Source organism: Perna viridis, chromosome 13 (genome assembly GCF_037379345.1).
Source record: "Perna viridis isolate PV_CMFRI_1.1 ecotype Kerala chromosome 13, ASM3737934v1, whole genome shotgun sequence".
NCBI lineage: Eukaryota > Metazoa > Mollusca > Bivalvia > Mytilida > Mytilidae > Perna > Perna viridis.
The window spans coordinates 13,841,199-13,904,655 of NC_142457.1; the positions used below are offsets into that span (position 1 = coordinate 13,841,199).

The 63,457-nt window shown below is 33.7% G+C and overlaps 5 protein-coding genes across 9 annotated transcripts in view; 3 read left to right on the forward strand and 2 right to left on the reverse strand.

Annotated features, from left to right (window-relative positions):
- The window catches only part of LOC148599667 (uncharacterized), a 77,170-nt gene extending 75,031 nt beyond the window's left edge, over positions 1 to 2,139 (forward strand). For all 4 annotated transcript variants that reach the window (XM_088557123.1, XM_088557124.1, XM_088557122.1 and 1 more), the window contains one exon: positions 1 to 2,139. This exon is cut by the window's left edge and continues 1,473 nt beyond it. The gene's annotated coding sequence lies outside the window, so the exon portion shown is untranslated.
- A 12,863-nt stretch (positions 2,140 to 15,002) lies between these two features.
- Positions 15,003 to 18,680, reverse strand: LOC148599669 (transmembrane protein 233-like). The gene is made up of 2 exons (XM_088558030.1): positions 17,767 to 18,680; positions 15,003 to 15,705 (listed from the first exon to the last, which is right to left on the reverse strand). Exon 2 carries the CDS (start codon positions 15,694 to 15,696, stop codon positions 15,217 to 15,219), a length of 480 nt encoding a protein of 159 aa, XP_088414156.1. The 5' UTR covers positions 15,697 to 15,705; positions 17,767 to 18,680; the 3' UTR covers positions 15,003 to 15,216.
- A 2,983-nt stretch (positions 18,681 to 21,663) lies between these two features.
- On the forward strand, positions 21,664 to 25,010 carry LOC148599670 (uncharacterized). 2 transcript variants are annotated; one of them, XM_088558684.1, is made up of 4 exons: positions 21,664 to 21,823; positions 22,491 to 22,605; positions 23,015 to 23,281; positions 24,323 to 25,010. In XM_088558684.1, exons 1-4 carry the CDS (start codon positions 21,764 to 21,766, stop codon positions 24,421 to 24,423), a joined length of 543 nt encoding a protein of 180 aa, XP_088414810.1. In that variant the 5' UTR covers positions 21,664 to 21,763; the 3' UTR covers positions 24,424 to 25,010. The 2 variants fall into 2 exon arrangements, with proteins under 2 accessions (XP_088414810.1, XP_088414812.1); XM_088558686.1 differs by having other exon boundaries at positions 23,015 to 23,269; positions 24,320 to 25,010.
- Positions 25,011 to 45,520: 20,510 nt separating this feature from the next.
- Positions 45,521 to 51,116, reverse strand: LOC148599671 (dnaJ homolog subfamily C member 22-like). The gene is made up of 3 exons (XM_088557723.1): positions 50,671 to 51,116; positions 47,853 to 48,319; positions 45,521 to 46,785 (listed from the first exon to the last, which is right to left on the reverse strand). Exons 1-3 carry the CDS (start codon positions 51,053 to 51,055, stop codon positions 46,576 to 46,578), a joined length of 1,062 nt encoding a protein of 353 aa, XP_088413849.1. The 5' UTR covers positions 51,056 to 51,116; the 3' UTR covers positions 45,521 to 46,575.
- Positions 51,117 to 51,481: 365 nt separating this feature from the next.
- Positions 51,482 to 60,556, forward strand: LOC148599672 (dnaJ homolog subfamily C member 27-like). Its single transcript, XM_088559035.1, has 6 exons — positions 51,482 to 51,644; positions 53,585 to 53,650; positions 55,858 to 55,930; positions 56,404 to 56,600; positions 57,428 to 57,498; positions 59,491 to 60,556. Exons 1-6 carry the CDS (start codon positions 51,576 to 51,578, stop codon positions 59,609 to 59,611), a joined length of 597 nt encoding a protein of 198 aa, XP_088415161.1. The 5' UTR covers positions 51,482 to 51,575; the 3' UTR covers positions 59,612 to 60,556.
- Positions 60,557 to 63,457: the final 2,901 nt, after the last annotated feature.

A 63,457-nucleotide genomic window follows, 5' to 3' on the forward strand; every position in this document is an offset into this window, starting at 1 on the left:
GTTTCCTGCAGATTTTGAAATGGGCAGGGTAATCAAGGTAAAAAATTACACTTAGTACATTCAATGCAAATTTGAATGCATATCACAAGTTTAGGGGAAATTGACAGGTAAGGGCAGGCTGCTTATTTAACCGATCAAAAAGAGGCAGGGTACCTGCACCCCCACAACCATCTGTAGGGAACACAGACTAGTATTTTATTTTATTTTACTTTTATACTTAAGTTCATTAGTTTTTTTTCACTAGAAGATTAAATTTCCTTGCTCTCTGTTTAATACACATGCAGTCCTTGAACTGATCTGTGCAACATCGATGACCGTTGACTGATTGGTCGCTGACGGATCGGTGATCGGTGACTGATCTGATCACAGTTTTGTTATATAAAATGACATAATAACTGTTCAAAATAAAAGAAAAGTAAGATATTAATTGATGTTTAAATCTATTACATGTAAATACGTGTAAAATTAACAAAGAAAACAAGAAAAACCGTAAAATACAGTGACTGCTCTGTGGTCACATGATGGGATCACCAGTTTATTGGACCGGTTTGACAGATTGATGACTGACCAGAAACTGATCGGTGATTGATTACCAATCGCAATTTTTGTTGCACGGATCGGTTCAGGAACTGTAAGTGGTTTTGGCATGTAGTAAAGTTAACTAATAGAGCTAGGAGTTTTATTATGCATATACAATGGTCTCAAATTTTTTAGAGGATATTAGTGGCGAGGCCAAGGGTTTCTGGGATTTGGAATCCTCCTTTTTTATATTTTGTTAAGTTCATGCATTTTAGCTGGAAAAAAAAATGGCCATTAACAGCCTAGACTCACCCCCAGTCTAAATTCAGGACTGCATATTGATCTTTCCAATTTTTAAACTTTTAAAAGGAAATTGCTGGGATGACAAGAATTTATTTCTCACTTGTTCTGTATGTCCCATTGTCTGTTCGCTATCTTTGTATTTTTCAAGGGGGTCTTTAGATATATGCTATTGCAAAGCTCCTTGATTTTTTTTCTTTAAAATTCATTTTTTTCCCAGAAATAACAACTAGAACACCTACTGATATTTTCCTGACTTATCTGCAATATTATCCTGGTTTACTGCTTGTGTTTACATCACAGGTTCTAAGGTCATTCTAGCAGATGACCATTAACAGTTTACAGTAACAGTTTAAAAGGTCTAGGACAATGTAATGCCAGTTTTAGTTCAATGCGTCTGTCATTACAGAATCCTGAATTATATGTTGGAGTCTGTCGTTACAGCATCCTGAATTATCTCAGTAGTGTTTACAGGTGTTCATCTGTTGGAGTCTGTCATTACAGAATCCTGAATTATCTCAGTAGTGTTCCAGGTGTTCCTCTGTTGGAGTCTGTCATTACAGAATCCTGAATTATCTCAGTAGTGTTTCCAGGTGTTCCTCTGTTGGAGTCTGTCGTTACAGAATCCTGAATTATCTCAGTAGTGTTTACAGGTGTTCCTCTGTTTGAGTCTGTCTTTACAGAATCCTGAATTATCTCAGTAGTGTTTCCAGGTGTTCCTTTGTTGGAATCTGTCGTTACAGAATCCTGAATTATCTCAGTAGTGTTCCAGGTGTTCCTCTGTTGGAATCTGTCATTACAGAATCCTGAATTATCTCAGTAGTGTTTCCAGGTGTTCCTTTGTTGGAATCTGTAGTTACAGAATCCTGAATTATCTCAGTAGTGTTTACAGGTGTTCCTCTGTTGGAGTTTGTCGTTACAAAATCCTGAATTATCTCAGTAGTGTTTCCAGGTGTTCCTCTGTTGGAATATTTTGGTTGATTATCTGTCTTTATATTAACATGTAGAATACTGTATTAAAAGGAAAATGGAAAAAAGATATATACATGAATTTCATAAAATGCACAACATGTGTTTACAATGTATGGCCAATATTGAATATTTATAGGGAATGGGGGTGGGGTGGGTGAATAGGCAGAGTTGAAAATTTTAGAAGAGCTGTATTTTTATTTGTCTGTCTTATGCCACATAATTTTAAGTTGTTGAACCATTAGAACTGTGATACTTTGTGTTTAGTCTTTCAAATTTATGTAAATAAATTATATATAGATTATGATAATTTACAATGTGTCAGTTTTGACATTAAAATATGAAATGATAGTTGTTTTCTTCTTCATCTCTATAAGGCTAACTGTACTCTTTTACATATTGCAAACCAGTACAGTTCCAAATGAGCAGTGTACTCTCATACATGATCTTTTATAAGTAGCACTCCAGATAAGAATCATGCAAAATATGTTCCACGGTTGGAAAGCCTACATATTCTTATTTTTATATTTTAAAATGTTATAGTAAACAGAACTTAACATGTGGCTTTCCATATAACATGTGCTTAGGAGATAAAAAATATAAAGAATATACTGTAGAATTCAAAATTACAGGAGATAACTCTGTAAATTACACTAAAATACTATAGAAACTTGAAGTTTCCATATGGTAGCCTCAGAGTCAGAATTGTATGTTGGATTGACATGCCTTCCCAGGGGTACATCAGAGTCAGAACAATTAACATGCCTTCAACTTCTGTGAGCTAATACATTATAAACCTAGATCAGTGTACAGGTCTAGATCCACAAGTGAAGTTAAAAGTACCCAGTCTTTAAAACTGATAAGTTGAATGTTCTCATCCTGAAATGCATGGGACCAAGGATTTATATATATATATACATATTTAACTCTTTGATGGGACATTAAATCAATCAGTCAATCAATCAATATAATAACACTGTGAATAAACAAATCATCATTGAAACATATGTTGCCTATTCAAATTATTTTGTCTGAACAAAAGGGAGAATACTCTATTTGAACGAATTTTAAACAAGAGAATTTCAGATTCCATGCTAATTTCTCCCTTTCTGTTTTGCTTCAAGTTTATGAAAGGGACGTTACGATCAAGAAATGAAACACAGGGAGGATGCAGGGCGAAATTTCACAAGCACCCCCCCCCCCGATTGGTCGTTTATTACACCATATTCTTGCCTATAGCACGTTCTAGTCATACAACTTATGACAATATTTCACTCCAGTCGTTGAAGCACTACCGTTTTGAGGGCTTTTACCATTACTTAAATATATTTTACTAGATGTCGTCTGGGCACTTACACGGAATCTTTTATGATTGATAACAACTCGACTGGCATCACAATTAAGCTATCAATTTTCTTGAAATTGTTATTCAAGTTCTTTCCGATACAGAGCAAATCTATAGAACCAATAGAGTAATTATAGCTAGGAACAAGGTAGTAAGGGGTTAATGTAGCTGATTTGTAGATTATTAAGCATCTATTGTTTGATGTACATGTACCATGAAGGGGCGTGTCAAGGATTTCAAGTAAGGGGGGCATAATCTACGATTCAGTGAATAGGAGAAGTGACTTCTCTCGAGTGATAGGGAGAAGTGAGTCGGGAATGGGGAGAAATCATTCTTCACCGCTAGAATATTACCCCGGGGTAATAGAAGTAAAGTTCTAGCGAAAAGCAATGCAAGAAAGTTTGGGGGTATACGTAAAATTTTGAAAAATCAAGTTTTTATGCAAAAAAAAAAAAAAAAAATTAGGGGTCAGAAAATTGACATGAATCTACGACTGACTTATATAATTATGTCTTGACGAAACCGAACTTAATTATATAACATTTAACAACAATTCTCTGTAAGGACAAAACAATACGGAAATAATTGGAAAACACGAGTGTCCGATATTGCTTATTTTTACTGTATGAAGTCATCCTAGCATGTAAACGTGGAAAACATCAACAGTTTGTAAAATTGTAAGTCTGTTGCCATGGTAACTATCAATTAAATTTCACTGTACTGTGGAAAGGTAATTTCATGCCATTTTTAACAGTTCTGTTTCCATGGAAACCATTTCTGAATTTACTTAACTTTGTTCTGCATTAATTAAGACCTACATTTTATTATTATATACAGTTATTTGTCATAGTTATAAATACTGCTGCTGAAACTCGTGGTCAAAATGAGTCTAAAAGTACCTTTCAAAAACGGTCATTTTTGCATTGTAAGAATGTCATTTTCAGCAAATTTCAATTAGCATACTCAAACTATTGCACCTTTAGATAGGTAAGTCCTTTAAATGTGACAAAATATAAACTATACTTTAAAAAAAAACAGAAAAATCAGACGTGTTATTTTTCTAAGTTGAGAAAAATGACCTTGATTATGGTTTCCATGGCAAAAATGCAAAAATATGAATTTTGGAATGTTTTCTCTATCCCGAACATTTAATCTCCGAACATTTCTTTTTCATTAAGTGGAAAAAAATATTAGTTTGTAGTCAGGATACACGTATAAAGACCTATTTTGTATTGGAAATAAAGGTCAAGGTCACGCGAATAAATGCTATAAAAACTGAAATATGAAGACCTTTCAAATGACCTTGAAATGAGAAAATTTGACCTTGGAGTTTAAAATATTGCCTTTTTATTCTTTTAAAACGAAGAGCAACGAAACAAGTCCATTGAAAACAGCAAAAGTTCCCTTTTGGTAGTTAAGGTAAATACTAATTTAAAATGTCGGTTTCCATGGCAACGGGTTCGCAAAAGTGAAGATTTCTTGCTAATTTCGAGGTTAATATTTTAGTGGTTTTAAAGATATTAGAAAGTTTGAATTTTCCACATGATTTTGATTCATTTATAATACTTCCTCATCAAATTAATGAAATAGCAAACGGGATTACAATAGTTAAATTAGCACTATAAGAAACACGATTGATCATTTTGTCCATTGTCCGTTGGAATGTCCAACATGCTGGCAATACATATAGGTAGAACGGTACTATTTCTCATTATATTTTGTACCCTACTCAGGTAAATACTTCCGGACACTGTGATTGGACAAATTTTGTTCTTTTTACTTTTAAGTTTCTACATTTCTTTCAAGAAAATAACATATGGCACGCACTTTCAAATTTTCGAGAGTTTTTTTCGAACGCCACTTAGCAATAATTGGCCAATTGGCAAACAGAATTGCGATCAGGTGACTTGCGTTTCCATAGAAGAGCGTCCTTAAGGTCAAAGGTAAAAAGCGAATCTATACCGACTCCGTCCGAAAAAGTCAGTTTAAAGCTCCGTCATTGTTTTTAAAGGGTATTCGAATGTTTCAGTTTTACCATAATTTTGTCGCCTAAAGGAAATGAATAGTACCGTTCTACCTACGGGGCTCCGAATGGGACTTGATCTTTTTGTAATCAAAATCAATTTTGTGAGACAAAAGTCTATTTTGTGTCACAAAATTCAATTTTGTGAAACAAAATTAAATTCTGTGTCACAAGAGTCAATTCTGTGTCACAAAATTCAATTCTGGTAACCTACTGTGTCATTTAACCTTGAATCTCAAGATAGATTATTTGAGCGTTTGTAAACAAAAGGGAAACGAAAGTTTGACTCGTACTATGGGTTTTTCATCTCGCCCGACCTGTTCCACTCCACCGAATTTCTTGTGTCAAACACCAGTAGAATCGGAATGAAATAAGGAATCTATCTGTTTCTGGCAAAAAATCGTGAGGGATAGTGGAACACAATAATCTTTCGCCGACTTTGACAGATTAACAAATTTCACCGCCAAACACATTTCTAATGTGATTTTCTTGGCTAATCTGACATTTTATTTCTTTTTCCAGCGAAATTTGGACAAATACATTAATACAAATTACTTTGTCAAATTTTAACAAATTTTGTTGCGATTAACAAGTCGGGCAAAAGAGTTGAAAGATGTCATGAAATGATCACGTGATTCACCAGGAGAAAAAGTAGGAAAATCGCGTATTTTAAAACCTGTTTTAACAAACAATTCTCATAAAAAACGTATATAATAGCAATTTTAGTCATTTCAAAAAAGTTTTACTGTAGAATGCAACTTAAAAGATTTTTCTTTTAATTTCACTCAAAACGGCCTTAACCGTCCTGCATTGCTCGAAGTAATCGGAAATCTGCGGTTACTATGTCCAATGAGAAATCTTACGAAATCGTGATGTGAGATTTCATTTGCATATCCAAGGATTCTGTAAACTAATTTGCATACAAAATTGACTTTACTCACACAAAATTGACTTTTGTCCCACAAAACTGATTTTTGTGACACTAAATTGAATTTTGTGCCACGGAATTGACTTTTGTGACACAAACTTGAAAATTTGTAGTATGCTATAAATTTAGTTAATATGAATTCATTTTTGTTGCACAAAATTCACTTTTTCCGTACAAAATTGAATTTTGAGTACAAAACCTCAAAAGTCCCATTTGGCGCCCGTACTACATTCATAGAGCGGCTATTAAAGCGCTACACGTCACCGCGTAACCACTTGTGAACTACTGCGATTTCATTGGTCAAGAACACTGTAATATAAAGTGATGATTTTATCAATAAAATGGACAATTATTAACCAAAATTTTGATCTTGTAATAAAAGTCTCTGTGTTCGAAGGTAAAACACACAATATTTAATTGTCATATTTTATTGACCCTTCAGTTTTACATCGATATACATCCAAAATTGAACTTTCTTTGAAATAGAGCTCTTGGATATGAGCTGCAATGCATTGCATTAAAATTTTTATCGCTGACAATATCAAACCCTTCGAAAATCATTCTGGGTCACCGGACCGAATCCCTAATAATGCAATTTGTTCTCTTTTCTTCTATATGGGTACAGGAAGTGTATATTTGAAATATAAAGTCCCTGATGGGTAACTACGGAAATAAACATTTTCTAGTGGACGGTGTGGACCGAATGAATTCAGGCGTGGTCTGGTGCATTTCGATGGGTCTGGAATGTGACATTTGAAAACTGCAATAAGATTCCATTAAGGAATGTGTGGAAGAATATTGTACATTTACATGTCAGACAGAATGGGATGCACCTGAATATCTGGGAAAGTTATCGAACATCCGGGCTCTAATTAGCAATACAATGATACTAAATACTTATTGTATACTTTTAATTGTTGAAATCAAATTTAATGTATAATACACACATGACAGTCAGATCAGTCCCGGATGTACCCACGTCATGAACACGTACATCCAATAAGAAAATGTTCTTGTCTAACGAACTTCATCATTACAAATTGATCCAGGATTTTCGATTAAAGGGGCACACAATTAAAATTCGCCGAAAAATTTTTTGAGTTTTTTTTTTTTATTTTTTGAAATTTTCTTCTAGAGTGAGTGCCATGTAGATATATTTTGTGGTAAAATTAGCGAGAAATTAAAGTTTCAACCTAAAACCGCCTAAATCTACCCCTGACAACCCATGCTTTGCAAATTTTAGTGGGGGTGGGGGCGCACACCCGCCATGCCCCTGCCTGAATCCGCCCCTGGAGATAAAAAAAAATCATCGTTAAAATTTGCCCTTTCAAAGTTCCACTTTCTTTAAAATTAATGCAGGGAAATAAATACTACTGTTTTTCATTCAGTATTAATCTAGGCATCTTGTTTGTTATTACATTTTCAAAAGCTTGTATATGGTAAACTGTATTGTGAGGAAATGGATTAAAAGCGTAATATATCATCCAAGGCCATCGGCCAACAGAACCTGAACTATCAATATGGTGAAATATTTGTCCTTCCTTTAATTGAGATTATGAGAAATTTTTTATTCATGATAAACGAAGACTTGGCTAAATCTTGGTTCAATTTCCTGTAGGTTTTCTCTATCGCCATATAAATCTTACCCAGTTAATTGTAGAAAGCATTAACTTTGTAATTATTGAAACTTCTTTTGAGAATCGACGACCAATATAACAGCGTAGTCGTGCATTATTATTGCTCTTTTCCACACCAATCATTAATATCAGAAGAGCACGAGATCCAGACTATCAGAAGTTCAAACTAGAGATATAAATACACGTAACTTTACTCGGTCACGGGTACAAAACTTCCATTTGTGGGTTAAAGCTATTTTATTTTGCTCCGGAAGTATTTTTGTTGCTCTTAGCTTTTACAAGTACGTGTATACAGAATTGTACTTTCTGAAACACTTACTGTAGTGTTTAGAATACATACGCCAATATATTCATAAAAAAATAGAGTGACGCATGCGAAAGGATTGCATCATTTAAAAAAAAAAAAGAAAACAGGTTGTGCTTAATTGTAAAAAAGCTCATCCTCTATATTTAACCCAACCACCATTCTTTTGAAAGGAAGAGCGTTGGGGCTGGTGTAAGGCGACAGGGGTACGGTAACCGAGAGTAATATGGGCATAATTGTTTGTTTGCTTGTTTGTTTGCGTGTTTGTGTTCGTGTTTGTTTTTGTTTTGTTTTTTGTTTGCTTTTATAGATTGAAAACAATAAATTTTGAGTGTAAAGAAAAGGAAATGGTAACTGATACATCACGAAAATCGAAAAATTCGAAATCTTTATATACAAAGTAGTTACGAAACTGAGCTCTGAAAACTTGTGTTCAAAACAAGCTATCGGATTACTCCCCAACCATCGACAAAGTATTATTAAAATAAATCAAAGGGTCGCTTCCTGGTATGCTGTAAGATTTGTCATGTTTCTGTCACTCCAATGAAATGTCAAAGGAAACCAATTTTTCAATTTTCCTCAAAAGTAATAATGGGTATTGTGATTCAATGAAGAAGAATGCTCTTGTAAAACTCATTAATTCCTATCATTAGGGAGGCAGTGAGATGAATTATTTCAGAGATTGAAACACAACCCATGACAATAATTGATTTCAAAGAAAGATGAAGTTCGTAAAAAATGTGATTGTATGTTCACATCATATTAATAATTCTTTCAGGCAAAGAACCGACGTGCAAAACGTCTTCTTCCATAATAGTCGCGTTGGTCAGAATTCATCGTGTAAGCACGTAAATCATGAATTATTACGTGACAATTTCAATTGCACAGTTAGATATTCATTACTCGCCAGCATGGTGTGAAATCATGGTACCGTTTATTGATCGTAAAGACAAGGTAGACAATTAACATCGATTCTAATAGAAAGAAAATCGCTAAATTTTGCAATTTCAGTAAAACATATACATGTGGAAAAGGCCCACAATAACATCGTTCATTATACTATAAGCATTGCTCCTAATGATAGATAAGAACATAAACATCCGAATAGGAATTTTTGATAATAATGAAAAATGAATTAATTTTTTTTTCGGTCAATATATACTAGGTTTCTTTGAAACAGATAAATGATTACTGTGGTTGTTCAGTATTAAGCATGTACATATTTACAATGAGTGGAGAGACTTGTTTTGCATCTATTATTTATCTTAAAAAAAAACACCAACATATATACAAGTAATTATAAAATTTTATTTATCCTTACACGCACCGTGGCGGAATCAGTTGTCCTAAGAAGTATTGACTGGCTCTCTCACAGGCAGGAAGAATCATTACACAATAAAATAAACGTATGGAAATTGACCTTCAACCATCCTTTTCTACAGATGGGATTTATATACTCATCCCTGGCAAAAATTAAAGTAAATTATCTGATATCAGCAAACTGTTAAGACATTTTAATTTCATTGATCGGTAGGATTGCTCTTCGCGCTTGTTTTGTATTTTAAGGTCCCCATAGCCGGATCGCCATTGTGGTGCGTATCCGGCAGTTGGAACTCCATTTCGTATTCAAAGCTTGTTCATTTTATGTATGACCAATGGACTGTAAACCTCCTTCTTTCCGGGCTGCATCACGATCCGCACCGGGGTCTCTTACTTCTAACACTGAATACTTTAAATTTTAGGGTGGGAGAGTAATGTAGATTTGTTTGTGGGTAATCGGGAAAATGTCTTCTTTCTAAATCCTTCTAGATAATTAGGAAATTAAATGTTTTGTTTATAAATCATCTTTCCTCGTCATTTCGTGGGTAATCGAGAAATGTTTTTTTCCTCTTAACATCGATCGTTGTTAATCAGGGTCGTTCGACTCTTTTGTTTACTCCCTAAATCGTCTTAAAAATTTCCTCGTCACTCAATGGGTAATCGCGAATTGTGATTTTTCCCTAAATCTTCTTTCCTAGTCATGATCAGTTCGTGGGTCACCAGAAAAAAGTGGTTTCTCCCTTTAATCATATTTCCTCGTCACTTCATGGATAGTCGGAAAGTGTCTATTCTCTAAAATCGTCTTTCCTCGCCACTTCGTTGATAATCAGGGTCGTTCAATTCATTTATCAAATTCATTGGTGAATCCAGGATTTTCAGATGCGCAAGTACTAGAGTTTAACGCCGAACAACGCGAGGCAATAAAAAATGGTGGGAGGATAGGTAGACTTTGTGAAAAATCAAGATTCCAGGCTAAAATAAATAATTTCCCAAATTTCAGGGAATGCAAATGTCCCCTCTGCCTATATGAAGTTAAAACTTGAAGCTTGCCTGCCATTAATATATCGTTTAAGATATTTGTTTGTATGGCTTGTATGAGTAAATTAAACAGGAATGCTATCAACAATAGAAATCGATTCCGCTACAAAATTAGTCATTACCAATACGCAATAACTCCGAAAAAAATGCAATAAAGTGGCAACAGGTCTTGCAAAGATGCCCTAAAAAGGAAGAAAGGACAAATTTAATGTAAAAAAATAATATCAATATAAAATTCAAGTGAAAAAAGTGTTTGTTTGTATGTAGCAGGTTTTCAGTTTAGACAGGGGTTGAAATGTTCATTTTTTTTGCCAATTTCATACACTATCTACAAATGTGGTTACCCCTATCCAAAACTGGATGGTGTATGGATCTGCAATAATAAATGTTCCTGAATTGATCGGTAGGTTTTTGACATGCATTAATTACCTTTTGATTTTCAATAGGACTGCTACTTAATACATCTAGTCAAATACTATTTACATATTAATGGAAAATCAAACATCATTAAAACATTACATACGAATAAATGCACCTTACTAGTTCATCAATTCTGTTTTACTCTTTTGTAATATCAAGTTTGATTAGCGTGAAACTTCATTCATGCTTTATTAAAGATAAGATAACACATATGTGCAAGTTCACCAAACCAGGGGTATATATAAGAAAGATAAAAGGTCCTTGGTCAAATACATTCAAATGAAATTGCACAACTCTTTAAAGATTATCTCAAGCTCCAAATGCGGAGGGTCGACTGGGTCGAAGTTGCGATTTGTTTCCGGATTGCCTTTAATAGTGGTGTTCCAATTCTGTATCAAAAATTGCAATAATGTGTGATTTTATAATAAAACGGAGAAAATTTAAGATAAAGAACATTTTTGTCAATGAAGCCACGACAGTGGTTGAAATTGACCTAGGCATCACATGAAAATCTTGCTAAATATCATAATTTGCGGTAGCACTCACATGCATCCGCGATCAATACCATTGTGAATGGAAAAGAGTGAAACGTGATATGGAAAGTAGTAAAATAACCATGAAATTGATAATAATCAAACAGCATGCAATGGAAATTTCGCATCTCCCATTTTGTTTAGAAATCCGTGTAATATTTACGCACTATTTAATGACTTGCTTCTTCGGACTGTTGGTCACGTGGTGAAAAATTGTTACAGTCACCGGCCATCTCATGTGTATGAATATCTCACGTGACCTTAGAAGAAAAGTTTCTGAAGCTGAAGGGGACGCAAACGGGAAATTTATTATAGTTTGATTAAATAAGGTGGGTAACTGTACGAAATCACTCCCTAATATAGACACAATTCTTTCATTACAGATACTATTTGCCAACAAGTTTTGATTATCTTGAGGGAAAGAATGGATATTTTTTTTCTGTATCTGTAGCCCCCGTTAGTACCCTGGCGTTATCCGGCCATCCTGGATTTCTCCAGTTGAGCATCATGACAAATCTAAATATATTCTTTAATTTGCCTGACAATTTTTAGATGTAGACTTAAAATAGCTGAAAATAGTATTTGAGAGACAAAGTTTTATATATTTTAATATTGTTAGGAAAATGAATCTTTTTTTCTGCCAGTCAACCCGTTAGTACAGTACTTTCGCGTCACCCCGCATGCATCTCAACAGACTAGCGTCATGTCAAATCTTCTGTATTAATCCTGTTCAATTTTTTATAGCATTGATGTACAATATTTGTAAAATATTCTTTGTACTCTGTTGGTTTATGATAAATAGGTATGAATCTATCATGAGCTCATAGTCCTGATAATTTACCATTTTGTTTTGCTGTGTAATGAATGATTATATTCATGTTACAAACTTAACTTAAAAAGGTTTGAACTTTTTGAATCAATTTATAATTATACAACAACAGCTAAAGTATAGGTATTGCATTCTATACATATATTGTATGTACCAATAAATACTTGTAACATGTATTCTTTTTCCGACGCAGTTATTTCCAGAATGAAATGTAGAAAATAATAAGTAAAAAGAACAAATTTTACTGCGTTGGTTATCTTTTTTTTTGAAAGGTAAGACTTATTTACAATGTGTTACTTGTAAACAGCACAAAAACCTAGTTTCAATTGATGTATTCATATCATTGATTGTCATCTTAATACATACACACATATTTACAATTATCAACGTATGTTAATAACTGTGTAACGTACTTCTTTTTGTCTAAGTTCAGAATAGATAGTAAAAATGGTATTTACCAAAAGTTTTCAGTTGCTGTTTATTTAGAATATTTTGACAGCATTGCATTTGATACGGATGGGACTTGCTAGTTATATGATTTAGCCATTAAACAAATATATGGTACATTAGTACTGAAAGATACAAGTTGCAAGTTGTTTGAATGACATGAAATCACAGTCTTGGATACCTTTTTTGCGTCTCTCAGGACTGCTCCATTTTATGACTGTTAGTAACTCAATTTTGTAGAGGTGAAAGAACCTTGGTTTTTGGTGAACTACTATGTTGATGCTGTGGTCTGATTGTATGGTCATAATTCATTTTGAAAGTAATTAGACACCAAAAAATGGCAAATTTATATGCTTTGACACAGGAGCACAGGATTCAACAGTGGTTATATATAAACCAACATGGAAGAGTGAATTAACATGTATATTTTAAATGTGTATCGTCAAATCTGTGTGTGTGAAAAGTTAGAAAAGGTTGTGAGTCACTTTCTCAGATTCGTCTTGTCTACGTAAGAAGCCACATGGCTGCTCATCTAATAAACGGTCTTCGAGAAAAAAATTCTTCTAAAAGAAGGAATGGTAAAAATATTAATTTCCTTAGTTTAAAATATTACAATCCTTTTTATGATTAGAAATGTGATAGTGCAGAAAGGAACAGAACAAAATATGAAGGCTTCATTGACTCAGTACTTTGATTCTGACGCAGTCGATATAGTTTTGCGTTTTACCCTTTAACCATACAAACGCTCTTCCATGGAAACGCAAGTCACCTGATCGAAATTCTGTTTGCCGATTGGACAAATACTTATACCTTAGTGGCGTTCGAAAAAAATGTATCGGAAATTGAAATTGCATGTCATGTGCTATAAGTAAAAAGAACAAATTTTACAGCGTTGGCTATCTTTTTTTTTTAAAAAGAAAGTACTTGTTCTTCCTGCGTCGGCTATTTTTTTTAACGATAATACTTGATTTAATTCCATTCCGGACGATACGTATTAATCAATATTTGTGTCAATAGCTGTGAAGGTTTACGGGAGTAAATATAAATTAGAGGTCATTAGCTAGAATCATCGGTCATAGAGTCCACAGGAATCGTACATAAAACCATGGTATGTGCTTTCTAAAGGGACTAATGAAGCATTGTGATCTGATAAAAATATTATTGAAGTGTATATTTGATATAAATTCATCGGAAATTAAGCATTACTTGCCATCTTGTAAATTGTAAAAAGAAGCACTATATATAAAATATTGTATGAAATATTTATTATATCCGACCCGAACTGTAGATCATTAAATCTAGGCTTTATTCATTATATTACTACAATAATTTAAGTCCACAGTGGCGGATCTAGATGGGGTTGCAGGGGTTGATACCCAACTTATTGGAAAATTCGACATTTTCATGTGTAAAATTGACAAAATTATGGCGAATAATGCCCATTTTCTGAGGAACCCCGGCTGGCACCCGTCCATTTTCAGTGTCTTGTTCCGCCCCTGGTCCATGCCTTTGACTTAATTTGGTAGTTTTTTGGCTTGCTATTTCGTAACGTATTGAATACTTCTTCTTGTATCAAGTTCAAGCAGCGGCAGACGTCCGTTTCCTCTCTTACTAACCGCTGCACAACACACTGAAATTTGCAATATTTTTTTATGAATGGTATCAATATATTCAGTTTGGCTGCTCATTGTATTCGGGGTACCAATGCATCATTTAGCTTTAATTTCTTTTGGAGGAGACTGGGGTGTGAATATAAAGGGATAGGGCCTACAGACCACTAATGCCACTTACATGTACTATTGAGGCTTCAGTACTAGAGCTAATTTCACTACACGTTCAATGTGTAATCATGGAGCTTCTACCTACAGTTAAATAAAACCCGAAGAAGACTATGTACCACCTAAATGCTACATGTATACACTAATAACTCTGAAAATGCCATATGAGGTTTACTGCCACGAAACCTAAAAAATAAAAAAAAAATAGCTAAAAAATAAAACGGGAATTCCCCTACATTTCGCAAAAAGGGTTCATCATACAGAACTCATAAAAAAATCAGTGCTATAAGCAGTGATCATTGTATGTACAAATAAAGAGATTGCAAATATAATTCTCCGATAAAACAGGCTGGAGGAGCAGATTTGGACTTTTTTCCTCAATGATGTAACTGAAATGTAGAGACATTTTGTCAGTACATTATCCACATTGGTTGAAAAGTGGTGTGTAACATACCCTCAGTCTGGCATTCAGTTTTTTTTCAGTTTTGTTGTTGCTGTTGTTGTTTTGTTTTTGTTTCGGCAACCGACTATGGAATAAGTCTTTTTTTATAATAAAACACCAAATTGGGTTTATTTGAGTACGTTCCAAGAAGCGAGCAATTATTTCACTTTTTAAAATTTTATTTGAATGAAAAATTAAAAGAAGTTTTCACCTGCTAAAACAACAATATACATGTAAGAAATATTTGATTCATAAACAAATAGCGAATTGAATGTAAATGTTATTGTTTTCTTTAAAAAAAAAGGAGCAGATGTACAGTGTTCTAAATCAAATCTGATATTCGTTACCCTCTTGATGATATAATTTTCTTCTTGGCCCGGATGTTTACGTCGGATGAAGCTGATTAGCAAGCGCTTTCAGGTCCACAACCGTATTTGGAACAATAACAAATTTATACACAAGTAAAATAACTATCAACAAAAGCGTCGATGTGATCCCGATAATTGAAAGCCATTTTGAAATCGATCCTTTTCGTTTAGCGTCTTCGATATCTCCCGAGAAGTACTGTCGTTTCGACAAGATAGCGAACAAAATAGCTATGCATCCGAACGGACAATTACATAGTGTAACAAACAATGCTAAACTAAGATAATTTGGAGGTGTGTTCCTAGATTCAGAAAATCTATATTTTTCTCTTTTCCCCGTTGGCACACTCTTTGTTACAGATATCTCACAAGCACTTGTACCTTCATCAATAGATGATGTCGGCAGTAATGACACATCGGTCCTTTCATCTGACGGGGAAGATGGACGAAATCTCTCTTCGGAATTCAAAGCCAGGAGCTCGTTTTCTTTGTCAACCATTTTCTAAACCTAAAAAAACGGAATAAATGACACCTCTAAACATAAATCATTAATATTGTATTTTGCATAGCTGTAAACATAAAAGTCGCCGATACCAGCTTTCGTTCTTTGGTCTCATAGATTAAGAACCAAACTGATTGACAAGCTCAAAAGAGATAAAAAGGAAAACAAAAACAAAGAAACTATGATTAAAAACAAAAACAAAAGAAAAGATATCAAGTAAAATGTATAAATTAGCAAATCAAGAGCATACAAACAGCAATAAAACAACTAAATCAAAAGATCACTTTCGTTCGAAATTCTAAATTGACTCAGTACATCTGTACTTTAATGCCTTTAGGGTGCAATAATCTTAAACTTCAAGCCCACGTGGATTTACTCTCATTATTAAATATGCAGCACAACTAGAATACAAACACGTTTATATACTAGTCGGGCAGCACATTTGATAGTGGAAGCAATCTCCTGTGATTAACATAATTATTTTAAATTTAAGTGTAAGTTCTTGTAAGAATCAGGCAAAATAGGAATAAAATAGAAACATGCATGTCACCCCGATTTAACCATATAGTTTCACACAAGAACACGTTCTGTATTAGGAAAGACCACAATTTGATCTTTGTATTACTGGATTTGCTCAGATTTTTCAATAGAATGTTAGAAAATGGGTTTTTTTAATAGAGTTATATGCCCTTAAAATGTTCCTTTTCGGTGCATTTTAATGAAATTATAACCCAATTGAACAAAATGATATCGAAAATCTTTTTGTGCAAATAGTCAAATTAAACTAACTTTCAAAATGGTGTTTATTCATACCATGTTTCACCCACTGCCTGATTCTTACACAGACCGACACTTATCCTTGTCAATCCCCAAACACCATAAAAGTCAAAAGGCTGCTATTTTATACATTTAAGCTAAAACCCGATAATCTATGACCCCTCTAGCATAGAATGGTCAGTAACAACCAAATTGAATTTATAGTAATTGGGTGTGAAGAGTTCATCGCCACTCGCTGGAGTCGTTCTGTGGGATATACAATGTATCCATTAATACAATAAATTTAATCCGGTCATTAGTCTCGGTGTAATATACATCTTGCGAAGAAAAATGTCAAAATGTGTTCTTGGATTCAAAGTAAAATCATGTTTGGATCGGATTTGAGCACTTAGACTCAAAGAACATTTAACCATAAAATTAAAAAGAAATGGATTTACATGTATTACTAAAATTACCAACTTACAGTACCGTTCGCTTAAAATTTCGTTAGAGTATTGAGTTTTCCAGCTATATATTTGACCATAGCTGGACCCAATGGCAGGACACCCCTATGCAATAAAAGTTTGGATGATTAAAAAAAAAACTGGAAATGACTGAAGAACCCCAACCCCTTTTTCGAATTTCTGGATCTGTCATGATCATGTTGGATGTACATGTATAAAAACAGCAAACTACTATGGAAGGCAGTTAAGAGGTTCTCCATGTAAAAATTTTGGTAGATCCTATGAAATGGGTGCCACAGGATAATTTTACCCCACCGATTTTTTTGTTCCCATGTAATGTATATATCATACATGTATGCGTGTAAAAAATATAGTTTGTTTTAAATCTATAATAAATGGCTCAGATTGTAAAGTTTCCTGACAAAGCAACTAAATTATGCTAAAATTAAAGAGTTATCTCCCTTTCTTCAATGAATTTCAATGAATTCTATATAATTTATTTCTCTTTAATCGTCGAAGTTATCAATCAAAAACTAATATTCAACTATGAGAATTGATGCATTTGTGACATGAAATGGATGAAATTTTTTTTAAACAATTTTTTGTCAAATGCCAACCACTGCCTGTTTTTTTTTTTTGGCATGGACAAACTCTCTCCGTCTCTGATCAGTAACTGAAAACGCCTATTTACCGGGAAAATACCGTAAGAAATTGTGTACAATGCTGAATGCTGAACATGTATTAAATAAACGTATTTCACTTGAAAAATACAAATTTATCATCAATAATCTTTATTGTGAAAAACTTATCATTAATCGATCTAGAAAATAAGGAGATTTTCTCTTACCTCAAAAGATGTCGTTTTAACACGAAATAATCATATCACTATGCTTTCTGTACAAACATTCAGGTCGATTCCACATGTGTCATCCATCCTTTTAACTGCTTTAAAAAATTGAAGGAACAAAACTCTCAGCTGTCACTTGATAGATTCTAGACTCTCAAGGAATAATCACACAGAATTTAATTCTAGTAATTACGAGTTTCGAAGACCAATATTCCTAATAGTCACCAAGATAATGTTCGTATGTATACTTGTGAAATCCAATACTACAGCTTCACACAAACATATTATTCTTCATCGCCAAAAGAAGAGTAGAATACCTGAATTTAACAGTTTTCTTTGAGTAATTGCGATACAGAAATGTCAGCTGTTAACTTAAAGTTTCAGTTGTAAAATTCAAGGTCAATAACTGAAGAAAACAAAGCAATTACTTTTCTGTATTATTCGAAACTTTTTTATAATAAAAACTTGTAGGGATGTCGAATATAGTAGTATACAGAGCCAGTAATCGATTACACGAAGTTACATATTTTAAAAGAGAATTGCGTTAAATTACTGGATTGGTTTAAGAGATAAATTTCAGGCCGGCTAGTTCCAAAATTCCTAGATTGACGAGATTGACGCTCTCGGCTGATTCAGACCTGTACATCCTCCACCATCCTGTTATTTGGAACTTAGTTCTGACATACAAATAAAACAGGAGTCTTCGTCAACACCACTATAAGAGGCATCGATTTCATCGAGAAAAAAAAACAACGTCTTCGTTACTAGTGTTAGTTTATGTAATTGTGAGCCCTAGAGCCCGGTCTACGTACTCCAGATTGAAAAAAAAAACAACAAATCAATATCACAATACAGTCCTGTCGCGTTAAATATATACTATGGATTCTTATGGCGGTTTGGCATTTCAAACGAAGTGACATTTTTTGAAACAGCTGTAAAATGCTCCAATATTACCCAATATATCAAACTATTATCACTTCGCTGATATTATGCAAGCAGTATACATGATTTTGCAATCTAGGCGAACCAACTCGAAGGTTAAGTAGTTAGCAACATTAATATTTGATTTCGAGGGAGAGGAAATAAGAAGAGTCAGCTAACGTGTAGGCGTAAATTCTCCTCAAATGTTTTCGTCGAAGTTTCATATGTGCCACACTGCTTTTGTTCTCTTTTTGCCAGTCGATGATGATGATCTTGTCCTATTTTGGTATTTAATATTTGATATTAGCACCAGTAAAAATCATAATGGTTGCAAGGAAATTCACCAATACCGCTTGTTCGGATTCATAGGGTCGGACTCGGCTTACACTCAATTCAAAGCTGAAATCCTAGATCCGTCCCTGTTTAATTTAGTGTAATTGTTCGTTGCTTGGCTTTTGGTGGGTGCCTGTCTCTTTAGAGATCATTTTGATAGCTATACATATGAAGTTTTCATCTGCAGATATTATCGTTTACTCAGAATGTATACAATGTTGTAGAATTTGAAGGCGACAATATAGACAAAAACTTATCCAACATATTTTGAATGTGAATATTGAAAGTGTGAAAATTTAGTCAATAGAAACACCAAGAAGACAACAACTGGAATACTGCGTTTGTTTTTCAATTATATTCTAATTTACCTGAATTTTACCTGTTGCTTGGCGCAAAAGCAACCTTATTTTTGCCGTAATAGTAAAACACTGGTCCATTGACATTCTGAAGACTGAGTATTTGGCAGTTATAAAGATTGGCAAATAAACAACACAGTTAAACACTGAATATTACAGTGACTTCGGAAATTTATAAAGGGAGGGATCCTGCCAATTATTTGTTTACTTAAGTTCACAATGTGCATCATGAACAATATTTTTTAACTTATATAGTAGTGAACTTTTGATTGGCATTTAATCCCATATTAAACTTAAAGGTGGGGAGGGAATTCCAACCCCAGGACCCCCCCCCCCGGATCTGCCACTGCTTCTCTTTGTAATACGTGCATGAATTCCCTGCTTCATTTAATGGTGATTATGCGATTCACCAGTTGTAAGGTTCAATAGTAAGTGACATAATGGGTATAAGTGTCATGTCGGTCTACGTCAAAACTCAAACTCATCATTATAACACAAACTCCAAACCTTAGAACTACACGATCACATGAAAAGTATGGAAAGTTCAAAGCGAAATGAGTTGGAAAAGTGTAGCTGATAAGATGGTATGAACGAGCAAAGGTTTGTAAGAATATCAAGTTTGTTGATGGTGATTGGGGTTTACTAACCCCGTGAGTGGGTTAGAAGAACCTACTAGTGTTGGTAGCGGATCCCAGCCTATGGGATACCCAACCGAAGAACTCGGTCACACTTCTAGGAAGTGTTGCTCCACTCTGTCTTGGAACTATATCTACGGAAGAGTGTGATTAAATTTGTTATATCTGACTATTATAATCATGTGATTACATCATGGACGCTACACTAGATCTACCTCCTTAAACAACGGTTAGTTCAAATTTAATTAAATGGTTTCAACTTTTACTATTATTTTTTTAAATTCAAAGCAAAATGTCGGATTTAATTTTTTTTTATAATTTAACCTATTCGTCCATAATGAAAGTTTATCCAAAGTTTAATCAAAGTAAATTAATGTTCTTAACTTTTATGAGAAAAAAAATCGATTTATATTTAAAATTTTAAATTTCAAAACTTTAAATTCGTAACATCCACAGATGTAAAGGATTTGAAAAGTTCTGTATGGTGTACATTTTATAGCTTCAAAGCTTATGCTTTAATCAGTCGAACAGTACATTTTAAGTCAGAATTCTCACACTAGATCGGAGACGGAATTACATTGTCGTTGACAGCCGGACGTCGGATTTATTTCCCAGAGAAATTCCGTTCTTTTCTCCAATTACCTTCGCCATAATTGTACAATCATAATAGATTGATACTGTACGGTATCTGACCATCAAATCATAAAACGTGAATGCCGGACACGGAACCGGTGGAAAAAAAGAGGGGGAGGGGAGCGGGGGAACGGATGGAAAGTGGGAGTCGGTAGAGGGTAGGAGAGGACAAGGTTTAGATATTTGGGTAGGGGAGTTGAGGAGGCGGGAATACTTTAGTTACAATAATTATTATGTCTTATATATCTTTTACCAATATGGAAGGGGTGTTAGAATATATGAGAAGGAAAAAATTGTAAGAAGGGGAATAGATACGGAAACTATTGATCTATAATATGATCCAACTCCTCAAAACAGTGCTTAAAAGTGACTTTTCTTTTCCGGAAACATCCATTACGTGTATGTTAAAGAATTAGTCATAACATGAAGTTGGAATGCTTCCAAAAAGCTTTAATCTAGCGAATGAAAAATAACGACCTTACTTGATGATTTATATAATATAACCAAATGCTACAGTTTGTACATGTAGATGGATTTCGTAACCAATGATATAAATTGATATGATTTTTATTGGAATATTATGTACATGATAAAATGTCACATTCTGTAGCACACAGCCGATATACTCCCAACTCATTTAATGATAGCTGTCATCTCAGACATGTAAATACCACAAGTCCGTGCATCGTTATAGGTATGAGAGTGTAGCTGACACTTTGAAAATAACCCTATTCCAATTTATTTGTAATTTGACAACCATACCCAACAATATATAAAATTATATCTCTTCATAAAATTAGTATCGACGTATATATGTTTACGACTTTTTTTTTTTATAATAAAAGGAAATTAATAAAAAAAAAAACAACAACAACAAAAAAAGTAGAGAGCACTATGCTATGTGTTACAAAACTATATTACGCTGACTTTTTTTAAGTTCTTTTCGTATTACATGATACATTTTCCTGTTAAGAAAGAGGGTTATTTTAATGGTTTAGTAAGAAGCACTTATCATTTGATACATCCTTGCATGTTTTAGATAATTGTTGAGTGCAACTAGGATGAATTAAGTTGTGTGGTAGAAACTTGGCAGTCTTCGTATTTAGATGAATCGTGATAATGTATAGCCTGGGGATTGCTATGTTTTTTCTGACTTTGTTCAGTTATGTCGATTACACAGTGAGTACTATATATCTTTTGGGAAAAAAAGCCAGAAATGGTGTGTTTAGATTTAAGAAACGTTACTCATTTTTCTCTTACGCCCCTTACTGTATATAAAAAAATGATCATTGAGGAGTTTGTAATGCCGAATATCCATAGAAGTGTTTTGTATAATGTTAAAGAATGTTTTCATTAATTGAAAGATCAAATAACATTTAAGTGGTCTCGCTTTAAAACAATATACAATATAAAAGATTGAGTATTTTTGCAACTAAAATATCCCTTACGGGTTGGGTAGAAATATATGAAATTTGATTGTTTTTGCAAAACAAAGTTTAGAAAGTTCACTCCGACCGTCATGGCTCTCTGTAGGTGCTACAGAGTAAAGAGAGTGGGTGGTGGGGAGGTCAGTATGATATCGTTGTTTTTACAGTGTCATTCCTTTGGAGCTGTAACAATAGTACGATCGTAATGTACGATTCAGGGGCCGATCTATTTCAACTTTATTGCAATTTTAGTGTGCATTTGAATACCAAAAAAATAGCTGAAACAACGTTTACATTCTCTGTAAACGGAGAAGAGGGTAAAGTTTTAGGTTAACATGGATAACGAAAAACCAACCCAATGTATCTTGTATTCACTACATTGACTAGTACGTTACTATTGTTTGTTTACTTGTGTTAAGACTGGTCAGTCCTGTAACAGTAACCAGTTCTGGTGTATGGACGGGAAGTGTATAGACATCAACATGAAATGTGACGGAAACTTTGATTGTTCTGACTTTTCGGACGAATCATCATGTAAGCATGGACTACATGTCTTCTTTATTATATATAGGACACAGAATCTATGTAATTAAAATTTCTGTTAATGCAACATCTAACTGCTTCTCGCAAGATTAAGTAGATTTGATATCAGAGAGATACATGCAATTAACAAACCTTTTCATACATACTTAAATATAAAGAAGTGGGCTAGTAACGAGTCTACTGCAAGCAGTATCATAGTAAATCCTTTCTACATTTATATATCATGGACTGGGTCTAAATCTACGCTTATTGTGGAAAGGTGGATATTGGAAAGGGCGAATAATCTTAAACATTATAAAATTTACAAATTACCCCCCCCCCCCACACACACACACGTTTGATTATAATTTCATCTTAGAATTCGGATTGGTGTTGTAAGCTTCTCTATAAAATATCTTAGGCGTGAAAGATAAAACGTGTCCAGAAGGTTTACTGGTATGTCCAAACAATCGTTGTATGGTCGAATGTCCAATCACTACACAACAGCCTGATACGACAACAACAGCATCTACAACTACACTATCAAAACAATCATCTCAACGAATGCCACAGACATCTGTAACATCGCCAAAACAAACTACAATTACATGGAATTCAACAGACAGGCTACCAGATAGAACAAGCAGTGATTCTCAAAATAACCCGGGACCAGATGCAATAACAATAGGTGGGAACAATTAAATGTGATAAAAATAGCCTATAAATATTAACAAAGCTTTTAAATCATTCTTTTAACGTGATTGAAAACATATAAGCTTTTTTATGCAGATCGTAATCATGCTTAAGTCTGAAAATGAAATGATGATATTTATCTACTCCCAGCGCTTGCAACTTTTCCTAGAGCATAATAGGCAAAGATAAAAACAAAACCAGAAAAGCAGTACCTAGCTTCCTTTTGGAACAACTAATATTGCTTCTCATTAATTTCACTGTGACCCAAAAATACAAACACATATAACCTAAAGAGTATCTACGAAAAGGCATTGACACTTGATTTTTTGTGTCAGTCATTAGTGGTATAATTATCAAGAGTATACAACACATTTTACCTTTCCCAAATAATGCTTTATAAAGATTTGCAGATCCTAACAGAATACTCGTACTTGGCTAAACTTTTTAAATCTGTACACGTGACTATAGCTACTCCAACAAAGAACTTGACAATGTGGCATTTTTTATTGAACAAATTTAAAATGCCTGAAACGGCTCGTTATGCGCCGTTTTCAATTTGTAACTCACATTTCCTGTAACGAAAGTTTATAATGCTTCGTGAATGCCACTGATGCACGACAATTTTCAATTTCGCGTGAAAGATCTCGTATGTTGTTATTCTAACATAGGGGTCAAAGCGCAGTAACTCCAAATGTATATTTGTGTGGATTCATTTTTCTCTTTTACTCATAATGAAATAGCGTGAAAAAATTAACAAATTCAACAAAATAATGCAATTTTTTATTTTGTTATCTTTCTTTCAAAGAAATTGTTTAATCATTTTGCCCAATAAGGATACATGCATAAAATACTTGTTTCTGTTAAAACACCCAATGCATGTATCTCACATCAGTAACCTAATCAAACTTCCACAGTACTGCATAGTAAGCTACGAAATGTACAGTATTGCTACTTATTAATTAAGATAAAGATTATTTGTATAAGAAGTATCGACTGGTTGACAACGTTTATCTAAACACAATTTATTACATTTCAGGTGTCATTGTGGTTATCATAGCTGCAGTATTAATCTTATTCTTAATATCGGGAACAATTTGGTACCGTAAATATAAGAAGACCGAGACAAGAAGAACTTAAGCAAAACTTTACCTAAACACTGAGAAGACAACCATACGGATATTTTATTTTACATGCTATATAATATAAAATACAAAATATACCCCTATCTTGTGAAAACACTGGGATTTTGCTATTTATAGACCCTTCACTTCCGGTGACCAGTAATGCACTGCAATTCTGCTAACCCCACATGCCATTCTGAAGATTGTGAGCTGACATATGTAGAATCATGCTGATATTAGTCTTCTGCAGGTTAAAGTTAAGGTAAAGTCCAGAGAAGCCATTGAATATTGTGAAATTAGCATAGAAGCCTATGGGAAGTGGAATTAGTGGGTGGGAAGTGGAATTAGTGGTTTCTAGCCTATAATTCAAGTATAAGTTTCCGGAACAAATAGGCAAAACAACTTTAACTTAATCGATTAATAATTGAATTAATCATATTGATAAGATTTTGGTGAAGTTGCATACTACATGATATGTAATTTGTCTCCTGCGGATAGGAGCTTTAACGAACAGAAACCTACGTCGATGAGAACAAAAGATGAATCCAGTTGTTTTTGTGTTGTCGTCACTTATGACCATAAATAGTACATTATTCATTTAAACGATTTTTTTTTTAAATTTGACTTGGGGGAAAAAGTACTATGCATAAATGTATTCTATGAGCAGAATCCTAATAAGAGCACCCCCTAATAAAACATGTCTTATTATCAGTGATGGCAAAGTTCGTCGAAAAATCTGACAAGTTCTATGGGATTCTTTGTCATCTTATTAACATTTGCTAATCAGCACCTATGATTTTATTAACTACTAAGTGTGTTTCGAGAGATGTCACTGTTATATTCACAAAAACAGTGCAAGTTAATCACTGTCCTAATTTTAATACTTCATCGAAACACAGAATAAAATTTGGTCCTGATTTACCTTCGTGTGATTTCCGCTAGAATCTTTGTTCTCTTGACTAATTCCAACAACTATTTCATTCTGCTATTCTGTCAATGTTAAAGATTCGCCATCTAAGAGTTATCAAGGGAACAAATGTAAGGGAACCAATGTTCTAGTGGAAATCAAAAGAATGTAATCCAGGAACAATGACCAGAAATGGAAAACAGACAAATACAACAAAGAACATACATGTAAAGTAACAGAAATAATACATACAAGGTAAAAAAGAAATGAGCAAATCGGACTCCACTGCTTTTCTAGAAATAGAAGTCCGGGGTAGAGGAAAGAGGAAAGGAAAACTATGTTTGACGATAATACGTCATAGATACAGCGGAAACTGAGTGTAAAAGATCTAGCTAAACGATATTCTTTCTTTCGGATCACATCAGTTATAAAGTCAGCCTCATAAGAGTGAAAGAGGAGGTCAGCAAGTAGAGGAGCACAATTTGTTTCCATTGGAATGCCAACCGTTTGTTGAAAAAAGCAGGGTATCAAGAGAACCAAGATTCTGGCGGAAATCAAACGAATGAAATCCGGGGACAAAGAACAGACATAGAAAACAGACACACACATCAAAGATCATTAAATAACCAAAATTAAAAAAAAAACATATTAATAAAAGAAAACGAGCTCCACGAAAAAAACTCGGAGCATAGACCAGTTGAACTGGTAGGGTAAGCGCCCTCTGCGTGTCTAGAAACACCCGCCGAGTAGCTCATAAAAAGTCAAGTCCAGGGTAGACGAAAGAGGAAAGGAAAACTATGACATGTTGAACATAGGTGAATGAATTATATTTAAGTGTCAGTGGTAGACTGCCAATGCGCAAGTTTTTTTAGGCTCCCTTTTACCAAGAATTACATCTATAACAAACTATGACAAATACGTATATATAATATATGATATAAAATGTTGGGAAAAAAGTTATTAAATAAATTCATGGATAGTTTCTATGGAAACAGAGCAATTGAAAATGAAACGGAATGACCTATCGAGCAGTAGAGTGATATATTCTCCATTTCAACGAAGTAATCAAAATAAAAAAAAAACGTTATTGTTTTCCCTGCTTATATGCCAGGATGACTTTATAATGTACAATAAGCATATTGTGACAGTTGTGCTTTCCAATTTTCCCACAATATTTTTGGTTTTTCCAGCAAAATGCTCTTTAGTAAAATGCGTTATTTATCTTGTGTAAAGAGAGAGTTATCGGAATAGAGCTTTCTCTACTTCATTCTGGGAACTCATTTTAAAAGTAGTTATGTAAAATCCTTTTTGTATTTTTAGCATATTAATGTACGTTGTAGAGTATATTTTTGTGGATTTTCCGGTCGTAAATACACGTTTTCGATCCCATGCAGGTACGTGATATGATATGATATGTTGTTTTATAATTACTGGAAGTTGTTTGATACATTGCATGCATATGAGTAAAATATAAAACTGGAGTACATTAAAGTTCTCTATAGATAATGGTGTGTTCCGAGGTCTGAAACGTATAACATTTATATTTGGTTCGGAAAGCAATTAGTTTCATTCATCATTAAATATGAACTACGATTTGTTACCGCAAGTAATAGCTTGGGTCACCATAGTATGTTAATACAATGATTGCATACATATATATAATCAAGTCTAAACTGCACCCCAACTATAGAATCGATGCGAGCTCGCAAATTTACGATGCAAATTTGGTCGCTCCTCAGCGGAATTCGAAGCCCTTCTCTTCACTGACATCTGTGGCAACACTGCCTGCACTAAATCCAACGCTCTAGACCACTCGGCCAACTTGGCTTTAGAAAAATATAGCTTTCGTTAACCGAGTGATACTTCCTCGTAAGTAAATCTAGGGCGCAAATATTAGCACACGATGTAACTGAACAGGACAACCCATGATGGTATCGATTAAGACAATAGCGGATTTGTAACAGTATACAATTACAGACACACCAAGTATATAATACTGTTGTAAGGTGGTATTTTTGGGATGTATGTATATTTATAGGTTTACTTGCGCATTTTTATTGTGTTAATTATTTTATATTTCAGTACAGATTATATTTGTATTGTAGTGTCATATTCAAGGTATATTTGTACTGGGAGTAGATTCAGGTAGTTCAGGTATTTCAGGTTCGCTCAGGTGTGAAATTGGTCAGGTGTTTTAGGTATTGAATTTTACTGGTTTGAGTTCAAATTGAAATTGTTCGGCGGGAATCTTGTCAGAGGGAATTCAATAGTCGAGCTGATCAGATGTGCTAATGTTACAGAGAGAATTGTAGAATTTTGCATACTCATTCAACATTTATTCCCAGGTTAGTTTTTCATTCTCTTTACTAATTATTCTAATTGTCTAGCTCTAAAATTCACGATTTATCGTAAGTATAGGAATGAGTGGCTTTGAGCAGATGTGCGATTGTAGTGAGTAACTGACCAGCGCTAGTTAGTAAAAAGATTTTGAACGCAATTTATTTTAAAGAAAACCAATTTCGGTTTAAAAGTAAAAAATATGTAAATCCTGATACACTAAAATATTTGCGAATGTACATTTTTCATTGGTAAAGTGCTTAATATCTAAACTGTATTCATTTATAAATATGATGCGTTGTTTTACCGCAACACTATTTCTGATAAAGGAATTTATGATTCGTATGTTGTACTGTAGGTATGACTGTTTGATACCTGTTTATTCCAGACGTACAAAAAGCATTTGTACAAACTTTCAAGGTATACTTTAATTGCTAAGTTATTTTAACAGAATAATTGTGTTTTATGTTTTCTATATATTGAACTGCGTAGTTATATAAGCAATTTGTATAATGTGAATTCTGGAACAGGGCATAATTGATTTAGTAGTTTATCTGTATTTTTGAGAATCAGTGTAAAGTTAGCAAAACGTACTATATTCATTTTGCAGTGTAGATACATGCACTACTTACAGGACGCAAATAGCTATTTTCTTTTTAAATACAGTGCCCGGTTGTTCTAAGCGAACTCTGCTATGCGCTTTAAGGTGTGAGTACTTTTATGTGTTATTATTTATTATGGTGTACACTTTCCGTATATGTAGCTTATTGTCATTATTATATTACAGAGTGTTTTTTCTTTCATGTACGTCCGAAATTGACGGAAAGTGTTCGAACCAATAAATTTAGTTATACATGTAGTGAGCAGTTGATTTTTGTTTGTCCTAGTGCCCCAACCCTACTATAATACATATAAGAAGTCTAATGGGGTGAGGCAACTTTACCATCTTACTCGCTAGTACATAACTATGTAGATACATAGCATGCACGGCATGCATGTTGCCATAGATGTAAGAGAAGAGAAGGGGTTCGAATCCCGCTGAGGGAGCGACCAAATTTGCATCGCACATTTGCAACTTCGCATCAATTCTAGAATTGGGGTGTAGTTTAGACTTGATTATATATATGTATGCATCCTTGTATTAACATATTATGTTGATCCTCGCCGTGCATCCTTTGTATCTACATAGCAAGTAAGATGGTATTGTTACCTCACCCCATTAGACTTCTTATATGTATTAAAAGTAAGCGAACTACGGGCCGACGTAATGACCTCAAAACTCGCTCCATTAGAGGGAATCTGCTGTTCTCAAGTATTCCAGAAAACATTTAAAACTAAGAAAGTGCGGAAAGCGGTGATATTATGAAAGAATTTATGACCGCGCAACTCAAATTACATAGCCCTGTAGATTTCGTTGGAGCTCATCGTTTTGGGAAGCTTGGGTGCAAGCCGAGACCAGTCGTATGTCGGTTCAAAACATTCAACGACAGAGAGTCCGTACGGAAAAGCGCGACAGCATAACGGATCCAACTTTGGATTTAATGGAAATTCCCCAAGGAGATAAATGACCGACAAAAAAGAGTTATGGACTTACTTTAAGGAAGCTAAAAAACAAGACAAGAAAGCGTACTTCAAGCGGGACAAGCTTTTTATAGATGTTAGGCAATTTTCTAAATTGTTCTCATCGACAGAAGAAGATATGGAAATTCCCAATATTTTGGGAATTGATAGTCCTCAAGTAGGCCTAAAATCTCATTTCAGACCAAAGATGGACTAATGGGCCTTGGTCCCAGCCACCGAATTCACACTTGGTACATTAGTGGTAAGGGGGCCCCCTCTTTTGAAATTTTCTCAACGACAGAGGAAGATATGGAAATTCCCAATATTTAGGGAATTGAAAGTCCTCAAGTAGGCCTAAAATCTCATTCCTGTCTCAAGATGGACTAATGGACCCTGGTCCCAGCCACCAACTTCGAAGTTAGTACATAAGTGGTAAGGGGCCCCCTTTCTAAAATGTTGTCTACGGCAGAAGAAGATATAGAAATTCCCAATATTTTGGGAATTGATAGTCCTCAAGTAGGCCTAAAATCTCATTACAGTCCAAAGATGGACCAATGGACCTTAATCCCAGCCACCGACTGGTGCATAAGTGGTATGGGGTACCTTCTTAGCATTTTCTCAACGACAGAGGAAGATACGGAAATTCCCAATATTATGGGAATCGATAATCCTTAAGTAGGCCTAGAATATTCGAAGGTTACGACAGAAACCAGATTTCACGGATAGTTTCTTTGATGAATATGATATATTGGTAGTGACCGAATCACACTTAGATCACAGTATTTCAAACGATGAAATTTTTATTGATAACTTTTTAAATAATATAATCCGAAAAGACCGCATCTGTTATGGAGGTGGTCTTTGAATTTACTCCAAAGAAAATATTGTTATCAAACGAATCCCACAACTTAAAAATAGTATTGATGAAACATTATGGGTAGACATCCGAGCCAAAGGTAAAACATTTCTCCTGTGTGCTGCATATAAGCCTCCGTCAACTGACTCTGAGTTATTCTTAACATGATTAAATTATGCAATAGGATTAAGTTACCGATTAAGTGAAAATGTAATTACGGGTGACCTAAATTGCGACCTCCTAAATCTCAATAACAATAAACTAATAGATACAGTTGATCTGTTTGATTAAAAAATATCATTACAAAGCTAACTAGGGTCACTGTTCGATTTAGCTCTCTGCTTGACCCAATTATTATCAGTGACACTAGGTCTTACAGCTATTCTGATGTTTTTTTTTATATTCCACGTCAAAAGTGACTTTAGAAGAGAAATACGGAAACGTGATCGGTATAGAAAATCGGCACTAAAATTGAAATGCGATAGGGATATTGCTAGGTACAAGCAGCAGAGAGACGAGGTCAATAATATGAAGAAAAGTGCGAAAGAAAAAATTGAGCAAAATGTAGATAACATGATTTTGGAAAATGTAACTACTCCTAAGACCTATTCGAAAATAATGAAAATGATAATAAAATCAAATAAGAGATTGTCTGATATTCCTCCACTTCGAGATACTATGTTTAATCCAAGAGGTGATGATTATGTGTATGATAATATAAGTACGTGCACCCTTCTTAATCAATATATTTCATCTATATAAAAGCTTGATGAGGAAGATCCAATTCTTCCAGATTTCGATGATAAAACAGAAAATTTTATTGAAACCTTAGATATAGAAGAAAGTGATATAAATGATATTATGAACATATTAAATCCAAATAAAGCATCTGGTCCAGATGTAATAAGTCATAAAATGCTAAAACTATGTTCAGATAAAATATCAATTCCTCTTCAAATCATATTCAATAAATCTATCCGTCAATGCATATTTCAATCTGAATGGAAAATTGCCAATGTTATTCCGATATTTGAAAAGGGTGACAATTCATTACAATCAAACTATCGACCGAAATCGCTAATAAGTTGCGTTGGCAAAGTCATGGAAAGGATTATATACGAGCATGTTTACAATCATCTTGTCACAAACTCTTTGGTATATAAGTACTAATCAGGGTTTTTACCCAAATATTCTACAGTTCGTCAACTTCTTGAAATGTATAACTGTATACATGATTCTGTGGAAAATAAAGAAATTCATTGTTTGGTCTTTTGCGATTTTTTAAAGCTTTTGATAAAGTTTGGCATAATGGGCTGCTTAAGAAATTAAAGGCTTATGGCATAATACATGATTTATTTCGTTGGTTTGAGAGTTATCTTGATTTTAGGAAACAAAGAATTGTTTTAAATACGTTTGAGTCGCCTTTATGTAGCATATCCGCGGGTGTGCCGCAAGGTTCTGTTTTAGGTCCCCTGTTTTTCATGATATACATAAATAATATTTCTGAGAAATTAATTTCGTTATGCAGATTATTTGCTGATGACACTTCGTTTAATTATTCTGGCCAAAGCCATGAGCATATCAAAATAGTAATTGATCACGATCTCCAGGAGTTGCATGACTGGTCAAAGCGTTGGCGAATGTCATTCAATCCGGATAAAACTGAAATTATAGTGTTCTCAAATGTAGACTCACTCCTGCTAAGGTCCAAAGTTTAAGCACTTATCCATTACGTAATGGAGATGACATTATTTTACCTTATTGTCGACTCTCTATTACAAATAATTCTTTCATTCCAGCAACAATTAGGCAAAGGAATACTCTTGATCCAAAATATACGAAATTCTAAATCAACTGGTGTTTTCAAAGATGCGATAAGAGGTACCGGATTGAACGACCGTGTAGCGCCAAAACATTACGTACTCTAATGGCCCAAGGAAATTGAATATAATCTTAACTGAGATGTTCAGCATCATTTCTTAACTATGACCTGTACAATGCCGAACATATTTCAAACCCTTTCTGTAGATGTGGTTCTAATAATGAAGAGTTTTTTTTAATGTAGTAAATATAATAATTATAGAATAGAACTTTTTGACAATCTGCACTTGCTACCTATTGAGATGATCATAGATATACACATGCTTACCTGTGGCAATTCTGAATTTTCATATGATCAAAATGTAAGAATATTTAAATTGGTATTTGAATATATTAGGAAATCCAAACGGGTTCTTTTTGCGTAATCATAACACTCAAAAACACATCTTCAACATTTGACCCTTTTGTATATATATTTCTCGTATGCATTTATTGTAGAAAATGAGTGCACGCTCTTGTACCTTGATTTATATTCTTCTATTATTTATTTAAACACTGTATTGTGGAGAGGACTTCATAAGTATGAATTCATTTGTGTCCAATCCTTTTTGTTATTCGACAAATAAAATATGTTTAAACTAAAAACTAATATTGTGTCCACACTTGCCCCAACTATTAAGGGTTCGATCACTGCAGTCGTTTCATGCTGTGCTCGGCGAAGCTTTCTTTTAAAATTGTCCAAACGACAGAGGAAGATATGGAAATTGATAGTCCTTAAGTATGCTTAAAATCTCATCCCATTCCAAGATGGACCCCAAGGTTGACTTCAAATTTGGTTCATTATTTTATTTTCGACGTTTTTTGCAGAAGCGCCACTAGATCTTACTCTTTTTTTACAAAGTGGGGCGAGGTACATTTATCTTTGGTTGCAATAAAGTATATGGAGGCGTAAGCCCTAGTAGGGACCCAGGTGATCAAATCATAATGAAACCCACTGTAGAAATCGAGTTTGAATAAAAGTAAATATCAGAATGAACAAATTCGTTATTTTGACTGCGAGAAAATTTATACAGGTTTGTATTAGAAATAATAATTGAAAAAAAGCTACACATTATATTTAATTAGTCGTGCTCAAAATTTCAACTGGATACTACAATGAGTTATTTTGGTAACAAATTTGTATCTATTGTCAAAATTTCTTCCTCGCTATCATTACATGTAAAACGGAAAGTTTGAAATGCTTTCAGCGCTGGAAAGTATCTCGAATAGTTTACTGTTTACTCCGACGTATTTAATAGATACTATGCAATTTTATACGCCTTGTATTATTGAAATCAAAGATCTGCGTTATATGTAACAAGTACAATGTAACTTTTTGTTTCATAAATTTTATTCATTTAAGTTTTTTTTTCTATTCAAATAACACCTATAACTTTTCACAACGTGGATGCTATTTACCATTTCTCCTGTTTCAAACCCGCGGCAAAGTTCAAAGAGAAATTGATTTGTAAATCTTGAAAATATATGCCTACATCGTTAATAAGAACTATTTTAAAATCAGACAAGATTTACTTAATAGTGTAAAAATGAATGTTCTAAATAATCCCCGAGCACAAATCCTGCATAGGAACCCCAACCCAAAATTAAAAAGGCGAACGCATCGTACTCCAATTAGCCTTAGGATAAGTACAAGTATGGCTTTCGTACAAAAGATGGAGGACGACGACTTTATCAACGATAATGTCTTTGAGGAAAAGGTAAAGGACCAGAGCCAGGAAAATCTGAAATGGAAGGAACTTCCAACCGGGATAATCTATAAAATCCAGGAAGTGGTAGAAGTAGATGGGAAGTTTGGGAGGAGTAAGATCCTCACCTTGAAAAACAGATAAGGAGAAGAGACAAGGGTGTGGGCATGCAGTGGTTAGATCTGGGAAGAAGAACCCTTGGAAGGAGCTTACGTTAGAAGTACAGGTTACAAAGTCAGCAAAAAGACCAAACAGGAGTACTTCTCTTTCCATCTTGTGAGAAAGTAAAGGGCAAAAATCGGGTTGGGGTGCAAAAGAAATGTTCAAATCCAGCAAAAGAGCCGGGTTGGGATTTTGTTTTGTTTCTTAACGCCTCGAGCGAAGCGTAGAGGAGTGATGAGGCGTTTTTTTACGGCGCATGCGCATTAAGGTCCTCACTAAAAGTGATGGAAGGTTGTCACAGCTGATCTTTCTCATCGTAGTAGTTTTTGAGGCAGGTCACGATTTTCCCGAACTCAGCATTATCGATATGTTCATCATCAGCCAAACCACTACTGATGCATTGTTTCACCAGGGATTTTGCGGACTGTGTCAATCGCAAGGTGTCGCGATATTTTTTTTCTTCATGATACGCCTTGAGATCAGTGTGAGTACCATGGCGGTGGTGGCACTCAAGCAAGCTAGAGATGCTAAGGGAATGGAGGCTATAACACCTATACCGGTCAAAACTGAACCCAGGATACCGCTGCTTAACACCAAACTACCCACAGAGCAAGCACCCAGTAAAACAGATACTATTTTGTACAGTCGTTTGTAGGTGTTCTATGTGCGTTCCTACTTTCGAATGTCTGCATCAAGTTAATCCTCCATACATTAGACTCTGGTTTGTTGATACTCAGTATCTAAATCATCCATTTATTTATAGGAGCATACCGAGGAGGGGAATGTTTTTGAAGGGACTATCAGCACCTAAGATCAGACTGGATCCGTTGTGGAATTGCTGACCGCGCTTCAAGTAAAGTCCATCACCGTGCAAACGCACTTACTAAGTTTCAGATACAATCCAGACCCTAATGCCTTGCTCACAGATACTTCACCCAGACTGCTTAGAACTCCAACACACAAAGCAGATATCATGGTCTTTGTTATCATGGGAAGTGCCCTCATTGTCAGCCTTGCTAGCATGGTTAGGAATCACCTGTTTTTTGCACGTTTTCCTTCATTTCGGCGGCACTCATCTCCAGATTCATACCACCAGAACCTTCCTTGATAAGCTTCATAATTTTTTGAACCTGCCGGGAGGTGAGTAACATCTTGTGCTCATATTGTAGGTTTGCGTGGGACAAATGGATGGTGACTGGACAACCTTCCTTGGAAGCCCGTTGAAGTTTATAAGCTTGACCTTTTGTCATGTTCAAACCAGATTCATTATAAGTCATTTGTTTATACCTCACGAAGATGAAAGCGAATGTTCACCTCTGAGATCGATGGGTCTACCGTCTTGATCGGTGAGATGTGTTTGCATGCGATTGATGGTTCGTAAGGTCACGGGCAAGTATACAAGGTTCTTGGGGGTTTCATTGATTTTCATTGCTGGAGCGACGTCGGGAAAGAAGTTGTAAATCGCGGATTGTTGGGTACTGTTCAAGTAACTCCCATGGATGATATCGCTATTCACCAGAATGCTGTTAATGCTGATGATATTCACAATATGTTCACCTTCGGTATAACCATTTGTAGCCCTATCGAAAGTGTAGAGTCGTCGCTCAAACCCCAAAACGGTGCTGAGGCTGTTTTCGACGTCAAAGTCCACTTGGTAGTTTTTGGCTAGGGTTAGGGTGGCTCTCAGCGTCGAGAGATTGGCATCGATGATAATCTTAGTTTTGCGCTTGTTAAGGTGAAGCTGTCTTTGAACCTCTTTGTTTATATCGTCAATATCATAAGAGCCAGTACTCAACACAATGGGAAACCAGGTGGTACCTTCGTCTGGAGAGTAGCGGAAAGAATTGTTACCAGCATGAATATTTGGGATGGAGTAATAAGTTTCCAGGCTCAACAATACCATCCCGTAGGTCTTGGATTCCTTCTGTTGTAGTCGGGGGTTGAACCGGGTAAGGATTCGACTATCGTTTCCGGAGACGATGAAGGAAAAGCCCTGTTTGGGATCAATGTTTTCGGCGATTTGTTGCAAGAGTGTATTATTCGTTTATTCATGGCAGAGTAGACCATTGTCACATATTTTTGCTTCCACCCTTCGAGACCCTCATAGTGATTCTTCAAGTGTTTTCCAGTCTACACCACAATTGCATAAACCTCGTAGGGGTGACTTGCAAAGAGAAGTTGTTAGTGAATTTTATTCACTTTACTTTTTAATACACGACGTTCATCTTACGACCATCGGATTCAGTTGCAGGATTCTGTCATAAATGAATAATGCAAATGACTCGGTGTTGGCTGGAACATTGCGTGAGAAGTCGGATCGGATCTTAATGTCCACCGTGGATTCTTTTAGACGCTCAGACTGATGACTCACGTCAATCAGAAACAAGGGGTACAAATCAATGGAATCAGAGGGATTTATACCACCATTACTGAAGAGAGAGTGCATGTTATAGAATTTCTTTATGAAGTGGGAGGCTTCCTTAAATACTCTGGCGACCTTATTTTGGTTGAAATTTACATTATAGGCAACGATGTTATATCTAGGGTTTTCGCAACCACTCTTGGCAGCTAGGCGTAAGTTAAACTGTGAGGCTTGGGGAACGGCTATGGAATCACATGGTCTCATGCCAAATCCACACTGGATCTCAGCTTTTCTTTCGATGGTTGTGTACAGACGCATCTTATTTCCGTCTCGGGGGGTGATGGGTAGGACAAACAACGAGATTTTACTCAGGTTCACTTTTGTCTCGTCGTTCACGACGGCTGCCCTTAGCACTGCATTTGTATCTGAATCGCACACAAGTGGGAGTTCGTGTCTGAACTATATTCTATATTGTCGTAATCATCTGCAAATCCGGAAATGTGTTTCAGAGGGATGGCGAACGAAAACGAACATTTAGTGGTTGGTTTGATCATGATGAAACCATGGCGGGCTGCAAATCCAGTGTTCTCAGCCTCGGCATCGGTAGAAGAATCCTTTTATGAAAGTTGTTTGAGACCCTAAGATTTGGAGAAGTGAAGCTGTCAAATAGAAAATTCTAGTCCTCCCCAGAGACATGATGAAAAAAATTGTATAATAATACATGGAAGTACACACATAAAATGGGGCATTCAAAGCACCATTATTTACAGATTTGAATAGCGCAACATCATCTTATGACGCAGGATTTGTCACCAAAACGTCCATATTTTCAGAATCACTAGGTGGAATATTATCTTAATGATGCATGGTATAATATTCAATATTTACAGAGTAGCAAGATGTCGTATTATCGTTTCTATCTTTTAAAACCCTGATACATAGAATCGCAAAGTGTGACTTTCCCGTTTTTTTGTGAGGTTGGATTTGTCATTCAGAACGCCAAAGTTACACTTATAAAGCCAAACGTCATTGTTTATTGTGGTAGAGATTTGACTCTTACAATGTAACCACAATTCCAGTAGTATTTGCCATTATGATGTTCATTTAATACCCGACAAGGCCTATGAATGGAAAACTGTACAGGTTTGTTCTTAACGATATGTATATAATGTGATATGACCAGCAACATTTCCTCAGAAGACCGAATTTGAAAAGCAGCAAATCTGTTTTCGAATCATCTTTTCTTTGTAATTTGTGAAACGTGAGATTTTCTCAACGTACTTTTGTATATTCTTCAGAAAGGGAGTGAATGGACAAATTCGTATTGATCTATTAGACTTCTGCATTTCATGAATAGATCACTATGTAAAAGAAAATCAGGAACATTGGCTTCATTTTCATGTTTTTTTAGGGTAATAAAATCAATTTAAATTTGCATTAGCTGTCATTTTCGTAAATGTTAGTTTCTTTTGAAATATACCTTATCTTTGAATTATTTCTACTAAATGGTACTTTTCTTATACAATTTCATTTAATATCCACAAATTTAAATACATGAAATAGGTGTCTATATATTTATTGTCTTGCAAGACAAAAAAATCGACCTAGATAAGTTCCTGTGCATGTGACCTCTGGTGACCTTAATCCGCGCATGTGCTGTAAGGGTCGCATGTTTAAAAACAAATCTGATTGCAAAGGGAAATTGGTTATTCAACGGCAAGGAAGACCGATGGACTCAAGCCGTAAAAGAAAAAAGTTCGAATATAACGCAAGGATCATTTTGAAATTAACGTAATGTGATATAATGCGGCTCAAATATGATCATTATTTATTTGAAAACTAATCAAGAAATAGATGAAATGAAATAAAACAACATACATGTACGTGTGTCCATTATTATTTTTTTTACCAATGTTAAAGAATTTGTCAACCCAGGTGAATGTCCTGTCGGCAATAGTCGGAAGTAATGGCGAAAAATTATTCTTTCTTCTCTGATTAAAAAAACGTTGTTTTCACAATATTCTGTAGGTATTATCAACATTAATTGCTTAAATTGCATCACTACAAACTTATTCATTGAATCAGCAAAATTTAGTAGAATCAGAACAGAACAAATTTGGCAGCTAATGCAGCTTTACATAATGTTTTTTTTTCTCATTCCTTTTGATGAAATTGGGTTAAAAACTATTCATGTTTACTTTTTTTTAGTCTGATTGTTTTTAAGTTGGGTATCAGTTGTGTTTCTACAGTGAGACATGTAAAACCGGTCTTAAAATAATCCGAATACCTGTCTAAACCAGATACTTTTGGAGGTCCGTTCCGTTAAATGTGTTTGAACCCGGTAAACCAAAAACTGTCTGAACCAAACTGCTGTCTAAACCAAACACCTCTCTGAACCAAACACATGTCTAAACCAAACACTTGTCTGAACCAAACACGTGTCTGAACCACACACCTGTCTAGACCAAACAGCTGTCTAAACCAAGCACCTGTTTGAACCAAAAACTGTCTGAACCAAACACCTCTCTGAACCACACACTTGTCTGAACCAAACACGTGATAACGTTTAAAAGGGGTTCGGTTTTGACTTGTAACACTATATTTAGTAAGCGAATATTTAGATGGTAATAAAGATATTGAACGTAAAAGACCTCTACACGTCTCGCCATTCACATATCCACGGTTTTTTTTATAAAATTTTCTAACATCTTTCAAAAATATATTGGCTATTAAAAAAAACCTGTATCTATACTTATTTTATCAAATGCATACCAATGCATACAAAAACAGCTAGCATGAAATAGATCAACGTTACATTGAAAGCCAGCCAATTGTGATTTCCGTTTCGGACTTGGATGTAAAGATTCTAGATTACTCTAAATTCATTGAACAATACATGTAGGTTTAATACAGATCTTTGTATATTAATAATGTGCAAGGGATAATGCTGGTCGTACATGTAGCAATGGGATGTATTAGTACCTTATGTGTATATGTAGAGCTAACATTATACAGATCAATACCAGGATAGTTTTTGTTGAACATTAAAAAAAATAATGAATTCTCTCAGGGAGTGTAAAATAAAGTTTCGGTTTCTCCGTTATGTAATTCTTATCATGGAACATTTTATCTTAAATTTGATTGACGACTTCAGGCATTTTTTTATCCATTTTGAAAGTTTTTCATAATGCATGTATTTTTGAACTTGAAGATGAAATAAGCTTATGAAGAAACTAGAAGTAGTTAAAGGAATGCATATCCAGGGTGTTAACTATTAAGTACAAGTCTTTGTACGACTCGGGCAAATACAAAAAAAAACTGAAACATGCCCACCAAAAACCCACTGACCATCGATATAGTTTCATTTAAGGATGTCTTCTCTAATTTTGATTATCATTATTTGATTTCTGCATCTGAATCAACATATTTGAATATTTGCCATTAGAATGGTAGCAGTTCGAGGTTTTTGATAGAGCCATTTGCTGTAGAAATGTCATTTTAATGAAATTATAAGTTTGTAACCCATTTTACAGAAACGATATGGAAAACTGAATTTTTATTCCTTTAATCTGAGAGTGGCGAGTTATTTCATACCATGTTTCAACCACTGCCTGATTCTTAAACAGACTCACAATTAGATATCAAGTTATTCATTTTGGAAATTACTGAAAAGGAGGATTTTGTGATGGCACCCTTGTGCTTTTAACTCTTATCTAATAATGTGTGGATCCAGAAATTTTTAAAAGAAGGGAAAAATGTTCTGATTCTGAAATTTATTAAAAAAGATGGATCCAGCTATAAATTGCTCATTTTTTTTGCAAAATGTTGCACAAAATTGTTCAACAAAACAGGGTGTTCCTACCCCACATCTCTTCAATCTATTTCTTATTACAAATACTGATAGTAAAATCATTATGATAATTTTTACTGACTAAAACCTCAAAAACAAAGTCAAAAGGACTGCATACACTTAAAGGTTTTTTTCGCCTACTGATATTGTAAAAATGAAAATAGAATTTTACCAATTGTGTATTTGTCAAGATTTTGACATGATTGAATGTCAATAACACATTAGAATTTCTTCAGTAGTTCTTGTCCTCAATCTAATACAAAATAGACCTATCACTTGCTCCATTCAGGCACTGCATGTAGGATTTAACAACTTTAAACTTAATTCTACTTCCTGTTCTGATGACCTTTCTGATCAGCCAATCAGATTTCATCTTTCATGATTTTGAAAGCATTAAACAAAGGAAAAAACCTGAGGATTCTGAGTAAACAGATTAAGTGTAAGCATTTGTAAGAACCAGGCAAAATAGGAAAAATCAGAAACATCTGCTCATTAAATGTCATTTTCAGTGTATTTCAATGAAATCATAACTCTATCTTGTCTTTTATCCTTGATTCTAATGGTTCAAATAATCAAATCAAATTTTAAAATTAGTGTTTTTTTTCATACATGTACCATGTTTCACCAACTGCCTGATTCTTGTAGAGACTGACACTTAATTGAAATATATGATAATCATATGTTCTAAAACACTTGATTTGTGTGTTGCTTAGGCCAAATAAAAAAGATGAATGTTTCCTACTACCTACCCCTTTTTTTCAGCTAAAATAATGTACCATAATTTTTTTGAGGCCATGTTTCAAGTATGTGTTTCTCAATATAAAAGAAGTCATTGTAAAATATAAAAAATCCCTACCTTCCTACATTTTGTATCATACCTTTTCTTTCAGAGGTGTAATAGGAAACATAAATATATATTTTTTTTACCTTAACAGCTGTAGTACTGTAATGAATTGATACATATGCTGTGAAAGTACTTTAAATCATGGATACCAATTTTCGTGGATTAGCAGGGACACACAAGTTTGTGGATTTTTGAATTTGTGGTTTTGAGGTTTTCTTTATACAAGAAAAATAGTCCTTTTACAGTATATGAAGTCTGATTCTTGACCAAATGCATAATCATAAATGACATTAATGCATTAAATGCAAGCAAAATCTAAAAACAAATCACAGTAAACACAACAATTTTCATGGTTGCTAATTTTTTGTGGACTCTGTCAAATGAACACATTCAAGGATATTCATGGTTTGAAAAATAATCATTGTTTCATATTGTTAACAAAACCAATTATGCCTGTCCACATTTTTTGCACTTATTTGTCAATAAAGTGAAAATTTGAACACCTACAAATTAATATGTCTTACAGGACAATAACAACACAACTAAAACAAAACAAAAGCAATAAAAATGCACAAAAATAACCTGGAATTCACTGTATGGACCTATAAACAGAGATCATATTAAATATACATATAAATACCATTTTGTTACATTTCTTGGTGACTAAAATGATTTTTCTTTTCTGAAACAAATGTGGCTATGGATTTACAACATATCTATACTTCAAACAGCTAAAATTAGGCTAACAAATAGCTGTAAGAAAAAAAATCAAAAAATAAAATCCTCACATATTTTTTGTGAAGGTTGGATGAAAATCTATCATTTAAGTTAACTTGGCCCAACATCTGGAAAAGATTAAGATCACTTTGAGCAGGTAGATTGCTATTCTTACCTGAAGCTTTCACAAAAAAAACACATGTAAGTGAATTAATTATATTCTATACTTATAAAGAGTTATGAGGTGGATATCATAAGGTTTTGTTATAGAAATTTAGCCACAGAAGCAGATTTATACATTTAGACTGGGCAGGGAAAAGAGAAGATGTTTGGTTGCTATGATAATTCTCCCTCTTGAAAGCAAAAAAATATTTTAAAAACAAGCTTAAAATTGGTGAAGCAGTATTAAAGTCATGACAATTATGTGAAAAATACACCAAGATCCCCAATAAAAAAGTTCTAGATGAGGACCTAGATTTAACCCCAAAAAAATGTAATAGTGTAAAATTGACCATAATAAGGAGAACAAAATAAAATGTCAACATTCACAATACATTTTACATTTATGACTTTTTGTGAAATTACTGTCTAATAATCAGTTATAGACAATAGAAAATATATGTTGAGGCTAGTACAGGTACTTTCATAAATTGGTGCAACATTATTCAGGTTAAAGTTTGTCATGTAAAATGGACCTATTTTTAATTTAAAGCAGTCACCATTTGATTTTTGAAAGGGGAAATAGACTTTTTTCTGTCCCAATCTTTATTTTTCTCCATTGTGAACCCCTCCTTGCAGTCTTCAGTCCATGACTAAATTGAGATCTCCTTCATAATACATTAATTCATTTTTAAAAATAAAAAATAAAAAATGTACATAAATCATGATGCAAGTTCACTCATGGAAATTACCTTTAATTCAACTGATATATGTATCCTAAAATTCTTCCTCGGATTGATGAAAACTAAAAATGTCAATCTAATATTTCTGAAACTCTGAACATTATCTGTGAAATGGACGGATGGATAGAAAAGGCATTCAATAAATATGACACTTTTATTCTTGTATAAAAAATAGCAAAACCTGTCTAAACCTGAAAATCTGTCTTAACCCAAAAACCTGTCTTAACCCTTGAAACCTGTCTGAACCCGAAAACCTGTCTTAACTTGGAAACCTGTCTTAACCTGAAAACCTGTCTTAACAAGACACCTTTCAAAGTGAAGTCCCTTTATATAAATTTAATTGTATTTTGAATCATGGTTAACTGAACACAAGTCTATCAAACCAAACCAATTTTGAAGTCCAAACGACGTTCTTAAAGTCCCAATGCCGTTCCTCATAGACTAGTTTTATTGTTTTTTGATGCATGGATCACAGCTGACTGAAAGATCACGGATGGATCGATAACCAATGACCTGTGACTGATCTGATCACAGTTTTATTATGTGAAGTAACGGATGATCGGTTCATGTAAATTTTAGAAATTCAATTGGAACAAACCCATAATAATACTTTATTAAATTTACCTTAAATTTTAGATAATAAATCCACACATTTGTATTTTGTTAAAAATAAAACAAATATAAAATAAAAATAATTGATATTCAAATCTATTGCATGTAGTAAATATATGTAAAAATTGACAAATGAAAAATATAAAAATATATCCGCAAAATATATTTACCGCTCAGTGGTTACATGATGCAAGCAATGATTGAATGGAATGGTTTGACAGATCAACGACTTATCGGAAACTGATCAGTGATCAAATACAAATTACAAATATAGTTGCATGGATTGGTTCAGGTACTGTAACTATAATTTACAACATGATTTTACACATGAGCACGTCAATGATCAAACATTTCACAACATACAACATTGTAATATTAGTAGAAAAGAAATCAGTAAGTTTCAACCATTTTATTAGTGAGACAGGATGGGCTGGAATGTTTTAGAAAAAAGAAATCCTAATTTTAGCAAAAACAATTTCTACACATCAAATGCACAAATGCTTCAAAGTATTAAATTTCAACACTTGATATTATGTTCTTTCTTCTGGGCGGGGTGTGTGTAAAAAGTCAAAGGAAGATTTCACCAACACGCTCTGTCATAATTTTCATTTAAAATACCTTTCACTAGATGACCTCATAAGAAAAATTATTGTCAATTTTTTCATAAATAAATTGTGTCAAGCTACCTTTCATCAGAAATAAAAATATTTTCCTTTAAAAGAACCACTTACGGGCTGTTCCAGAATTAAATGTATATAGAGAGCTTAGACTCATTTTTCCCTAACCCACCACCCATAAATTTAAAATTGACATTTTTTTCTATTTCAAGTTGAAAAAAAAAATGCCAAGTGCTATATGTATACCCTCTATTCATCATAAATTTATTTAGAAGAGCCTCAGACCCCCCTTGACACGATCAATTCTCAAACACCCTTAATTTATATTATGCATGATTCTTTAAGGTGTACACCTCCGTTACACATTATACAATCAATTTTCAGGAGTAGGAATCTCAATTCATAAATAACCCCCATTTATTTCTTAGTCAACTGCATCATAAGAATAGTTAGGCCATCACAAAAAAATTCTGTGATTCTCATCTAATTTTTCAAAATTAGAGATTGGTGGGTAAATTTACAAAATTAAGTGAAAAATGTTGTCAATTTGAAATAAGTTGACCTAAATTGGGAAAAAACATCAAAATAAAATTTTTCTGGGGAGGGTGAAAAAATTGGGTCAAGAGGAGATGAGAATCTAAGAAATATTTTGGCCTTAAGTAAATAAATAAAATGATTCAATTAAAAAATAGAAAAAGAAGCTTCAATACTTATCCTGTATCACAGGTATTAAGACAGATAACGCTATGATAACAAAAGGACAACCAAAAAAATTTTGCATGCCCAAACTTTTCAGGTAATTAAAAATAATATAAAACAAATGATTTTCAATAACAGTGATATATACAAGTAAGAGATTCAATGATAAAATAAAAGTGTCTAGAAGACATAAGAACCTAAATACAGATCTATTTTAAGGAATTTTAATGTATAATGTCAAATGAAATGCTGTTTATTACTGTACTGCACATTTCACAATTGTACCTGGGGGTTGTTCAAGGCTATTATTTGCTCATTTTTACATAAGGGGAGGGGGGGTGTTCAGTATCGTAACATCAATTAATTTTTTCTGGAATTGCCATTACACAACTCTAAAAAGTCTGAAGTACATGTATGGATATACTGTTAACAGGGAAATTTTCACAGTAATTATTTTTTTGCTATTTTAATGGTAAGACCTGTAAAATTAATAAAAGTTGTTGCCAAAGTTTTCCTCAAAATGTATTTTATACAATTAGAGGATCATGAATTTAAAACTCTGCAAATGTATTGTGACTGAAAAACAGTGACAAATTGATGGCATGAAAATTTGTTGGTTCATAGTAATAAAAAAGATGCATTTACAAATCATAACAGAGACTATCTTGACAATTAACAAAACATAACACAAACTATCATGATAAAGGCCAATAACAATTACATGTATGGTTTCTGACACCTACAGACCTAACAAAATAGATAGGTAGCTCAATTCCTTCTTAAACAGTTTTGAGGGTTGACTCGATTGGAAACATTTGATATTAGGGTCAACCAAAAGGGAATGATTTGAAAAAAGTTTTATAATTAGAAACTAGATGTAATTTTGAACATACATATTCTTGTTAAACAGGTTTGAACGTAGTGATTAATTGGAAAAATTCAATATTAGTGTCAACTGAAAGGCAGAGATTTCTAAAATTCTGAACAATCATAAACTGAGTAAGCAAGGAATTGGTAAAAAAAAAAACATTCGTAGTACGTTGGTAGCATTTAGGTCAATTAAACCTGAATGGTAGATTCTCATCCAACCATCACAAAAAAAAAATGTGGCAGGTGACAGGATTTTATTTTTTTATTTTTTATTTCTTACCAGATATTTGCTAGCCTAATTTTATTTCGTACCAGATACTTTCTAGCCTTATTTTAGCTATTTGAAGTAGATACAACTGTATGTTCTAAATCCACAGCCACATCAGTTTTGGAGAAGAAAGACACCAAGAAATGAAAGATTTGTGTACTATGGTATCTCAATACATGTACCAGAAAATGAAGTGAACAAAATTCCTGATTTGGAAATTTTCATCCCAATTTTTAAAATTTTTGGTCAATATTTTAGGGTTGGGAGGTAATGAGAATCTACTTATTAATTTGATTTGGCCTTAACATAAATGTTTCCATTTTGGCCATGGTTAATAAATACATGTATCTGTCATAAAAACAGTTATTTTACAAACAATGAACACAATACAAAAGCATGAAGAAAAAAAATGGATAAGTCATCAATCATACTGGTTGATAGTAAAATATATAATTTGATTCATTCATATAGTAAGCAATATATTTTAATTATATTATGACAAGGCTTATTTCTATGAAAAATATGACACTGGCCAAACAAGACTTAAAAAGTACTCATAAAAATACTTGCCAACAGGATACACAATTTCGGCTTAATGACTTATACCCCAACATTTAAAGATATCAAGCTTATGTTCTTAATTGGTATAGAATCATAAAAGCAGGAATAAACAAATTTTGTAAACATAAATTATGTTCAGGGATTGGAAACTAACTTTCTTTTTTGGCTGTCCAAGACATACATGTAAAATATCCAGTTCTCAAATAGAATACATGCAGTATTGATAAAAGATTAAAGTTGTCAGGTTGGACTTATGGTTTTACCAGAATCTTTATCACACCTTAAATTTCAAACCCTGTGATTCAAAATAAAATAGTGCTGATATCACAACACTACCCTGGTCAATCTATCAAGAGTTAATAATATATGCATCACACAGACAGACAGAAACCCAATCAACCTTCCCCTCTAGCAGTAGACATATAACAAAATTTGCATAGAAAGTTTCTATATATATCACTATAACTTTTCTGAATTATTATAACTCGGAATGTGTTTTATGTCTACGAGCTCTCTTAGCTTGTATAGATGACAAGGTATCATACGCCTGTTGAATTTCTATGAATTTTTCTTGAGCTTTGGCCTTTCTTTCTGGGTCTCTTTGTTTATCTGGATGCCATTCTTTTGCTAACTTTTTGTATCTTTTTCTTATTTCTTCCTCTGTTGCACTTTCTTGCAGACCCAAAACCTGCAATAAAACAATCACTATTTATTCAACTGAAGAAGAGTTTCATCATTAATTTAATTGTCCTTGATGGCGTAGAATTATTTCTTACATCACAAGTTAAAACAAGGTTTTCTATTTTTCACTGCAAATTCAATTTCTAATGGATTTTCAGTTGTGAAAACCAGTATTTATTTATACAATGGTTCTATTCTGCTGGATGCAGGTTCTGTAATTTACTTTCCGAGTAGGCAAAGAAAAAAAAAAACCATTGTGTTTCTGCTAACATGTTCTATAACAAAGATAGGTGGGTAGGCAAAACTGTGTATTTGTTCAAAAGTTTTCAACTGGTTTGCATTGGAGTCACATTCAGACTTGAACAGAGGTTGTAAAAAAAAATTGTCAAAGAAATACTGGTAGACACCAAAAAAAAATTAGAGGTCAGTAGGGTTAGCAGAAACACAGGCAACTTTCTCTTTAGGACTAAAGGGTTATTGTGTAATCAAATTATGATGCAAGTTTTTAATGGTAATATGTTATTGCTCCTTTAAGTAAGCCTGATTGAAAATTAAACTAGTGTCATTTTTTACTACATGTATATACATAAGTAGATAGGAGTGATTTATGGATTGTTCCCTTTCTAGAAAATGTAACACAATGTATTTCACATGTGAAATTAATTCGGTAATTTCACTTTCTGACTTTCCCAACACCTGGGATACATAAGAACTTCTCAATCTGCTATCTGAATATACATGTGAGTGATTAAATTTGAAATTCAACACATGCATGACTTACAATTGCACTTCTTTGAGTACCAATAGTTCCCTTACAATGCAGACAATGCACTGCTAGTTTAATACAATAGAAAAAAAGAATGAATATGGTAAACATAACAAACGTACCCATGTATAACCTAAATTCAAAATAGTAAATACTTTCGATCACCAAAAGGTCTTCAACAAGTGTAAATACACCTTTAAGTAAGCTCTGAAAGGCTTTTTTCATCATTATTTAAAGTCTTTTAATTTAGAACAAGAAAGAAGAAACACAAAAAAAAAGCAAATCATCACTCTCTGCACCAAGATTACCTTATATGCTTTATTTTCTCCTAAAGGATCTAAAGAATCTACAACTCGATTCCATAAATTCTCCCAACCATGCTGTTGGTAGTAATTATACAAGTCTTTGAAAGACTTCTTGGTATCTTCCCAGGCAGGGGAGGTAAAGAAGTTATTTATAGCTTCTCGCAGTGGAACTTCATCTCCTTCCTTCGTTGTGATTTTTGCATTGAAATATATCACAGAGCTCCATAACGTAAGGTAAACCAAACCACAAAGAGTCAAAATGCAAATGCGTTTACACACTCCCCGTCTTTTTGTATAGTCTCTGTTCCATTCTTTACCTTTCCAATTAACAAAAATGGCTGATAGAAGTGAAGAATACACTAGATTGTTGCCACTGTCTAAAGAGAGCATTGGTAATGATATATATGCTCCTAGTAGAGCCCACTGGAAGGAAACTTTCTCTGGTATAACATTTCCAACTAAATGTACACCTACAATGGACATGAAAGAAGAAAAAGGTTTTTACAATATTGTAACATTAGATACAAGTTAATGATAAGTCTATCTAAACTATCAAAAACAGAATTTTAAAAGGAACACAAACAAATTACCAAATAAAGTACATATGTTCTTCTATTTACCCTTCTCTTATGAAATATTGAAGATGTGTATTTTCTATTTTATACTTTAATCTGAATGATTTTTGGGTTTTTTTTCACAGCAAAACGTGGACTCTGCCTGTTATGAATATAAGTACTACAAATTTAGTAGTCATTGCTCACAGTGTTTCTAGTTTACCTTAACATTATATTTTTCACTGGACACAAGGTGGAGCCAAAGGGACATATGTTATCAGTGGAAGGTAGCCAAGTACTAAATGAGCTTGAATGCGGCTAATTAAATTTTGAGGATCGCCTATTCAAATACATTGGATGTTAGCCACAGCATTTGTCTATGTCCTTATTTCTATGACAGTATAGATAAATGTAGATAAATTTTTAATACCGCCAACACAGCATCCATGTCTATGCTCAGCTCCACTATTTAATACTTAAAAATAAAAATAAAAAACAAAGCCAAAGGGATACTGCTACAATGTATGTCAGAAAGTATCAAAATCATCCCCTAAAATCAAAGTGCTCTTTAAATCTAAATATTTTATGATTCACTAGTAAAATGGTTTAATTGCTGTTTGTGCAGGTATGAGAACACAATAAATTTCATAGTACATTCCAACAGACCCATTTTGACATATAAAAAAAAAATTTCTATCGCTTCAAACTCAATAAATCTTCACCGATATGCAAACATGTATAAAAGCAGAGCCAGAAAAATTCACCATTATTTTTTTTTTTAGCACAGTATGCTACAGAGACCAGTGACCACCCCCAAATATCCTAAATTTTATACAAGACCAAATCACAACTTCCACATAAAATTACAGAATGAAAAAAAAAATCCCTTGTAAATTTGATCATTGCCCTACATTTCTGCAGCAAATACTAAGCAATAAAGTTTAAGACAGCAAAGAAAAAAATCGGGAAGAAAAAAAAAAAGAAAAGGAACTATATTCATTTACAACGAAAAGTCAAGGGAATTAATTGTGATCTCGTACCTGCAAGTGTTTCCCTGAAATTGAAGACAAAAATGAAATAAAATTAGAAAATTCAGACAAATTATTGAAAATAGCTTATTTCACAAGACATTTTTAAGTATAATACATAGAGAGCATGTGTTAAACTCTTTGATATTTACATAAAAACAACTTAAGTCTGTCTTTAGTCATGAGAAGACGGTAAAATGTTTCTCGTTTATTTACTGGGATCTGTATACTTACTGTCAGGAAAACCATCAATATATTGTTTGTGCATTTAAAATCAGGAGCTTAAAAATAGCATCATGCAAGCTTCATTCTCGTATACTTAGAAAATGCAATTGAAAACCACACCAGTCTTGGAAACATCAACAATTTAATACAAATCATATCCTACTGTAGCTTTTTCTAAGACAGAGATGGACAAAACAATTCGCACCTGAATGTTTGCTAAAATGATGCAATCAGTTTATCAATTCAATTTTAAGATATTACGGACCATGGCATCCCAGTTTCTTCTCAAAGATGAACATTTGGGTCCATACATATTACAGACCATGACAAGAGGAGAATGCATTAAGACAATAAAAAACGTACATCAAAAACGAGTTTTCCATTTTAAAAGTTTATAATAACAGGGCTGACAAAAATTATGAGAGAACTTTTTGAAAGGTGTTTAAATTCATATGCTTCTTCAGGAGCGTTTAAAATTTCACTTTCAAGTATACAATGTACATGTAAGCCTAGTTGTCCTCCTTTTAGTCTAAATACACATTGTAAATGTAAATTTTCTTTCCCACAAGTACCCAAATAGAACTACATATACAATAGTCAAGCAATGGAAAAACACATCCTGAGTTTAAACAGTTTCCTTTTTTCTAAGTTTAGATATTTTTTAATCCTAGACAGAAGATAATGTTTACTTGTTTTGACCAGATCAGTGTCTGATCAATTTGGACTCCTATTAATTAATCACATTCTGAGTCCTTCAGTACTTGTTGGGCCAAACCACATGCATATTTCTTTAAAAAACATGCCTGTTTGGCTATCCTGACAAATAAAAATAATTTTGGAAAACTTGCATGTAGAGAAAAACGATGTTAAAAAAACAATGATAAAACAGGTAAACACATAAAACAGCTCTAATCTTGAAGAAATTTTAGATTTACAAAATGTATATCCACCTATGTTTTTAAGAGCATCTACCTCATTAAAAATATATGTGTATGTGTGAGACTGGTCTCTTACCTACAGCTGCTCCAAATGGTGGAACAATGATAGCAAGTATATGGCCTAAAGTTGTGTCAACAAAATCTTCTGGGATGGTTAGTCTAAGTAGAATACCGAACATGAAACCAACAATAAGCTCTCCTCCGAATCTGACAACACTGAATGGAGGTTGTTTGTAAGAATTGGCTCTTGCCCTGAATTCATTCATGTACCCAGGGTCTCTATTTTCTGCATAAACATATTGTGGTATTCTCCATAAATCTCTCACCCATCCAAGACCAAAAAGCCCTCCCCACGTTGACCACCATATAAAAGCATGCCTGTCTCTTCCCAAATAAAAGTGATGAAGTCCCCAACAACCTCCGAAGAACCATAAAATATATGTTACGACTAAATTTGCCATGTTGTTCAAGTTTTTCCAAGAACTGTGTCTTCGCTTCCCCTTCGGTATTAAGTTGTCTGCTAAAATGATATATCTAAAACTTTCCTTTCAATCCCGGGCATAATTATTCTTTCATAGTCGTTTATTGGAGAACAATATCTATAGAAAAAATACAACAAAAGATAAAAAGATATAACATATTTTTCATCATTTTAATTTTGGCAGTCTTTAAAAATGATCAAGCACTTTGTCTTAAGAAACAAAATTTTATATTGCTTCTTAATTTAGCATTACCCACAATTTCTCTGAAAGCTAGGTGCAATTGTTAATCATACGTGGCAGTAAGACTATTCAATACCGTATTAAGTATCGAAAGGAAATGAAATTTCAAAACATTCAGAAATATAATATTTTAACTAAAATAAATATTTCTTCCTGGTTACGAAACTAATTAACATAAGGAATACCCCAAGCCGACCAAGGTCAAAATTTAGATTGTTTATATGTTGCGAAGGAGAATGTCTCCCAGATAAAATGAAAAATGGACAGAAAACCAGGATCTTTGACGAAAAATCCACAGGATGCAGTTAATGCATTAAACTGGGTCAAAGTAACTACCGTATTCGTCTTGAAAACGCATTGAATGCTTTTATAATAAATTAAACTTGCACTGTAACTAATTAACGAAGATCCGATCATTTCAAATTTTATTCCAAATGCTCCAATTTTAACTCCTTTTATCTTTTAAATTTGCAACTTGACTGCAGATGACCACAATAAAAATGAAGATTTTTTCCCGAATGGAAGCAATATTGTGCTGTGAGTCTAATGTTTTAAAATCATCCTGATTTGTGAAAGAATTACAAAGCTTGAAATCTTAATTGGTATCGGGTTGCTTTGCCCTAGTTATATGTTCGCCCTGAGTTGTTTCGCCCTGATTGGTGAGTGGTTTCGCCCTTATCAATTAACAGGTAAATGATTGATGTTTTAATGAATAAAAGGTATTGTTATTTATGATAAACTAATTAGTACTCTAAAGAAAAATAAAAGAAATCGTTAAAAAAAACGTGTTTGCTGAAAAGAAGTAATTAATCCTAATTAAGGAGCAATTAGGTATTTTATTGAAATTTTGATTGGTTCTTCAATTGTTAGGAAAATTAATATAATGGACATTGTTATTATAGTAATATTCTGTAAAAAAAAAAAAGAAAAAAAAAGTTGACATAGGGTTCTATTCCCAAGATCCTTGTCACACCTCTACGTGGTGTCAGCTGGTAAACAGCATATTCATTTTCATTTTTTATGTATTTTATGTTGGCTAACATGACAGGGCAATTGTTATTGTTGCTATTTTTTTCATATGTTTTTATTCATTAAAACTTTATTTTGATTATAATCTGTTTTATGTTGTAAAATACATATTGATAAATATACTTAATAAATAAATAAATCAAATCTTTTGTTTTGTCATTTGTACGCAATTAATTACCAAGTACCAGTCCACCTGAAGACAGCAAGTATATATATTTATATATAATGCTGATACACATTCAAAGGAAACTAGGAAAGACTTCATCAACAGTTTATAAATTGATGAGTTATAAGAGTAAAAACATTTAAGGAGTTCAAGAAAAAACACCAACAAAAAAAATCAAGACAACATAAAAAAAGACAAAAAAAAGACAAAATAAACCAAAAAAAAAAACAAGACACCCCCAGAGCAGAACATGCTTACATTTCTAGTCTTGCATTATTTGGTAGATATTAATTGGTTGTGCAGTTTTACACACAAATTGCATAGGCTTACATGCTTTTTCACAAGAGACATAGAATAATTATGGTGAATAAATTCAATGAAAACAATCAAGAATATTTTTTGATATGGATATTGACATGCATTTTTTTATTTAAAAAGCATCTGAGATCGCTAAATCCTTAAATTCACTATTTTATTTTGATATACAAAAATCAGGGCGAAACCACCCAGGGCGAACAAGATTTAGGGAGAAACCACCCAGGGCAACCCGGTAGTAGGGCGAAACCACTCAGGTGTGAACCGGAATTAGGGCGAAACGACCCAGATTCATCTTAATTATAATGGATTTAAACACAAATTCTCTTCATGTGTGATAGGCTTAACTTATGAATTAATAATATACTGCATATCACCTACATGTAATTATTGTAAATTAGAAAAGGCATATAGTCGTTGACTGTCAATTAAAATATTTGACAGAATTGTATTATATACATGTACATGTAGGTAATCATTGTGAGCTGCTTGGTCTGACTGTGATGTCATGATCATGATGACACAGGAACTGGAGAAAATTCATTCCATGTGGCTGAAATGTCATTTCTATCAACTTGCAGAATCTTTTGAATTTTTGGGGGCCAACAGTGTAGATGTATCAGACCTCTATGTATCAGGCCTCTATTTTATTCTTAGTATTTATTATTTAGAGGCTATGAATTACAGGAAGAACTTTTATGAGAATACTTGAAGCTTGAAACTTTTTTAGATTCAAATGTTAATCCTATATTATGTAGATTGTTGGTGTTGGCAGTGCCTGTGTTGGGAAAACATGCCTTGTGAAACATTTCTGTGAAAGTAAAGTAAGTTATACATTTTTAATTTACAATGCACCATTTATGAGGGTGTTGATGCAAAAATCAGGCAGTGGATGGCACATGACAAAATAAAAAAAATTCACCTATTTCATATCAAAAATGTGTCATTTCTCAAAGTTGAATGTTGGTTTTTGATTGACTTCATTGATTAAAGAGAAATAAATTACATAGAAAAGCATTAGAACTTTAGAGTAATTATCTGAGCCATTCATTGTCAATTTTAAGAATCTTGACATACATATGATATAAACATTACATTGGAACAAAAAAAATTAGTTTAGGTAAAAGTTCTGTTTTATGTGCCACCCATATCATATGACTGATTTAAACATTGACAGCCTCTTAAATATATTAAAACAGAACCTGAATCATTCCATCTAATTCCAAACAGTGTATGAAGCTATGATGCTGCAGTATATACATGTAGATCAAACCTTTGAAACAGGTATTTTGTTTAAAAAAAAGCCCACTTCGTGCACATAGAAGCCCTGAATGGGAAAACATACTTACTCACTTAATCATCTTTGTTTTGATTTAAACATAAAGCATTTTTTTTTAAAAGTTTTTCTGTACCTCCCTGAATTGGGCAGCCCAGTAGGATTGCCCTTTCCTTAGCTTTTCTCTGAGAATGCGATCATCTACACAGAATTTCTGGATTTTCTTCCATAGCCCTTGACTTTCATACATTTGTCTACAAGGCAGTGAATCTATTTTGCCTATTCTTTAGGCAAGGTGGGCAAGAGTTAGGGTGTGGCCACACTTTAGTAGGCCTATACTATTTTGTACCAATAGAGTCCTTGTTACTCTAAGATCCAAATACAGATACCAACTGTGATGTTGGATCTTATCCTGTGTGCTGCCAGGAGTAGACACTATATGGAGTCTGGCAGTGCAGTGAATTGACTATTTACTGACAAAAAGACTTACACAATTGGCTATCTACTTGACCAAATTCCATAAGCTAAGTATCAAGTAACAGCTGCACAAGACACGAATGGCAAAGATGACAATACTTTATGTTCTTTGTTGTCATAAAAAGTCAAGTCCGGGGTAGACAAACAAGGAAAGGAAAACTATGACCCGTTGAATGAATCAGTTTTCATGGTGCAGATGGATACACCATAACGATCCACGAATTCATGATGACGACCATAAAACTTCTGTAGTAATTACTTCAATCTTGTAGCAACATAACCCTATTCCAGAAGCCTATTTGTTAGAGTTCTAGCGCGAAACAAAAAGTCTGTGTAGTTTTGGCAAGTTCTGGCATAACGTATGAGTTGTGATATGAACACCCCATATGCTGGTGCTGAAGGGATGTTGCCACAGATGAAAGGAAAGTTGACAATTTTGAATGAAAAGTCATCGCGTTTGTCATAAAGTTTGGTCAATAGTTTTCTTTTACCATCGATTTCTAAGTGTAGGTCAAGATATAAGGCTTACTTTACAGTGTCTGTAGTTTCCTCTCAAGTTCTTTGGGGTAGATGCGATGTATCAAATTCCTGAAATTAGGATTGTTTAAAGATAATACATCATCTATATAGCGGAAACTGAGATTAAAGGATCTAGCTAAACAATATTTTCTCTTTCGGACCAGATCAGCTATTAAGTCAGCCTCATAAGAGTGAAGGAATAGGTCAGCCAGTAAAGGAGCACAATTTGTTCCCATTGGAATGCTGACTGTTGTCCACCACACTGGACAAATATGTTGTCGATTAAAAATTCCAGCATTTTGTAAACATCTTCCTCTGTATATTTGGAATTATTTCTTACAAAGTATGAGGAATCTCATAGAATTATATATTTGTATCTAGATGTACCATCTTTTTTGGAAAAACAATGATGTATAATGTTTTTAAGTGGGGATTTTAACTGAAGTCACATCAAATACCTAAATTGCAAAAGCATTGTGTGTGTTTTCCAATTGGTAATGAAATTACATAGAAACATTTTGGATCCACAAATGTGGATAAAAGATATTTTGGAGGTTGAAAATGTGTCATATCAAGATTTTATGGATATGGAAGTTTTGATCTGTCGGGAAATTAATGGAAAATATAGGGGGGATAACATTGAGCAAAATCACAGTAACATAATCAGGGGTTATGTCCCTTTTCACCAGGAATATTTGTGATCACTAGTTGATCCACTTTCTTTGGGTTTACATTTCATAATTGTTGTTTTTATTTCAGTTTAGTGCTGGTTATCAGCCTACAGTTGGAGTAGATTATGGCTTTAAAATACAACATTGTGAGGGAATAGATTGTAAGTACTAAAAAGATATTGAATTTTTGCTTTGTGCTATTTTTCACCATTTCGACAATGAATAAATAATTAAAAAAATGTATATGTGACATTGTTTTTCTTTTTTACAATTTGAAATGCTAAGTCTTTTTAAACATCACAAAAATTGATAGCTGGGAATATTTTCTTGACAGAATTGGTGAAAATTAATGACTGTCAACATTGATAAATTAATACATACAATTAAGGTAGATCACACTAGTACTTCTGTAATGGATATAACAAGAATAGGTATGGTGAATATGTCAAAGAGAAAACAACCCCACCGGGAGGATATGTCTTTTGAGGTGTCTTGAAAACTAAAATGTATTACCATTGTGCTGATTATGTTTAATACGACATAAACGCTTTATCTCCATTTTTAATTCTGAGGTGATGGGAGCGGGGGTGGAATCTCTATCTCTCAATTACAAACTAGATGTATATCATTTCAGTAAGAGTTCACCTCTGGGACTTGTCTGGCAGTATAGAGTACATTGATGTCCGTAATGAGCTTTACATCCAGTCAGACGCCATTTTTGTCTGTTTTGACGTTACCAATGTTGCCTCATTTGAGGCCCTGGATTCCTGGATGAGGGAAATACAGAAGTATACAACTGGTACCCCTGACATTGTAGTAGTAGCAAATAAGGTAAGGGAGATAACCTGATATCCCTGACATTAAAGTAGTAGCCAATAAGGTATGAAAGGATTGATTGATTGATTGATTGTTATCTTTTAATGCCGTTTCGGCGACTAGGGCCATATCACGGCAAGAACATTGTTTGTTTTTTGGGATTTAACGTCCGAGCAGCAATATTTCAGCTATATTCAGACAATGAACATGAAATGGATGATAAAATGAACATGAAATGATAAAAAAAAGGATGGGTCACAAGGACAACAGGGTCGACAAATTTTGATTACCACTAGAAAAAGGGGGGATGCGTAAGGTCGGGCAATTTAGCCTCCTGTGGCGGAGAGCAAAGGTTCCTACTCCTATCGAATACCACAGCAAGGTTCTTTAACGTGCGAGGAATATGGCATCTTTCCCAACACGGTGCACTACTATGGTTTGCGGTCAGGTTTTCCGTATTATAGCCTGACAACCCCAGCATGTAACATGCCAGGGGTACCCCATTCCACCACCTGGGGCACACATCCCAGTTGCTCTGTGGGCAGAGCACCTAACCCCCGGCTAGGTTTCTGAGCACTATTTACTCGCCTTTTACGACAAGCTTAGCGCTGCTGCAGGCCTATTCTTTTAAACACCCGGACCTGCACGGGGAAGGTATGAAAGGGAGAAGACGTAGGATTTTTAGTTCTTTTAAAGAAAAACATGTCATTTTTTTTTAACACACTCTATATATGAATTTAGTAATAATCTTTGGAATCAATACTTTTTTGGCAAAGTACATGTAGAGCTTTCAAGCAAATATATGAAATGCCCAAAGGGAGATAATTCAAAATATTTTGCAGGTTGATGCCAAACAGAAGCGCTCTATTAGCACCAACGAAGGCAAGAAGTGGGCAAACCAAAACAGACTCAAGTAATTATGAGAATACAAATTGAAAACAAAAATTTCTTTATTCTTATAAGGAAATGATGAAATGCTACTCGAATAGAAATTTATGGATTTCTATCTTGAAATGTTTCTTCTGTTGAAAGCAAGATTTAAACATGTAGCTTGCTAAAATAAGAACTCAGTGATATGATTCTTAGTTATAAATAGCTTGTCTAATTATATCTTGTCAAATTATAAATCTAAAAATCCATTTTTTACTGTAGGATAACTGTTTTGGCAGAGTTGATTGTAAATATTACTTACATGTGCAACTGCATACAAGAAAAAATTCTTGTGATATTTACAAACATTGCATTATTTTCCTATTTTTATAAAACAAAGAAGACAGTCCTTGCATTTAGGTTGCTGCAAAATTTCAGATAAAATGGCATATTTCAGAGTGCAGATCCAGATAACCCATGTCATTCATCCTTTCGTTTGTAGGTCAGCATTTACAATCATATAATTTTTATGACAATCAATAGAAGAATATCTAGGCTATATGTACAGAAATAAAATGTGTTCATACATCGTTGTTTTGAGTTCTTAACGGAGGCTTACTCAAGTTACTAGTTTGACTACCTTGGGTTAACCCACTATACTCCAAAAAGTGCTACACATTTTTATGTTTGTTGTAAAGTTACTTCATGGGTATATACGATGAAATGTCAAATTTTTCATTCCAATCTGTCTGGTATAAGAAGATAATTCACTTCTAAAATTCAATAGTTTCCATTGTATTTCTATGTCATTTTCTGAGTTATCTCCCTTTATTTTTAATTCTACAATACATTCTATATAATTCATACCTCATGAATTGAAAAACCACATTAGTTTTTGTTTTCTATTACATTTTAAACATAATATCAGACATGAAAATATATAGGATCACCTTTTGCATGATTCTTAGCAGAAGTGGTACTTAATAAATTGTGTGAAATTGACTATTCAATCTGTCATGTTTATTTTTTAAATAAAAAAGTATCTGCCTTCACAAGGCTGCTTCAGAGGTTTTTTGTGGTTACTGATTTTCAAGGTTTAAAATGTCAATACAATAATGTCGCTATTTGATTTCCTTTAAGATGTATTCCATCAAAAATGGGCTTATTTGCAGTGATTTAGTTTTTAAGTTTTTCGTGCTAATGTGTGAAATAAATTACTTATTAAAAAATTGGTTTTTTGTGGCAACTGTGTTCAAGGTGTGTTGCTTGTGCATTTTAACCGTCAAAAGTTTGTCAAAAGATATTTTTTTATGTCTATTGTTTGTTCAACCTCTGTTTAGGACAGGGTTGTTTTCGCAGCAAATAATTTATGACTGAGGGAGGAAAGGTGGGAAGGGATTGGTTTGCAGGGAAGGATCCAGAATTTCAGGTTAGGAGGTGTAAATAGACCTAAATGCTGAGGGAAGTGAGGCAATTTTTTTTTTTTGGGGGGGGGTTGGGGGTGGGGGAGGGGGTAGAATTTATGAAAAATCCAGATTTCATGGTAAAAAGAAATTTGGGAGGGGGGAGGCAAATGTCCCCTCCACCTTCTCTGGGTCAGCCATTGGGTGATTGAAGCTTGGATTTCATTCTTAATAGAATTTTTTCTTCAGTTTTGGAAAATGATCTTTTTTTTAACATGCAGTATATCAGAATGTATTTTTTTTCCTTTAAAAACATGTACTTCTATTTTTTATGCAGCATTCAGGCATGAGATATTTTTGGACGTAAATATTACTATCTTTGTTAAGAAAAATGCCCTTAGAGTGCCAAGTGGGAATTTCCATTCATAATAGCCCAAAACAACTTGATCAGTTTGACATGAAATGATGCTGTTTCTTTCATCATCTACCGGATTCATTTTCACTTTAAGAATCAAAAGTTGTGTGTGATTTTCATTTGCAGGTTTAAATTTACACACTGTTGTTGTTTACAGAATGAACCACTCACCTCCCAGATAGATAAAGTCCCTTATGGTTTTTATTTTGTCTTCCAGGTATTTTGAAACATCAGCAGCTACAGGTGATGGTGTTGACAAACTTTTTCAGGACATATTAGTTGGAATTATTGAGAGGAAAAAATTATGGAAGAAGGCAACACCAGCTCAACCAAGCTGATAGAAAAGGGTTTACTGTATTGTTGATGTTAGGAATAGTACTTGAATAATCCTATATTTTATTGTGGAGTTCATTTTAGTTTTTCTGCAATAAACTTAAAAGTACAATGATTCCATTAAATAGGGGTATAGATATTTCTTATATGTGAGTTTCGGATGAGGTTTATTTTTTTTTTGGGTTATGATTAAGACTTGTAAATGCAGGTCGAGAATTTATATTATTATACTACATGTTAATTTGCTGTATTCTGATTGGTTAAATACAAAGGGTAATATTCTGCTCTGTCACATGTCTCAGAGGGTGATAGTTTTTTATCTATTACCCTCTGGACTGGTTCCGGAAGCATTAAGGACTAGTTAAAATGGAGTCAGTTTTGAGTTTGAAGGAACATATATGTGCATTGTCCATTTAAATGACTGGAATAACAGTGATTAAAATTTACAAAATGTTTTCCCATATATATCTAATTTGAAAACAGAACAATATCAAGGTAGTTAATAAAACAACAGACTTTTTTTTAAAATATACAAATTTGATTGTAAGGATTTAAGGTAAAGAAGAAAAAGGAACATTGTAATAAAGCAAATAAAATATTGCTTAAAGGGGTGATAGAGAGTATGTTACCTCTTGAAAAATACATTGTCACCCTCGGCTACGTCTCATCGTGACAAAGATTTTCTTGGGGTAACAAACTGCTCTATCACCCTCTTAGCTATATGCTATTTATATAATAATACTGGCAGTTTTATACTCATTTTTCAAATTAGATTCTTTTACATCAGTTTTTCAAATTCAATTATTTTTCAAATCAAAGTCTTTTTACATTTGTAATTTTTTTACAATTTAAACTTTAATGTTATATGGTAGTCAATATGTTCTTGTACAATTGAAGGTGATGTACTGATCATATAACTAATAAACATTGACAAATATTTGAACATCAAACGTAGTGCTCTTTTTTATTTATTGAACTGCTTAAGGATGTAGACCTAGAGTAAGGGACATAACTCTAGAAATCAGTGATATGTTTGTATCTATTTAATTTTTCAAAAGCCTTTCAAGCTTTCCTTTGATACATAATGAAATCAGTCCAAGTTACTTTGATGCTTAAATGAGATTGATGCAAAATGGTGAATACAAACGGTTCAACGATTTGTAAGAGTTGTGTCCCTTACCCAGGGTCTTCCCCTTAATCACTTTAAAGACGCCAAAAATATAGCCGGATTTTTAATCAAGACATTTATCTAACGTGAGAAATCGTCTTTTTTTCACACATTGTGGTGTTTTAACAGGAACAAACTACGGCCCTCTCACTGAAATATATTCACACTCTTTATGAGAATGAACATTGTAACCTAGGCTGAAAGAGTGACCTGCATCATTCAATCTCACATTTTCTCTGTTCATATTTGACACGCAACACGTATGATTATGGCATTTTATAACGAAAATAGATATGGTTAATATGTAAAAGAGACATTAGCCCCACCTGGATGAAAATCTCAGCCATGCCCACTCACTGGTCTTCAATGAACCACGAGAAAACCCTCACACCACAGGGCAGGCTGCAGCTGCCCACAAAACACCATTATACACAGTTATAGTGAAAGAGCCGTCCCTATATACTGTATATACTGAATTAACATAAAAATGAATGAAAGGTGAAAACGACACAATACATATAATATCAGTTCAAAAGGAATTTAAAAAAACGAATATAAATTAAATAAATGTACTAACTAAGAACTACTATGAATTCACTAACATGCCAACTCCAGACAAGTTTAAACCTTCAAAAAGTTATGTCCCATCTATGTCAAATCAATGCCAATTCTTCCAAAGCGGGGTTGAGAAACGGACATTCTTTATTATCAATATAACCTTTATCCAAAAACACTTTTTAAAAATTTTGGGGTATATACGGATCATCTTGGTCATCAATCCATCTATTATGCAAATATATGTACCTTGACATCCCAAAGTTTCCTCATTCGTCAACAGATTTTGATGACATGTCCGTTTTGGAGTTAAAGGGGTACAACAAAAGATAACTTTTTTAAAAATTTTTGACACGGTTTTGAAGTTTTTTTTTTCATAGAAAATCTCTGCCTGCGTTTTTCAATCAGTTATCAGATCTCTCTTACGGTTTTCAAGTTATAAGGGATATTTTTTATTGGATTCATTGTCAAAATCCCTGCCTTGTATTATTAAATCAGATTTCAGATAACTCTTATGTTTTTTTTAGTTATACTAGTAAGGCACCAAAGGGCCGCCCATTAAAAAAGACTTAATTTTTTGTCCTATTTTGAATTTCATATTTTGTGCTATTTTGGGTCCAAACCAGTTGTTATGTCTCATAAAATGTAAGTCCCTATGCTTAAGTGTGTCAAACAGTAACATTGTCTTCACACTTGCCTCAAGTGAACATAGTTCGACATGCAGCGGTTGTATCACGCTGCGTTCTTCAAAGGTCTTAGTTTTTTTGGAAGATACTTATTGAATTCTTGACTTTTCAAGGACTGTAATTTATTACAGCAATTGTTTTATATTAAAATTGAAAAATTGATAATACAAAGCATTTTTCTTCTTGTTTTGCTGAAAATATTGCATCTTGGTACGTATACCGACTTATAACCTTAAAGAAAAGAAAATAATTCGTCCAGGTAACGGCCGCGTTTGTCGTTGATATGTTGAAGGGTGGTTCAACACTACTGTGACAATTACATGATCACCATTGGAACTTTGGTTCGAGAAAAGTTAGGGAATTTTATTTGACTAACATTCTTCTGTGTTTAAAACTTATCCACCAAATTCCTGAAAGGATATGTCAAATAAGATTCTTATTGTATATGCAGTTAAACTGTTATATCATATATATCTTAATTATGACGACTTCAAATGTAAGCACCTGGACTGCTCCTGCCGACTACGATTTTAATATAATACAAAACAACGATCTACCGAATATCCAAAATGCTCAAGTAGTATACATGTGGGAAACTCTTATCATTTTCAGGTGGATTAGCCCCAATGCGCATGCGAATGACGTCACATCTGGTGGTCAAGGACCGGAAGTGGACCTTGGGTGGGACCGGAAGTGACCGGTAGGGGAAGGGACCGGAAGTGGACCTTGAGTATGACCGGAAGTGAACTTAGATGGGAACCAATAAGTGTAACATGAGGACCTTTTGATGTAGAAGGGGGGCCTTAAAGGTTAGGAGGGAGGAACTGACCTCCATAGGTATCCTCATTAAGTGTATAATTAGTGTCATTATATAGTATACTATAAACTGGTAAGAGGGGTTGTATTATGACAAGAGTTATCTTTCTTTGTTTATATATTTCTTTTGATTTTACATTTTTATTAACGTTAATTAGTTTTTTAATTATTTTTGTCAATTAATTGTAATTTCATTGTCTTTGTGTAATGAAGTCAAATTGAATGGGCACTTTGAATAGATTTTTAATTTTGATTTGACTTTTCATTGCGATGTTCAATTGATTGTGTAATTTGAATAGATGTCTCACGGATTAGACAGACGTTTGAAACTTTTCATTTTACTGGTGATTTCAATAGCCCATGTATTGATTTTTAACCGTTTTTATTCTGCTTTATGAATACCTTACAGGTGTAAAGACGTGTTGTGCAATGTTTACCACTAAGAAATAAATTTTTGTCATTGTTTTTTCGTTTAATTATGTTCAATATTTTTCGTATTCACTTTGAAATTTTGGCGAACCACTAATCCTGACAATTGTAAGATTTACATTTGGAACGTTAATAGCTTTTGAATGGTGTATTGCCTTTCATTTCAGATTTTTATAGTCGACCATTTCATCACCTAT

What these genes read in the sequence shown, in the direction of transcription:
- LOC148599669 (XM_088558030.1), bottom strand. Translation starts at nt 15,696, where the DNA reads ATGGTTGACAAAGAAAACGAGCTCCTGGCTTTGAATTCCGAAGAGAGA.
- LOC148599670 (XM_088558684.1), top strand. Translation starts at nt 21,764, where the DNA reads ATGTATAGCCTGGGGATTGCTATGTTTTTTCTGACTTTGTTCAGTTAT. An exon ending in CTTTTCGGACGAATCATCAT is followed by an intron (nt 22,606 to 23,014) that starts GTAAGCATGGAC and finishes AAAATATCTTAG; the next exon opens with GCGTGAAAGATAAAACGTGT. An exon ending in ACCAGATGCAATAACAATAG is followed by an intron (nt 23,282 to 24,322) that starts GTGGGAACAATT and finishes ATTACATTTCAG; the next exon opens with GTGTCATTGTGGTTATCATA.
- LOC148599671 (XM_088557723.1), bottom strand. Translation starts at nt 51,055, where the DNA reads ATGGCAAATTTAGTCGTAACATATATTTTATGGTTCTTCGGAGGTTGT. An exon ending in ACCATTTGGAGCAGCTGTAG is followed by an intron (nt 48,320 to 50,670) that starts GTAAGAGACCAG and finishes TGTCCATTGTAG; the next exon opens with GTGTACATTTAGTTGGAAAT. An exon ending in GAGAAAATAAAGCATATAAG is followed by an intron (nt 46,786 to 47,852) that starts GTAATCTTGGTG and finishes GTTTTATTGCAG; the next exon opens with GTTTTGGGTCTGCAAGAAAG.
- LOC148599672 (XM_088559035.1), top strand. Translation starts at nt 51,576, where the DNA reads ATGGACAGAAAACCAGGATCTTTGACGAAAAATCCACAGGATGCAGTT. An exon ending in ACATTGTGAGGGAATAGATT is followed by an intron (nt 55,931 to 56,403) that starts GTAAGTACTAAA and finishes ATATCATTTCAG; the next exon opens with TAAGAGTTCACCTCTGGGAC. An exon ending in GCAAACCAAAACAGACTCAA is followed by an intron (nt 57,499 to 59,490) that starts GTAATTATGAGA and finishes TTTGTCTTCCAG; the next exon opens with GTATTTTGAAACATCAGCAG.